Source organism: Coffea arabica, chromosome 7e (assembly GCF_036785885.1).
Source record: "Coffea arabica cultivar ET-39 chromosome 7e, Coffea Arabica ET-39 HiFi, whole genome shotgun sequence".
Classification (NCBI taxonomy): Eukaryota; Viridiplantae; Streptophyta; class Magnoliopsida; order Gentianales; family Rubiaceae; genus Coffea; species Coffea arabica.
Window position 1 is genome coordinate 21,483,970 of NC_092323.1, and position 72,089 is coordinate 21,556,058.

The following is a 72,089-nucleotide window of genomic DNA, read 5'->3' on the forward strand; positions in this document are numbered from 1 at the left end:
GACTAGTTTTTTTGCTAAGTTTGCATATTCAGAGGCAGTAAACTCTATTAGAGAAAGAATGGCTGCTGCAACCTGTGAAATTTGTTATGCCAGAGATCATTCGACCGGTATGTGCCCCGAATATCAGGATAATCTGAGTGTCCCACTCAATAATTATGGAGATTTTTCACCATGGTCTCAAACGTGGTATAACCCTAATCCAAACGGGTATGATCAAGGATGGTGGGATAACTCCAGTTATAATTATACAACAGGGCCACTAGATTTTCAACAGCTAGAGTCTCAAGAACCGTCATCCATGTCAGGTATGTCTCTTGAAGAAATAGTTGAATCACTAGCTACTAACACATATCTAATTCAACAGGAGACATATCAAATTCAACAGGAGGTACATCAACTTCAACAGGAGACATAAAAGATGAGTGAAGAGATGAAAGAAGGAAGGCGTGAATGGGCATCTAAAATAAGCAAATTGATTTCTCCAGTTTATGAAGAATTGCCCTCACCGACTATTATCGACCATGAGCAAGATGAGAGTGCAATTATTCTGACAAATGACATGGTACTGCAAGGGTCTCAAGAAGAAGAATCTAAAGATGCAGATGAAAAGAAAGTTGAAGCACAAGAATTGAGACCCCAACATCAAATGGTTCAAGTGAATGAATCCAGTGAACAATCTCCAAATGCGGTGACATCTCCTCCATTCCTTAATGAATATTTTCCTGACTCTTATTTTTTAATTCCTGTTAGTGAGATTGATTTTATTATACCAGAAAATTTTGAGTTTCATGACAGGAACAATTTAAGAGTCACGATGGCAAAATATCTCAAACCAGCAAGTGCTTGTGATGGAGGAGTGAATGAAGATTTAAGATCATCACTTGTTTGTTTGGTGCCATTTACTAGTCCATGGAAGCCCGTAGCTCGTGTGCCCAAGAATTACTCTATTTACGAGGGCTATCAGGATTACATAGAAGATGAAGCACTGAAACGAGCCACAAGATTTTATCCTCCATGAATACACATGAAAATGTCTAGCCAAAGACATTAAAGAAGGGCGCTACTTGGGAGGCAACCCAAGACTATTTGTTTTAGTTTTCGTGCATTTTTTAAGTTTTAGTTAAGTGTTAGTGTCAATTAATGGTTTGATGTTTGGTGGCAGGGAATTAGCGGTTAGGCGTGCCCACGCCAGGTGGTCATGCCTGAAGAAAAGGAATTTTCGCTCAGGTTCTGCGAACTCCATAGTAGTTAGACGTGCCCACGCCAGATGGTCACGCCTGACGGAGGAAATTTTCGATCAGGTTCTGCGGGCTCTATGGCAGTTAGGCGTGCCCACGCCTAGGCCAGAGGCTCCTTATTCTAAAAAAAAAAAAAAAGAGAAAAATTTTTTTTTTTTTTTTACAAAAGCAATTTCAATTTTTGGAGAATTTCGGTAAGACTAGTTAAAAAAAAAAACATTTTATTTTCTTTTTCTTCTTTTCTTCTTTCTTTTCTTTTCTTTCTTTCTTTCTTCTTTTTCTTTCTTTCTTCTTCCCCGCTGCTTTCCCTTTCCCCCTGTCCTTTTCTACTTCAGCCGCAGCCTCCATGCTCCATGCCATTAGATCGCACGCCATCAGCTCGCGGCCAAGCCGCGTCTCTCCTCCACTCTCACCTTCCAGGAGCGCCGCCCCCTCAGCTTAGCTCGCCGCACCCCACCCACGGCCTGCTCCATCACCGTGCGCCTCCTCCAGCTTCGTCCGCCGCACGCCGCGGCTCCCTTCCCCATCACGCGCAGCTCCTCCTGAGCTCGCGCGCCTCCACCGCCACCAGGAGCTCGCTGCGCCTCTCTTCACTGACCAGCTGCGCCTCACCACCAGCTCTTCAGCCCTTCACCTGCGCGAGAAGCCGCCGCCTCGGCTCGCCACTCCGCCGCTGCCATCGCGACAGCCCACGAGCCCCGCCGATTTCTCCCTCTCTCTGCCGCACGTCACCTCAACCCCAGCTCATCCGCCTCACGTGCACCTCCTCCGTCGCGCCCCAGCTTCAACCCGCGCCGCCCTCCAGCCAGCTCCACCTCTGCACCTCCAAGCTCCACCGCCAGTCCACACAGCGCAAGCCACCTGTCAAATTTCTTTGACAGGTGGAGGTATTGAATTCTTCCCCAAATTAGTTTCACTCTCTGAAAGTTGTGGTTGAATTTCTTGATGAATAGACGAAGGTGATAATTTGGGCATTTTCTAGGGTAAATTTTGAACAGAGTTGGGTTTAATTGCTGACATAGTGGGGATATTTTCTGCTATTATTTGAATTTTTGGCCGGTTGATTAATTTTTCCCTGTGACTCACCAGTGGTACTGGTTGATTAATTTTAAAGTTTAAGTTCTTGCGGTTGTGTTACTGCCATTGAATTTAATTCTTTCCTGTCTGTGCACCAGTGGTACTGGTTGCAGTGTTGCTTTCCAGTTCTTAATCCTCTGTGCTGGACTGCCTATTCGATTCTTGAGTTTTGGTGCCTGAACTGTCTCTCGATTCTTACCATTAGTTGCTGGAATTGCTGGTTTCTTGGGTCATTTGCTAATTTTGGTGGGTTTAACTGGGTATTTAACTGTCCAATTGGAGACAGTTGTTGAGATTTTGGGTGGGTTTGTGTCCAATTGCTGAAATTTGTTGCGTTGTTTAGTCACTCGCACTGCTCCTAGTTGGTTCGAGTAAAACTGGTTGGACGTCCCTAGCCCGTGGAGTTTAACTGTTACATTGTTTGGGGTGATTTTCTGGTATTGATCGAATTGTTGGGCATTATTTGGGGGTTTTGGCTGCTTGAGACCTCTATTGCACCTTTAGTTGAGTAATTTTCTGGATTGGTTTGTTGAATTAGTATTGCCATTGGTTGACTCTAAGTACCTTGTTTGGGGAGTATTCAGTTTTGTGATTTCAATTGCTAAGCTCATTGGAGCACTTGCCGAGATTTTGAGTTGCATGATTTCTGCATTGACTAATATTCGGACCACCATTGCTTATTGTTTGTAATAGCTGCTTTGTTGAGATTTTCGCCTAGTCCTTAGGTGCCTGAAGTTTCCATTTTCTTGATTGGGGTGGCCGTTTATGTTGCTTCATTATCTGAGGGATGCACCAGTGGTACTGGTTGGGGTATTATAACTACATTTGTTGCCACTTGGTTCTAGTTGGTGGGCTACTTGATCGAAAACTGCCAAACATTTTGATTTAGTTGTAGTCCAAAATTTGAACTACTATTGCTGGTTTTGACGGTTTCTTGGCTCATTTGCTAATTTCGGTTGGTTGAGTTGTGTAATTTCTTATCCAATTGGAGCCATTTGGACAGATTTTGGGTGGACAAGTTTTGTCGCTCTCTGTTGATCTTTGGGAGGCATTTCTGACCGTATTCTACGTATTCAAATTGGTTGAATTCACTGCTTTGTCGAGGTTATTTTTGGTATCACTTGAGTTCTACTTTGTTGATTTCTGTCTTGCGTCCCTTGAAGTGCCTTTGGTTGGGTATTTTCTTCATTTGTTTGATTGAATTGGAAGGCTACTGTGCCACTTCCATTGCTTATTGCTGTTGGTGGCGTCTAATTGACTTGCTGGGAGTATTTTACCTATTGATTTCAATTGCTAAATCTTTAGAGCATTTGTTGCGAGTTTGGACTACATTGTTCCTGCATTTGACCCAACTGGGGCCACCAGTGAGTATTGATTGAAATTGCTGTATTGTTGGGACTACATTGAAAAGGTGCCTGGGTTGTGCATTTTGTTGATTGGGTTGTCTACGAGGGAGGCACCACTGGCTATTAAATTGTTATTGTTTTGAATTTGCTAAGTGGCCTCTCCCACCGATGGCCGCTGATGCCCAGTGGATGAGCGAGTAATGCATATCGCCAACCAGGTGGCTCCAATCCCTAAGAACCTGGCCGCGTATTTCCACCTAAACCGCCCCTATTTTGATGACTTCAGGGAAGTACCGTTGCCCCTCTCTTTCCTTCTGCTTTTACATTATCACATTGAGGGCAATGTGTCATTTAGGTGTGGGGGGGAGATCAGTTGGGATGCTAGTATTTTTTTTGTTTGTAGTTTCTAGGGGCTTGTCCTTTATTTTTAGTTAGTTTTTGCCTATCTTTCATTTATTTTATTTTCTTTTTCTTTCTAGTGGTCAGTTCTTATTTGAATACCAAGTTTGATGTTGGATTGTTGTTTCTAATTCTGCTATTGCCAAGTTTATTGATAAAAAGGTATTGAGTTAAGGTGGTTGAGTTCAGGAACATCTTTTTGGTGAATATCAATAATTACTTGACTTTTCTAATTTTTAGTTAACTTTTCTAGGTATAGGGAATGATTATTGGCATTTTTCTTGTGAATTGGTCCAATTATTAATTCTAGTTCTTCATGTTTGGAAATTTGAGGCTGGCTTCTGTTATTCATGTGTTGTTTTTAGATATTGTGTTATTTGGTTATAAATAAGAGTTGACAGTACTCCGCTAGTAGTTACTACTGAGTAACCGGGGATTTTCACCTAAAAGTGTTGATTCTCGCGTCAAAAAGTAGTAATTGGTATGAGTACGTGGTCACGTGGCGATAGAAGCTGAGTAACCGGGCTCCGTCATCTGGCCAATGTTTGAGTTCGCGTCAAAAAGCTCAAATGGCTAGCGACTAAGTCTTTTGTTACAAAAAAAAAAAAAAAAAATTAAAAAAAGGGAAGGTTGTGTTAGTGTGTAATAAAAGTCAGCTTGCCGAATTATGGACTTAATGTTGAGATTTTGGTTAATAGTTGGACCATTTACTGATAAATGTGAGCAACCATTCCTTTTTCTTAGATTAGTTTGCTTTAAATTGGAGGAGTTGGTGGTTGAGAAACTAACCGGAGTGGTTTTTCTTGGATCTTAACTGTGATGCTTGATATATGTTTTTCTGGGTATTTTGGCAATATGATAGTTAGAGCAATAGCCATAGTCAAATTTTGGTGTTCAATTGCTGTTCTTATGCTTGAGGACAAGCATGATTTAGGTGTGGGGGGAATTGATAGGGTGTTAATTGTTGGTTATTTTATTGCTAATTTTCCCCTTTATCCTTGCCAAATATTGTTTTAATTATTAATATTTATTTATATTTGGTATTGGACTCAATTTCAGGGAATAGAGCAGAAAACTACAAAAAAGGAGGTACTTTTTGGAGAATATGGAGACTTCTAAATACTCCACAGACTTGGCCCACATTGCTAAGAAGGACCGGATTTCCATTGACCTTTTTGCTGACTAGGAGTCCTACCAAGAGTAAACATGATACAAGGAATGGCGCAGGACCTTCTTTGGAGCATTTGGACTCTCAATTTTGGTGGGACCAGCGAGATAAGAAGCCTTAGTCATTAGGAACGTACAGAGGCTTAAAATCAAGAAGCAATTCGGATGGGCCCCACCTTGTGGAAGAGTTTCCTTCTTGGACTTTAACTCTCAATTCGTGCGGGGACCACGAAAAAGGCGGAAAGCATTAGACTTTCTTTTGGCTTTAAAAAGGGAGAAACGTGCAGAAGGTGGGGGATGGAATAGTTTTTTAGTTTAGGTTTTTAGCATAGTTTTAGTTTTCTTTTCTTAGCTCTTTCGCATGGTTGTTCTCCATTAATGGAGAACTAACCTCTTATTTCTAGTCAAGGGACAACTGAAGACTTGGTTCAACAATTATTGTGAGATCGAATTTATTTTAATTGTTTCCTCCATTTATTGGTATTCATATGTTTCCTGCTTTTAATTGTTATAGCTTTTGTGTATGATTGGTTAGTGCGCAATAATTAATTATTCACATAGGCTATTTTGCTATATAGGGGTAATTGAATCCGTAATTGTTCGTTATCTCTATCCCAGTAGCAACTGGCATAATTGGATTTGTGTCAGGGGAATATTTGATCTGGCTTAAATAAACCCTCGTGGCGTGTTTGTTAGTTAGGATTGGGCCTTTCTAATTATTAATGCAACCTAGAAATTGAATCCTACGGTCGTACCTAGGGTTGTTTTTGGGTTAGAGAAATAGCTAACGGTCGTACCTTAGCTATCGATAAATTAAGGAAGGGTTGGTTGTTTAGCGCGTGCGAGACAACTAGAACCAATCTATTAGTAAAGGTTGGAATTATTTTTGCATCGATGATCAGTGCATGAACCATTTCTGAAGTGTACCCTTGGCTAGAGTTTCTCTTAATTATTTCTTTTATTTATTTTCTGCATTTAATTTATTTAGTTAGCATTTAATCCAAAAATCCCCCCATACTTTGAACTCTAGAAGAAACGAATTATCCCCAGTCCCTGTGGATTCGACCCTACTCACCGCTATATACAAAATCTGTATTTTTCTCGAGTAGGTATTTATTATTGTACAGGTTCGGCACCTGTCAGTAAGCAACCTATGGTTTCAGGGCTATATCCTAACATGTGGTGGTATCTGGTGTTGAACCTACTCAAACTTTTTCTTAAAAAAAAAAAAACAGTTATACGTACGAAGGTGGGAAAAGGATGTATAGTTTTCTTTGGTTGGGTATGGAAAAAATATATAGCTAGAACGGATTCCGATTTTCTCCATTTAAACGTGAGATCAGTTTGTCTACAATTATATATTATTGAAGATCAGACTCTTGATGGCTTACATATGAAGGCAAAGTTTTAATTGACCGAATTAAATCCCTATTAAACATGTTGGTTTTACTGAGTTTCCTTGTTTAATTTCATCACAAATAAATTTGAGATGCAGCAACATATCATCAGCTTAAGTCAATTTTTGAAGCTAATCATGTATAAATCAAAATGGTGTCTATTTATACTCAAACTTTTAAAAGTTCTGTGATTAATTTCCTTCGATTAATCAATTGAACGATGCAATTGTAGAGAATCTCCACCTAATTGGAGACATTTCCCTGACTACATGCATACAATTAATATGTCGTTTGGAATTTTGTACATCAACCACAATGGCTTGGTTTTGGATAGAATACTGAATATAACGTATGTAGATCCTATTTTGTAAGTTATCAATTCTTGGTTGGCTCGTTCTTGGAAATGGATTAATCCCAACAGTTATTACTTAGGTTCATGCTAATAATTCTGATACAAACTGATAAATACATTACTCGAGAGACTTTCCAGAAGATCCCAATTCGTTTTCGTTTTTTCAGCAATTTTCTACAAACATTTAGAACCATAGATGATGCAATATTCAATGGGCATCTCCTTAAAACTGCACCATTACTAGCTAGTATTGTTATTAATTTGATAGTGCTATTCTTGTCCTTGTCTCTTGGCTGCATTAAATAAGCTTATTGATCAATTATCACCTGTATTGAACAAAAGCCCTTATTCAGTTGAGAGAAAGCTTAATAAATAAATTAAATCGTCAGTCACTGTAGATTATTGCTCATGATTCATGAAAAGAGTTGGTTGTGATAGAAACGGGAGAGAGACAGAAACAATCGTCATTAGAATTATTTCTGAACAGTGTAAAAGTGATTGAACAGATTGTAACTCACTATTAGTTACTTGTAAACTCTTAAAATATAGATGTTATATTTAACCACTGTTTATGTGAACTCATACAAGATGAGTCGGAGTTATGTGTCGTTATCTCGTCTTACAATTTGAATTTTTGCCCTTTCGGCAAAATTTGAGTCAGAAGCATTCCAGAATGAGTGTAATTGACAATTGTCGATGCTCTTAGTCTAACAAAAATACTTTCTTTGTCATAAAACAAATTACAAAAGTCACTTATAGTATATTCCTTAGAAGAATAAACTAAATACCATCTGTTAGTGAACTACAAGAATAGCAATTGAATTGATTACCTTGACTAATTCTTGGACTGCTTTTTACAACAAACTTGCAATTGTTCCTTGCCAAACAATGGTATTATGTAATATGAAGCAGTCAACTACTTTATGCTGCTCTTAAGGGATTTAGACTTTCTGTAGTCGTAGTAGAGATTGTAGAGTACACTTACAGGTGACTGATGAGTTGGTTTGAAATTAGAAGAATAGATTGAATGAATGATACATGTTTTAAATGAGTGATGATTTTTCTTATGTTTTCGGTGGTTATTGTCATCGTGCATTTTCTACGCCACAATTGCGGGTCGTGCCTTCGCGAAAGAAGCCCAACAGAGCTTACTAGCTACTTAGCCACTGAATCAGACAAACCCATATATGTACCCAAAAATTCCCATGGAGCATTTCGTTAGTATGAATCCACTAATGTTTCTAGCTAATTACTTTTCTGTTCATCAGCCAAATTCGATTAGGTGAGATGCTTACTCGAAGTTTAATAAAAAGCGAACAATAGTAGGAACAAAAGTTTTCATAATGACAACAACTCCTTTTCCTTTTTCTTTTTTTCTTTTCTCGGGGTTTTGGTATTTAATTGTTTTTTTTAATAAAAAGTTTGGGTGGATTTGATTCCGGTTACCACCATAGGTCAAGGCATGCCCTGGACCAAAACTCGCTTATAAGGGTTCTTGGAGATCACTCAACTACATAGTTCTCATATCGACGGCAAAATTTGAACATACAGCCTCTTGTGAGATAATGGTCCATTCTTACTAACATGAACCAATTTATATTGACGAGTTTAACTATATGTTACTTGCGTTACTACATTGGAATTATACTATAGTGATTTATCATTTTATTTGAGGGGACAAGAGCATTTTTTATTAGGGGAATATTATAATGGAATAAATAGTGCAATTCTCATCTATTCAGTCTTTTTCTAGGACATGCTTATACTTGTCATTGTAGATGTTAGAATTGAGATATTAAAAAAATGTTGTATTTCCACTTTCTCAATTGATAATTGTTCCCTAATTATCTAATTAATAAGACCACAAACTGAGGTGTGACTGTAATCTAGAAACTAAATCATATACCATATAAGCGAAATATGAAATTATTTTTTAAAGTGGTAAGTGAAGAATTACTGTCGATCATCTTCAAAAAAAAAACTTGTTTGTCTAAGCGTATAATTGCTGTTTAGTCATGCATGTAGTTGTGACTAATATGACTTTTGATTTTTTTTTTTCCAAAAAAACTAATTCCGTCCCTCATGTCTAAAGCTGCAAAATAAATGAATTTATCAAAACTAATCCATTTACAAGTTTAAAAAAAAAGAAAGATAAGCAATGGAAAACTTGTGCAGATGCTTTAGAAATTTTTAAATTCTTTTTCCTCCACAATACAAATTTTCAATTCTTTGGTATTATACCATTTTTATTTTTTAATTTTAAAATCATATGACTTTGTTTTTTTCTAATAAAATGTTTCATATTCAGATTAAAAGTACAACATTATTCTAGAACTATTATGTAACAGTATTAATGTCATTTTGTTAAAATTTGGATGAAAATTCATCATTAATGTTTGACTTAGGGTCTGTTTGATAACATAAAAAGGTGCTGAATCTGAACTTTTTCAGACATTTAGATGTTTTGAATGTTTGATAAATGAAAATCCATTTACTGAATTTGTTAAGTAGCGCTGAACTTGTGTGTATTTTTTTCAGCATAAGAATCCTAACTGAATGCTTAATTCTGATAAGAATCAATAGAATTACTTCAATTACCTTATCTTATCTACCAAATCTACCATTGTTTATTAATTGTATTCAAAATTCTTATCTAATTAAACAATCTGATATTTTCTATCTAACGGTTTTCGATTTACCTTTTCTCCCCTTTTAATGACTTTCACTTCTTCTCCATATTCCTTATAAAATATATTTTATCTTTTATATTAATTTGATTTAAAAATAAATATTGTCATTTTCATACTTAACAATTTTAAGTTAATTAAATCATAGGTTCTATTTCTTTTTTGAATGAAAAAATATAAGGGCAAAATTGTCAATTTAAACTTATTAAGCATTCAGTTATAAATATTTATCAAACAGTATAAATAGGTTTAGTATAAAAATTCAGACATTCATATATATCTTTTTAGTGCTTAAAATTCAGTAAATTAATTTTTTCAGTATTCAAATTTCAGAATTCAGACTTCAGAATTCAAATTTAGTTTTATCAAACGGAACCTTAGTCAATGAAGTGGGCAAAGTGCATATATTTAAAGTTTAGGGGGCAAAGTGTTATAAGGGATCAAATTCAAGGGGGCAAACTGTAATTAATCCTTATTGAAAACTTTCAAAATTAGCTACATTATGTGGTCTAACTAACAAGCTGTAAAGGAACAATAGTCATCCCATTAACCGAATGCAATATTATAAGCGCACATGTTTGCTTTCTTCTCCATGATCGCAAGACTTCTTTATGCATTTATTTTATCTTTTTGACAACTAATGGGAACACCAAGTAGGAATGTTGAAAATTTTGTCATAGATTTTCTTTTTCAAAATCTTTCATGTATACATATATAGGTGTGTGTATCATACAAACAAATACTTTAGATAAATCAATCTAATTCAATAAAATAATTTCAATGCCTTAAGAAAGTTACAACCAGAAAATAATCGCAAACTATTATGCGTGCAACTATTTAGGCCTCGATGGACAACATCAAAATTCTTGTATTTAGGTCGTTTTCAGTTCTTGACTATTCCAAATATCACAAGATTCCCTCCCCCACAACAAAAAAAAAAGACATCTCTTTTGTTGGAAATTAGTTTGTAGTATGAAAATTGATCGTGACTTGTGACATGATTTTTTTTATCATGTCTAGAAGTTTGATTCATGAATTTTCAACAAGGTTCATTGGTATATTGATGTATCTTCTCAAGTTCATTTGTTCATTTATGGAACTACTCAATTCATGTATTTGAAGTCCTAAATTCATGAATGGACATTAAGTGAAGATACATTGATGTATCTTCTCAAGTTCATTAGTTCATGTATTTGGTGTACTATATTCATAAATGGACATTAAGTAAAGTTCATGTACTTTTGCTCTTGGATTGCCTATAAATAGAGGTAGTCTAAACCTCTCTTGTGCAACTTGTACTTAGGCTACCTTAGATTTGCAAAACCAACTTCTTGCTTCTCTTTTTTATGAAAATTAAGATTAAACTTGTTATAGCTAGTTTTCATTTCCATTGTATTTTAAAAGTAATTTGTCATCTCAACCCAGTTAGCAAGATAGTGGGGGCAAATCACACCTCAAGAAGAGTGATCACACGCCTTGGAAACTCTCTTGAATTCCCCAAAAAATTAGTTTAGTCTTGATATTATTCTTGTAATAGTTTTATGGTAGGTTCTATACACTTGTAATCCCCATTTCTCCAACAATCTTAAGGTGTGATTTAAGATTGGTATTGAGTCTACTCAAGAATCTGTTATCAAGGTGATGAATCAAGACTTTGTCAAGTTGGATCGCTTGGATGGAACCAGAACCAATTTTAGTAGGTGGAAGGATAAGATGATCTTCTTCTCGACAGTCATGAAGGTGGCATGCGTGCTGAACCCGGATCTTTCAGAAATTATTCCTCCAATAGATAACGATTCAGAGGATTTGAAAAAACAAAAGGAAAAACATGAAGAAGATGAAGTGGTGTGTAGAGGTTACATTCTCAATACTTTGTCAGATAGTCTCTATGATATATTCGCAACCGTCAAGTCACCAAAGGAGATTTGGACTACCTTTGAGCATCAACATGTCAACCAAAAGCAAGGCTCAGATAAGTTTCTTATCAAAAAATACTTTGACTTCAAATTTATAAACAATTCTCCACTTCTTGATCAAATTCACAATTTGCAAGTGATTGTTTCAAAACTCAAAGATTTAAATGTTGAAATTTTAGAAGCATTTCAAGTGGGGGCTATTATTGTCAAGTTGCCTCCTAGTTGGAATGACTATCAAAAGAAATTGCTCCATACTTCTGAAATTTTGACTTTAGATGGTGTTTTGAAACATCTAAATATTGAAGAAGATGCTAGAAATCTTCAAAAGAAAGATGTGAATGGTGAATCTAAAGTGAAAGTGGAGGATGACTCTAAGGTGAATTTTGTGAACGAAAGAAAGTGTTCCAATTTCAAAAGGAAGAAATATGATAATACTAATTCTAAGGATAATAAGAAGAAGATAGAAATTGATATAATTGTGGCAAGAAAGGCCATTACAAATTTGAATGCAGATATGACAAGAAACAAAAGACTTGTGGTGTTTCAACTGCAAATCTTGTTGACAAAATTTCAGAAATCGTTGCTATGATGTCACTTGGTATGGTGACTGAAGTGAACATGATCACACCTAATTCTTCCAAGAATTGGTGGTATGATTCTGGTGCAGCCATTCATGTGTGCAATGACAAGAGTCAATTCAAGAATTATGAAATTCTTGAAAGATGGCAAATGGTGTAAGAGCTAAAGTGCATAGCAAAAGTTGTGTGAATGTTCAATTTACTTTCAGCATGAAATTAGTCCTCACTAATATACTTCAAGTTTTGGATACTGTAAAAAATCTTGTTTCTGCTGATATTCTAAACAAGAAAAGGTTGAAAGTTGTACTAGAAACCAACAAAGTGATATTATCTAAGAATGGTATCTTTGTTGGAAAAGGCTACTCTTATAATGGCATTTTTAAATTAAGTATCAATAAGATTGATGATATTTTTCTTTATTTTGTTGATTCCTCTTATTCTTTGTGGTATGGTAGATTAGGAACATGTGAAAAAGAAGTGTGAAACATTTGTTCAATCCAAAATAATGAGATTGCTTTTTCCTAGAGTTGAAAGAAACTCACAATTGCTTGATCTTGTGCATTTGAATGTTTGTGAGTTGAATGAAATTTTAACAAGAGGTGGTAATAGGTACTTCATCATTTTCATTGATGATTACTCTAGATATGTACATGTATATTTGATGAAAACAAAAGATGAAGTCTTTTATATGTTTAAAACATACACGTCTCTTGTTGAAAATCAATTAAGTAGAAAATCAAAATATTGAGAAGTGATAGAGGTGGTGAATATTTTCCTATTGAATTCTCAACTTTTTGTGAAAATAATGGTATTGTACACCAAACAAGTGCTCCTTATACTTCACAATAAAATGGTTTGCCTGAAAGGAAAAATAGAACTTTAAAAGATATGGTAAATGCCATGATTTTAAGTTCTGGTCTATCAAAAAATTTGTGGGGTGAAATTTTATTGACTACGTGTCATGTGCATAATCGCATTCCCTCCTTGAAAACTAAAGTGTCTCCATATAAATTGTGGAATGGAAGAAAATCAAATTTGAATTATCTAAAAGTTTGGGAATGTATAGCTTATTATAAAGTCCTGGGAAATAAAAGAATAAAATTGGGACCTAGAGCACTTAAAAGTGTGTTCGTTGGCTATAGCTGAAAATTCTAAAGCATATAGGCTACTTGATCTTGACTCTAATTTGATTGTGGAATCAAGTGATGTTGAATTTTTTGAGAATAAGTTTCTCAATAATTCAAAAGTTGAAAATGATCCACAAAGTGAACCAAGTTCTTCTAATAATGGTGACCCTTCTAATGGTACAAAAAGGAAGGAAATTGACACTCCTTTTGAATCAAGAAGGAATCAAAGACAAAGAAAAGAAAAGAGTCTATCTTTTGATTTTATTCCTTCACAAGCTATTGTCTTTCTTGTTGAAAGCAATTGAGATTCTCTACTAAATAAAACTCCAATTTTATTTAGCATAGAGGATGGTTCTAAAACATTTAGTGAAATTATGAAATCTAGAGATTCAACATTTTGAAAAGAAATGGTAAATGATGAAATGGATTCATTGTTATCTAACGGTACTTGGCTTTTAGTTGATTTATCACATGGTTCTAAACTTATTAGTTGTAAGTGAATATTTTCAAAGAAATATTCCACGGATGGATTCATACTAACCTATAAAGTTAGGTTGGTGGACAAAACTTTTAGACAAAAGGAAGGCATTGATTATTTCGACACATATGCACCAGTTGCTAGAATTGCATCCATTAGAGTACTTTTGACTCTAGTTTCAATCTACAACCTTTGTGTAATGGATTTCAAGATAGCCTTTCTAAATGGTGATTTAGATGAAGAGGTGTATATGGAACAACCAGGAGGTCTTTGTGCTACCCGAAAATGAGAATAGGGTGTGTAAACTTGTAAAATTATTATATGGATTGAAACAAACACCGAAACAATGGTATGACAAGTTTGAATCTATTTTACTTTCACATGAATTTAGGTCAAATAATGCTAACAAGTGCATTTATTCTAAATTCAATGACAAGAATAGAGTGATCATTTGTTTCTATGTAAACGACATGCTAATTGTTGGTACTAACTACCAAGCTGTAGTAGATACTAAGAAATATCTTTCTAGCAATTTCAAAAATGAAAAATCTTGGAGAGGTGAATACTATCTTAGGGATTAAAATTAAGAGACATAGTGGGGGATTTGCACTTTTGAAATCACATTATGTTGATAAAATTCTAAAAAAGTATCAACATTTGAATATGAAAGAGGCTAGTACTCCCTTTGATCCTAATTTCAAATTATATGAGAATGCTGGTAATCCAATTGCTCAGTTAAAATATGCAATTGCAATTGGAAGTTTAATGCAATGAGTTGCACAAGACCAGATATTTCTTATTCAGTGTGTAGATTAGCTAGGTATACCAAGAATCCTAGTAAAGATCATTGAAAAGCAGTGACTAGAATCCTTGGTTATGTTAAAAGAACCAAAGATTTAGGTCTATTCTACAATAATTTTCAAATGTTCTTGAGGGGTAAACAAATGCTAGTTGGGTAACTAGTACTGGTGATCAAAATCATACTAGTGGATGGATCTTTATGCTGGGTGGTGGAGCTGTTTCTTGGGTTTCAAAGAAAACAAACTGTGATTACTCATTCTACCATGCAAGCTGAATTCATAACTTTAGTTTCTGCATGCAGAGAAGCGCAGTAGCTTAGAGATTTATTACTTGATATAAATCTATAACCTTGTCCTATGCCTGCAATTGTATTGTTTTGCGATAGTGAGAACACTATGTCTAGAGTATTGAACAAAGTGTACAATGGTAAATCTAAACATATAAGTCTGAGGCATACCTATATTAGACAAATGTTGAATAATGATGTTGTCACAGATGTATTTGTAAGAATTTATAATAATTTAGTGGATCCGTTGACTAAAGCTCTTGCAAGAGACTTGGTGAATTCGACGTCGGGAATGGGATTAAAACCCTTTGTCTAGAATCACTAGCAATGGTAACCCAACCTTCTTCTAGTACTACCCCTAGTTTGAAAGGTTTAAAAAGTAAAAACGAGTTACTAATAAGTGATTGTGAGTGCTACAAATTTTTGTGTATACCATTCCAAGTGGTAGTACATTATATTACTCTTAATTGAGCAAGTTGAGAAGTATTCTCTTAATAAACATATTTCTTAGTGCTTTATTTGTTAACGTTAGAAATATATAGTTTACTTATATGATCATAGAAGTGGTGCCGCTTCTAGTGAAAGTCTAAGGTAATCTTTCATACATGATCATGAACTAGGATGAGCACATGGCCGGTAATAGTGCTAAAGATGAAATGTGATTGTTGGATGCAAGTTGATTAGACCATGTGGATAATTCTATTCTAATTTCAAATCTTGGTTTAAGCAATCTAGCCACCTTGATTTGATTAGAACTTGTGAATTATTTGCACTAAAGAAAAGTTTAAAACGAAAGTTATTTTTCTTTATGCATGATATCATAAGTGTTGGTTTAGCATTTCATACTACAAACTAAGCGGGGAATGTTGGAAATTAGTTTGTAATATGAAAATTGATCATGACTTGTGACATGAATTTTCTTATCATGTCTAGATGTTTGATTCAGGAATTTTCTACAAGGTTCATTGGTACACTGATGTATCTTCTCAAGTTCATTTGTTCATTTATGGAACTACTCAATTCATGTACTTGAAGTAGTAATTCATGTATGGACATTAAGTGAAGATACATTGACGTATCTTCTCAAGTTCATTAGTTCATGTATTTGGTGTACTATATTCATAAATGAACATTAAGTGAAGTTCATGTACTTTTGCACTTGGATTGCCTATAAATAGAGGTAGTCTAAACCTCTATTATGCAACTTGTGCTTAGACTATTTTAGATTTACAAAACAAACTTTTTGCATCTCTTTCTTGTAAAAACTAAGATTAAACTTGCTATAGGCTAGTTTTCATTTCCATTGTATCCTAGAGGTAATTTGCCATCTCAACCCAGTTAGCAAGATAGTGGGGGCAAATCACACTTCAAGGAGAGTGATCACATGCCTTGGAAACTTTCTTGAGTTCCCCAAAAAATTAGTTTAGTCTTGATATTATTCTTATAATAGTTTTGTAGTAGATTCTATACACTTGTAATCCAACATCTTTCTTATGCAAAAAAGGGGGAAAAAGACTAGGAGTGGTGGGTGAGGAAGAGATTAGGAAGACATTGATATAGCTGGGCCACAAAAAAGTGGGCGAAGCAAAATTGTGGCACCTTCTTTTTTTTTTTTTTGTTGTTGTCAAAATAGGAAGCAAAAGTGTTAGCGGCCCTTTTGTCACATAGCCAAACACTCAGGCAGACACATGAATGGTGGATAGGGGGTTACTTGTCATCCATTCGAAGGATTGATGGTCGAGAATTACTCGACCCAATACCATGGACGACTATGATTGAAGGTGTATCAATCCGCAAACTGTTTGTGATATGGAACTACACTGTGCATCAATGATTGATGCACCTTCAATCATAGCCGTCCATGGTATTGGGACGAGTAAATCTCGACCGTCCATCCTTCGGATGAATGATACGTGACCTCCCATCCACAGTCCACGTGTAGCGTCTTTGGATGGATGGTTGATATTTCCAAAAGAGGGTGACTGCCCTAATATCATCCTGTGCATGGTTATTTAGCAACAAGGGGAAACTTGAATCCCATTTAACATCAGAGGTTAGCTACAACAGCAAATTGAGCAAGAGTATGAGCACACATATTTCCAATTCTATATACAAATGAGAAGGTACAGTGGACAAACATCTCACTCAAAACATTTATTCTGAGTGGACAAACATCTCACTAGAATATTCATCCTCATTCTTTCCTTGGATTTTTTCTACTATAGCTTTACGATCCAATTGGACCACCTTGCCTCCTTTTCCATGATTAGAGCCATTCTTATTGGCTTTGCTTCCTCTATCATTGCATCCCCTTTTCGTTGTTTTTTTAACACCCCTAGACTATGACTATTTTTCCAGTCTAATTCCTTGTTACAATGCCCAATCTTGTTCTGATCATGTTTGCTGAGATTGCTGCATCTGTATTGATCTTAATGATACTTTCACTTGGAGGAGTTAATTGGTGTTTCAGTTCATTTTGAGTTGTTTCAACACTATGCCTTCCATCCTGAGGTGTTTGAGCTTCCTTGAATTCCAGCCATTCACTTTGTGCTTTAACTATAACTGCTTTCTGATATTTCCTTTTGCCATTAAACTCATGTTCATTTCTTGCCTTTCAGATTTGCTATAGAATGTTGGCAATCAATGTGATATGTTCTTGTCCCTGGTATCTAGCCTTTGCATCTAAATGCCCTCCTGTCATCTCCAAAAATTCCCTCGTAATTCCTCCAATCCATCCTATTGGACTGGTGATAGTTTCCATACTGTTTCTGCGTATTTGCAAAAGAAGAATATATGCTCAACTATTTCTTTAGTTTCACCACATCTTGTGCATAGTGCACCCCCCTTTGCCTGTTCTCCTATATATTGGATCCTTTACAGGAAAGTTTATTTTGCAGACACTTCCATAGGAAATGTTTTACTTTGTACTTTAGATGAATGCCCCACGGATTTTTCCGTACCTTATCCCTCTGTTGGGACTAGGGAGTAGCTTGTGCCTTCCCTGTTGTCTGGTCCCTTAGTTACTTTGCTTGCCTCTCTTTTTTTGCAATTGCATAGGCTGATTTAAGTGTGTAGGTCCCAGACTTTGAGAATTTCTAGTAAATTCTGTCCTTTCTATTGTTTAAGCTCAATTGGATTTTATGTATCATCTGGTGGCTCCTTCTCGATTTGCTTTTGCAATTCAGTGCATTGTTCACAAGGGTCGAAACAGGAAAGACCGCAGCAAGTATTTGTCTTAATGGTATTGCTGCTTGTTTGCTTGACTTGTGAGAGTGACTTGATTATTGATTATTTTGTCTACTCCATCATATCCAATAGTTTTATCTGCTCCTACTTAACGTGCATGACTCAAAAGCGTAGATTAGTAATAATTACATGAACTAATTCAAGAGTGACACATGATCAACTCTTAAACAGAACCACTGGAGTTGTCCTGGTGGTTAGAGAGAGCTTTCAGAGTTCTTCCCACTTTAAAAGAATCTTAAACCTTGAGTACCAAAGTAATTTGATTAATATTAATTAAAATTTGGTATAACTATTACAACTAAGCCCATTTATTAGTTGAAAGCTTGTAGCAACAAATCACAGAGACAATAAAATTGAGAAGTATGGAAAATACCGAAAAATAGTGTGGAAACAAGTATGGAAACTACTTAGAAAATAATAAATATGAATAAAATTATTAAAGGAAAGCACAACGAATACTTGGGTAGGCTCAACTCTCAAGCATGGGGGGTCGGTGTTCCATGGTAATGCTACATATCATATGATGAGTAACAATTTTATCAATTATTCCATTCTATTCCTTTGGTGACTTAATATATTTCTGTGTAATATGTTCCTAAAAATATATGACCACCATTATATTATAGGATGATATGGTCCTCATATTATTAGTATCAAATGAAGTCAAAACTTGGGTAGAACCGATTTTCAAAACCCAATGACTCAAATTGTGTCACACTATTTGGTGAGATGATGTGACACAATCTGAGCTCGTGGATCTTTAAACTTTGATTTCCTTTTTCTTTGTTTTTTTTTTTTTACTTTAGACATTTGTTTTGTATCTTTTTTTCGTATCTTAAAGTTGGTTATATCTTTTATCTTAATGTTCGTCACGCTACTGGAATAACTTCAATAAAATTAACCTAAATTCACACGTTGATTATTGCTCTATGTGAAACCGCTATCATTGCTGAAATCAACAAAAATCCATGCATGTTTGGACTTGGTGTGATGGTCCAGTGAATTGGTCTTTGTTATTATCTGAATATCTTTGTTACAATATTATTTACAACTCTCGGGAAAAGGTATAAGTAGGATGCATATATGTTAGAATAGAGTCTCAACATCTGATCTAATTGGTAGTGACATTAATAAAATATCATGGGATTTTTTATTCGAATTTCAAACTCTCCCGTTTTCTCTTTTCTTTTTGTAAGGTTTAGAATTCCCTTGAAAAAAAAAATAGGGTGTAAAATTTCCTAACTAAAAGTTTAAAGAGCATATTGAAAATAAAAATAACTTCTAGGGTCAAAAATGGAATAAACCCTTCACAATAATCAAAGATCATTTTAGAAACTTTTGAATTCCAAGAGTTGAGAATTGTAGAATAAAGAATTACAAATTTTAATTCAAGTGATTTCACAATTAGAAAACTTGTCTTTGACCAAAGAGGCCCTTGGTCTAGTGGCATAAGTTGAAATCTCAAAACCTAAAGGTCCTACGTTTAAATTTTCTTTTCCTTTCTTCAGTTTTAAATTCCACCCTTCCCCTTCCCCTGTTAGAAAAAAAAAAAATTTTTTAAAAGGACTTGTCCTTGACTTCTGCCCAAACATACAAGTTTAGTAGGGGAAATGCTGTCCTTGACTTCTGCCCAAGCATACAAGTTTAGTAGGGGAAATGCTTGTCTAAGACTACTACACAGGCTTAGTACATAAAAGCACTAATTATGTTTTGTCAAACTAAAATAATAGTGTCCATCCATGAAGACCATGTCGGTGAATGCTTAAAACCAAATCTATAGACACCAGAGTTTTCTTTTTCACTAAAACTTTCTTTTTCTCAAATTTTTTATTTTCTTTTTTATTGGCCTTTAATTTTGTTTTCTAATGTTGCATTTAATCATATTTGTAGGCTTTCTTTTATTTTAAAACCAAAAACAAAAAAAGAGAAAGAAATGCAAGAAATATGTAATAGCATTCATGTGATATAGTGGTTTTCTGCATTCATTTCTATCTTGATATTCTTTTTTTTTCTTTTCAAAAAAATTTATTTTAATAGTGCAAGTAGAAGAGTTCAAACCCAAAATTTTTCACTTACACTTCCTCATTCAAACCATCCCTCTTCCCCCCTTCAATTTTGTCATTCATGATTGTTACCTTGTTTCATAATAAATCTATAATTTGACTACATGTGCAAAACGAATGGTCTCATAATACTAGGATCGAAGTAGTTGCTCACATTGCAGACAACGTAACTCAACAAGAGAAGCATCAGCGATGGAGTCACGACTTTTTATTCAGAGGATAACATAATTTTTGGCTTTTTATTCAGAGGATAAAATAATTTTTGGATTCAACTCACAACCTATGGTTTTTGACTTTGTTTTTATAGAAGTACTTGTTACACTAAGTTTAATATGCACGAACAAATTATTTTTCTTAATTTCTTTTAAAATTTATTTCTTGTAGAGGAGGAGTGCGATTTAAGAAGTAGGGAGGGAACAAAGGGATCAAAACCCAGGACCTCTAATTTCTAACTTCTCAACCTTAACCATTAGACCAAAGCTTCCTCTGCATGCATGAACAAATTTATTGAACACTGCAAAAATAAAATAAAAAATTTTATATAGCTTGTGATTTATGACCTACAGTAATTATCATGTTATCTAATGGTATGATTGCAAAATTGTTAATATTACTTATAAAATTAAAAGATATACTTTTTAACCTATCCAATAGTAGATAATCTGCACATAGTTAAATTGTTAAAGAATTGTTTGGTTCACCTTAAGTAAATAAGATTTATTAGAAAGAAATTAAAAAATAGCATTATGTTATATTTCAAGGTTCTATTTTAGAAATAGTGAGGGCAAATATAAAAAATTTTAGTACATTTGGGGGAGAATAGTGGGGCTAGATAGAATACTTTTCAAAAATGAGGAGGCAAGAGTGGGGCAGTATTAAAAAACTAAACTTTTTATAATTTATTTTATAATTTTCAAAAATTGAGGGGGTCCAATTATAGCTGTAGAGTAAAATCAGCTCCATCTTCTTCTATGTGACAAAATGCTTCAAAACGTGAAGGCATATTTTCAAATTGTATATGTATAATGGAAAGAGATGGATTACATCCAACCCTAAAAACAGATGCAATTTTTCTATTTAAATTATAGAGAATGGAAATATGTGTAATAAAAAGCAAAAAAAAAAAAATTATGTTGACAAAAATATAAGCTCTTTCAAAATTTAAAAAAAAAAAGACATTTCTTGAAGAGAGGAGTTTTATATGTGAGGTCACTGGTCAGAATGCATCATAAATTCTAATAAAATCCTTTATGGGAAAAACTAGTGATCCTTAATGTAAACAATCTATTTCGGTCTAAAAAGAAGATCTTAATTTGATTGTCATTAATTTCTTTAGAGGAGAAACTGTTGTAGAGCAAGACCTGTTGGATAAAGAAGTGTAAACATTGCTCAACAAAATTGTCATCTAGTTTCTTTGAATTTTCATTCTGATCAGTTTGAACAGTTAAAATTGATCAAATTGTATGTGCAGTGAAAAGAAATGGACTACATCGAACCCTATAAAAGTGATACAATTTTTCTGTACAAATTGTAGAGAACAAAGAGTTGTGTAATAAAAATTAAAAAAAGGATTAACAAAAATATGATCTCCTTCATTAAAAAAAATATTTTCTTGAAGAGAGAATTTTGATATGTGAGGTCAAAGTCCATTATAAATTTTAATAGAAGGTCGATCTTTAATGCATTGACAGTATATACACTAGCGGGTCAAAATGCATGCAATATTTACAAAATTCGATATTTAAATATGTGTCATTTATCCAATTCCGTTAGCATATACACTATCAGTGTGGAAAAGACTAATTCATAAAGATAACTATTGCATAAGTTTTTAGATTTTTTTTCCCTTTTGGCTTGATATCCAAGGCTATTTCTAGATCCAGTGCCAACGAAAATGGGCTGCATATAACAACAATACGCAAAGTGTACAAGACAACTGTTTGAGGCAAATTTTACTTTTCTTTTGCCACTCCCTTTATCTGTTGACTAGCAGATAAATGGCCAATAAATGCCGTGCTTGCACATGGTGAGAAATTAAAATCATGCCCACGGTGACAAATAAAAAATGTGCAAAAAATCATGTCCAAGCAATGCACAAAAGTCCATTTAAAAGCAATACAATTTACGGGATTTTTTGCTGAGGCACTTTGTTTGTTAATTTATTATTTAGAAAACAAAGTAAATAACGTACTGATACAATTGTACAAGGCATCCGTTACTCGTAAATATGAATGCATTTGATTTTTGTTAAGTTAAAAAAAAAAAAGAATATAGTATGCTGCTTCTTTGTGAGTGTATTTTTAGACATGTGTGCTGTTTCTTTGGTCTCAAAATAAGATAAGATAGTAGTAAATTGCACCATGTAATTCATATGTAAAGCAAATCTCATATTTTTCATTCAAGTGAGTTTTTTGGATGTTTGTCTAAAACTTTATTATAGTTTACTGTAAAAGTTTTAAAAAAAATTTTTGAAGTAGGTAAATTTTTGAATATTTTGAAGTGTATAGTTTAAAAATTTTGAAAAGTTTTTTGAGGTTGCTATAGCCAAAGTTTTTAAAAAACTTGTATCAGACAAACTTGGCAAAAAATTCAAGTGCCAAATAGGGCCTAAGATCTCCAATTTTTGGGATCTCAACTTTAGCTACTAAATTAAGATCTCCTCAGCTGATTGTACCTAGATCTAATTTATGACACACACGAATTCCATCATTCATTTATACATGAAAGGCCTCTTAAAAGTAATACATAAAAGACCTCTTAAAACTAATACAATTTATAGAGATTTTTTGTAGGGATATTTTTTCTAATTTATTATTTGGGAAAAAAAAAGAGCAAAAAACAAAATAGAAACACAATTATATATTTTATTATAAAAAGACAATAAACTCATTAAAAAAGATTGTCGGTAAATTTTTTTTTTTTGATTATTATTATGCATTGAAATCATAGCAATAGCATTCAAATATCAAAGGAGAATAAACCCCCCGCAAAAAAAAAGAGAAAAGGATATGAATTGTTAAAAAAAAAAAAAAAAAACTCCATCCAAGAGGTTAAATCCGTTAAAATAAAAATATAGATTGCACCTGTATCTATTTTTTTTTCTAGCAGAGGATAGGTGGAACTTAAAAGGCAAATAAGGGACAAGGAGATTTATACTTAGAACCCCTAATTTTTAGAATCTCAATTTTAACTACTAAACCAAGGCCTCAGCGACTGATTGCACCTCTGTTTCATTTATTTATACATGAAAGGCCTCTAAATAAAAGTAATAATCAAGATTGCAGCAGCACTACAATCATATATCAAGCTTATTTCTTTTTCCTTAATTTGAAAAAGCGAAGGCCTTAATAAAACTTCAGGAACAAAAATTAATACAAACTTGTTGCAAAGTGGGTAAAAAAATTTGTGAATAATTTTTTCTTTAACTTATTATTAAAAATCGAAAGAAAACAACTAAGTAATACAATTATATATTTTATTATAAAAAGCTCACAAAAAATTACAATTTAGACAAATAATCATGACAAAGATGCAGTAAAATGGGTAGTTAAAAATATAGCATGAATTTTTTTTCTTAATCTATTATTAGAAAAAAAAGTAGTAATCAATACAGTAACACAATTGTATATTTTATCACACAAAAAAAGAATAAACGTGCACAAAAAATTCCGCACTAAAAAAAGGATGTCTTTTTCGATTATTATTGCATAAGCAAAAATAACAAAAAAAAAGAATAAAATCCCACAAAAAATAGAAAAGGATATCAATTGTATATAAAAAAAATGAAAAAGGTATAAAAGAAAAGGAAAAATAACAACTCCATCTAGCAAGGGGAAAAACAGGATCCTATCTGTATAACAATCTAATTTGTAAGATACACGCGAATATCATAATTCATACAAAAAAAAAAAGAGAAAACATTTCAAAAGCAATGTAGCACCACAATTATATCATCATTTATGATTTACATTTACATAAAAAAGGTAAGAACTATTATTACTACCTATGAAAGGTAAATAACAGTAATAAACATAATATACTAATAGTAACAATCTGGTAAGCAACTTAACAGCAACAAAGTTTTTGGAAAAAAAAAAAAGGAAAAAGAAGGAAGCATTCCATCCAAAAAGGAAAAGTACATAATAAAGAATTTTCGCAGGCGCAATTTCTTTGGCAAACTATTTTTCAAGAAAAAGGAGAAAACTACATAATAGCACAATTGCATATTCTATTATAATAACAAAATATTATAAAAAACAATAACCTTGAGAAAAAATATTGTCGGTAAAAAAAAAATCAACATGAGATTTAAAGTTAGGATACTTAATTTCTGCACCCTTATCTTTAGTTACTAAACTAGGACGTCGTCAGCTGATTACATCTATATTTAACTCATAACACACGCGAATTCCATTATTCAATCATACCTAAAAGGTCCTTTATTAAATTCCATGATTCATCAAAGACCTCTCAAAAGTACCACAATTCATAAAGAATTTTCGCAAGAGTAATTTTTTTTGACAACTTATTATTCAGGAAAAAGGAGAAAATAACATAATGGTACAACTGAATATTCTAATAATAATAATAATAATACATTAATAATATGGCAAGCAATTTAATAGCAAGAGAATTTGGGGGAAAAAGGGGAAAAAAGAAACCGGGGAAAAAAGGAGAACAAAACCAATATAAGAAATGTAGCAGCACCACAAAAATATATATTCTAATACAAATAATACAGTACTAATAATAACAGTAATACACATAATACAAAAATAATAACATGGCAAGCAATAAAATAGCAACAGAGTTTGGGGGAACAAAGGGCAAAAAGAAGAGGAGGGAAAAAATCCAGCACCACAACAAATATAATATCACAAGAAGAAAAATAAAAAGAAGAAAACAAAAAGAACCATTCCATCCAAAAAAAGCAACTTCCAATCCACAATGCACGTGACTTGAGCATGCAGGAGGAGGATGACCACCAACTAATTTAAGGGATTTGGACATCATCTTTTTAAGTTGAATTAATCCTACCAGATATGCATTGTAGGAGACGGAAAGGAGCCCAAGTCTCTAATTTAATATACAATATTTCCCAAGGTAAAAAGTAACATAACCAAGTTCCAGCCACCCCCCCCCCCCCCCTTCTTGTCTCTTCTTAATATTTGTTGCAAAAAAAAAAAAAAAAGATGTTTTAATATATTAATTAATTGAGTGTATGGTTCTTTGTCGAGGAAAAAGAGAAGCAATTAAAAAGTCTGTACTACTCTGACCGAAATACAAAGAAGCAAAAGTGTATCTTGCATATAGACTTGTGCTTAGCTGACTATAAGCATCATATCAATCTGTAGCAGAACTAAAAAAAAGAATTGAGATTTTATGGCCAGCTGCATCTAGTCAACAACAAAAATGTGGACGCTCCAGAAATTGCTTTCAAGAAACTTGAATTAGACTCCTTGTGAGGAGATTGACTCTTTTTTTTGTTTTTTTTTTGGTGGAAAGGAGATTGACTCTGTTTCTGAGGAACTGGACTCTGATTCTTCTTCTTCTTCGCTGGACTCTGATTCTTCTTCTGAGGAGATTGGCTCTGTTTCTGAGGAACCGCACTCTGATTCTTCTTCTTCTTCGCTGGAACTCCGCGCATCAACACAACCTTCAATTAAGATCTTTAGAGCCTCATTTCCCATATCTCTCTGTTCTTGTTGAATTTGCTTCACTGAATTTGCAAGAGACTCGCTACATCGTTTCACCTCAATCATTTCAAGAGTCGGACATTCCCCTAAGCAAGAAGGCACCTCTTCCAACTCTGTACACCAGTGGACAACCAATTTCTCAAGCCGGGGAAAATTATCAGAAGATGCAGTCCATCTGCGAAAGTCCAACCATTCTCTCAATATCAAGACGCGGAGGCTAGGGAACTCCCCTTCTTTCATTTCCCATTCTAAGAAGGAGCAACCGACTAATTTAAGCACTTCAAGTTTGGGCAACTTTCCAATTGTTGGGATTTCACTCCATGGCTGCTTATTGTAAACGAAAGTCAACTTCTTCAAATTCAAAGGGAATTTAATTCCATATATGTCAAAGTAAAGCAGAGTAAGTGACTCTAGTTGACTCAAACAGTCAAACCAGAGAAACCCGTTGCCAATTCTGGTAGCTTCTTCTCTTGATTCCGTCATCTTACATCTTAGCCTGCGGATGTTTGGTAACTTTGTCAGTATCTTTTGCAAGCTTTGAGAGGAGGGATCAATGGCAAGGCTTAAAGTGTCTAAATGATCTAAACCTGGGTATACTTCAAGATTTTCAACAGGAAAAATAAAACCAGCATAGGAATCTGCAATCCATAGATGCCTCAATGTCTTAATGTTCCAGATAGTCTTGGGTAACAAACAATCTTCGCCGTTTCCTCGTAGCAGAAAAGTTTGTAACCTTGAGAGGTTAGCTATTGCAGCTGGGATGAAAGTTACTCCGAGAGTACGAAGGGCCAAGTATCTCAAGTGAGCAAGCAAAAATACTCCCATAGGAAAATATCCATGAAACACCAATTCCCCCAAATCCAACACTCTAAGAAGTTCAGGTAACCAAAACCCCAAATCATCCTCCTTAAACGATAACAACCTGCGTGCAATGGGTAATTCTAGCATTGACTCCCGAATCATCAAATTCCTGGCATTTCGATAGCAAATTCGGAGGGGGTTGCTTGTGCCAGTAAGAATAACATGTAGAAAGTTTTCTTCTTTGGCTATTTTCACACAAAACTCATGTACCAAATCATGAAGTCGGCAGGCTTTGGCACCACCCATGGTTCTTTGTTCAGAAACCATGACTAAACTTCTATCAACCAGATCCCTCAAATAGTCATTTGCCGCATCCTCTAAACTCTTTTCTTCAGTCTTTCGCACGAAGCCTTCAGAGATCCAGAGCCATAACAACCTTCGGACAGGAACATTTTCATCTTCTTTATATGCACCAAAGTAAAGAAGACATGGCTTCAAATCATCCGATAAATGACTGTAACTCAGCTCAAGCGTCATCATGCAGTATTCATCATCAAGGACAATACTGGAAGTTAGACTCTTTGCAACTTCTTCCCAGCAGTCTTCTGCAGTATTAGCAAGAATTCCAGCAGCGAGGACAACTGTGAGAGGTAAGCCCCTACATAATTTTGCTATTTGAAATCCAACTTTACCTAGTGTCGGAGGAAAACCTTCTTTTCCAAATACCTTTTTCTGCAGCAATTTACAACTCTCTTCGTCAGTAAGGTGGCGGAGATGGTGAGCCATGCTATCTGGTTTGAATTGCAATCGAATTCTGCTGGTGAAGAGAATCCTACTTCCATTGGCATCATCGGGTAATGCTCTCTCCAGCAAATTCCATGCCTTGATCTCCCACACATCATCCAAAAAAATGAGATACCTATTTCTCTTTAAAAGCTTGAACAGTTTGGGAGCCAAATCACTTTCATCCATCTCAAGATATTCATCAGGACTTCTAGAAGAAATACTGCATAAAAGCTGAACTAACAAACTGTGCATGCTATACACTTGAGAAACAGTACACCAAGCACGAATATAAAAGTGACTCAAAATTAATGGATCATTGTAAACTCTATTGGCCAATGTCGTCTTGCCAAGTCCAGCCATACCCACAATTGAAACAAAATCCAACAGCTTTGAACCCCTGATAAGACTATGAATAATTGCCTTTACCTCATCATCAAGACCCACCAGAACTTCATTCAACATTGGGGTGCGACATTTTGATTCAATGCGGAAAGATTTCTGGGTAGTTCTCTGAGCTCCACAGTCATGCATCGTGCTATCATAGGTTTCAAGGGCCTCAGTCCTCAAAAGCTGGATATCTCTAGCAACTCTTTCCAAATATTCATGTTTATCACCAACCACGATAGAGTCAATGACAAACTCTGCCCTGTGCGCAACCTCCATAACACGACTCCAAAGAGCTTGGAGTTTTCCATTCCGGTTGCGCTGGTCTGCTATCTTGACAAGGAAAGATCTTAAGAATATGAGATCTTCTAGGACTGTGTGGATTTGATCTTTCGGGAATGCAATTGAATCATCAGTCTCACTACAATTTTCTAGTTCCTTCAGATTTTCAAGGAGAAAATCCATAGAGCCCAACTCATTGGTCCTAGGAAAACCAAATGGCGAGAATAGTAATGTTACTGGATCAGTAACTTCTGCCCTAATAAACTTGAGCACTTTAAGCAAATGAAAAAGAGCAAGATCGGTTTCCTTGGCCAAGCCTTCTTTGATTTGATTCACAGAAAGAGAGAAAATTACAACCGCTGCATCACAGGCCACAACTCCAACAAGATTCTTCATTTCATGGCATAGCTCTTTGAACTTCTCCTGATGCCTGAGAAGGATTGTCAGGAATCTTAGCTCCTCAACAAATTTGAGCATTTGATTCATAATCGGGACTGGAGTACTAGTACAAGGTTGTAATAGCTCCGCAGTATTCTGAACGAGATAATCCATAAAGTCAGCTACTGTTTGCTTACTCTTCTCCAGAGCTGAAGTGTCTGACGATATTGATAACTTTGCAGCAGCCAAGACATGGATGTAAGTTTCTAGGACCTTGGGATCACCGGGATTAATCTTCTCACGTATTAGTCGAGATATTTGATGTTCTGTCTGTACTACATTATCTGTGTGAAAAAACCATATAGAAACCAAGTGTAATGCATTGATAGCCATCACTTCAGCGTGAATCAAGAGATCTGTCAGTTGCTGACCCTTGACACCGCGAAGCATAGCAAAGCAAATGAAACTCTTCAAGAACATTAGCTTCTCGCGTCCCAAATGGAATCTCTTCATTTTCGCCAGAGTCTTTGCAACCGAATCAATGAAATCAATAACTAGCTCTGGATCTCGCAGCCAGTAACAGTGCAGCAGATCGTTGATAACTGCTTTGAAAAACAACTTGATTGCTTCCAGGAATTTGGTGAGCTCACTTTCAACATGAGTCAAATTAATCGATCGAGAATGATCCGAGCATCCGCTCGAAGCAAATTCAAGATCTCGCATTTTCCTGATAATCAGATCTTGAATTCTGGAAGACGTAACATCCTTCTCCTCCTCATCTTGTTCCAAACAGGTTTCATGGTTCCTCCTCCTCCACAGTGTCAGATACAGATCAAAGCTTTGTAATAGTCTCACCCCGATCTTCAGCTTCCAGATAAGATAACCGCACCCTGTGGTCGTACCATGCAAGCAGCGAAGATATTCTAGAGCGAACTCGAAGCAACTAGTGCTACTGCTGCAGCTACTGCTGCAGGATATCTCCATTATTGTATCTTCTATTCACTCTGAGATCAAATTTGTATAAACATTAGTTCAAGGTTTACAACTTTCTCATGATATGAAAATGGTCAAATGTCGTCGGCAAGACACTTTAATTTTCCTGGCCTGGCCTGTGGATACATTAGGGGCCCTTTCCTGGGGCCTAAAGGGGTCAGCTTTTGTCTACTTTCGGCCGAAGTGCGTTTCCAAGTAAACGATGCCAAGTCTAGATGCTAAAGCAGTAAATGTTTCATAATACTTGCTGTTCATTTTCGATACCCACAAAAACTGTAAATAGTTATAATTTTACCAGAATGAAAACGGCGCAGTCAAAACTGCTCATATTATATTAATATCACGAACTATTTTTTTCATCAATACCATCATTATCCTTGCCAATGCAAACTCAATTAGAAGTTTGAGGGCATCTAAAATTCCAGGTAACATTTGTTAAAAATCCATACAGAAACTCACCCGACAAATCCTACCAATTTCGAGATATGATAAATTTTAACTGTGGTTCCCTTGTAAAAAGGTAAATTGATTGCTCTTTGACTACTGTATAGCAGGGCGGAAAAAGCCATAACAATTAGAGAACACAAACCGTCAAAACCTCTTTTTTTTTTTTTTTGGGCGTGCACGCTTGCTTTGTGGTCTTAGGCTACAAAATAGGAAAATCTCATTTTGGAACCAATTTCGTTAGGATACTTCAACAAGTAAGAATACAGGTGTGTATACTCTAATTTACTCTGTTTGTTGAGAGCCATGAGGATTCTATATTTAGACGAATATTCGCTAAGTAGAAACATTCTCAAGATTGCAGTACCGAAAAAAAAAAAGGAAAACTGCATAAATAGGTCTCACTATTGATTTTGGGAGTTTTTCGAAGATAAAATATTTTTTAAATTAGTCCAAAATACAATAATGGACTAGGGATTTAGTGTATTTTACCTTTGAGATCGGATTTGTACCTTGACTAAACTTAGTCAAATATTGTGGGCGAGACTCTTTCTTCTTTTCCTTGTTGCAGCTTGCAAGACTCTTGTCGTCATCTATTGGTTGGAGACTTCAGGTCTGACTATAGGGATGGCATTTTGTGGGCAACCCGCCCCTATAATAATAATGATAGTAATTAATTATAAGTATTATATAATATATATATGAGTATGTATATATAATATAATTAATGTAGAGCTGTTAAGTCAATCGAGTAGCTCGAAAGCTCGTTAGATCTCGACTCGTTAAGGCTCGAGCTCGACTCGTTAATTTTGCTTAACGAGTCGAGTTCGATCTCGAAACATGCTCGTTTAGTTAACGAGCCGAGTACTCGAGTAGCTCGTTAGAGCTCATTAATGAAGGGTATATTTGTCATTTTAGAAATGGATGAAAATGAAAAACAAGATTATTAAAGTGGAACGGAGGATGTCATCATACTATTAGAGCAGTATTAGTTATTCCCTCTTCCTATAAGACAAAGGTCATTTTTCTTTTGTGATCGTCCTAAATTATGAACTTGTTAGTTTACCAATTTATTGCCGTGCCCACATTTAATGTACATCTTCATCAATAAATATATTATTAATCATTCAAAGAGTAACAAATACATCACTAAAGCTAGTATTAGCGAAAAAATTACTTAGCAAAAAAGATTGCACAAAGCATACATTAAATTACATTTTCAATCTATATATAAAAAGAAAAGTTAGCCTTCACATATAGGTGTTCAGTGCATCCTGTCTGTATAACCAACTGGTCCATGGGCACGTATGGATGGATGTTACGTATAAACGTTAGCATACTTAAATGATTTCATGACTGTGGTGGATGCAATGGAAAAGAGACATCTTGGTGTTTGCTTTACATGACGAGATTTTTTTTTTTATGAAAAATTAGGAGCATCAGATTTATTAGATAAATGAAGTCGAGAAAAAGTGAAAAATATAGAAACGTAATTTTTTTTTTTTTTGCACATTATCAATGTATGCATGTGCAGTATTAAAATATCTTCTCTAAATAAGAGTGCAAGTAGCTCACAAAGCAATAACAAAGAGGAGGATAATGCAGAAGATTGGCATATTAACCTAGTTGCTTCCAAGAAGTCCAGAAGGAGAAAAGGCTATAACATTATTGAAATGATGCAAACACGACAAGACGCCAAGGTAAATAGGCTCTGTTTGGATTCTTCAATTTTTCAAAAACTAGTTTTTTAAATATTATAAAAATTTTTAAAAAGTACTTTAAAAAGTAGTCTAAATTTTTTTTAATATTCAAAAAATATTCCAAAATATATTTTAAAAATTCTACTACTCTTAAATATTTCGAAATATTTTCTAAAAAATCCCAAAATATACTCTAAAAACTCTGATATAGTAAATTTTTTCAAAATACTCCCAAAAATAGCTAATCCAAATGGGCACATAATGCCTTGGCCATTTACCCAGTCCACTAGTAGATATTAAGCAAAAACCCATTAGAAAAATGTATTATTTGTTTTGCTATTTACCCGAAGGAAATTCTAGCCACGTATCTCCTTTGAGGATAAGAGGATGGAATTAATTTAGTTACAAAGGGACGAGTACAAGGTACGTAGATGTTCAGTTGGACGCTTATCTTTTTTTTTTTTTTTGGTTTTTAAAAATCAAAGAACACATAAACCAGAAAAGAATTTCAAGCCTTGTCCTTTTTTTTTTTGTGGTTGAGGAGGCACTAGTCATTGTAGTATTTGCAGAAACAAAAGTCGGTACATCTGTCCATGTTGAAGACTGACGGTGCATAAAAAATATCGTATGTACATACGTTGACAATGCATAAAAACATTACCCGTAAAGAATGACACACTTTTTTGTGTGAATTTGTTCACACTTTATTTGTAAAGAAATGATTTTTGTAGCTGCAATACAGAAACTTTATCTGCATGTGGGTTGTTTCAAATCCATTTCTAAACATTTTTTCAATAGAGACACATAGCATATTTGCCCTGCATAGGTCTCCAAGGGATCCATTATTAAGGCATAAACGGTCCATAAAATTTACCATGTGAACGCCACATTCAAAACTGCTCACACTAATATCTTAAAGCATTTTTCCAAAATACCATCATCATCCTTGTCAACACCAACTTAATTTGGAGTTTAAGAGCACCTAAAATCAAGACATATAACTCTGATAAACTGTACCCATTGGAACTATAATTATTCATGTAACAGTTCTTAAAAAATTCAAATACGAACTCACTAGACAACTTAGCAATAAAATAAAATTTTAACTGTAATTTTCTTGTCAAAAGGTATCGCTAAAATCATCTTTGCGACAAGAGCTTGCCTAGTAAACTAACAATTATCTATCAAAAAAAAATTATGAAAAAAACACCGCAACTAAATCCAAGATATTATCCCGACATTGAATTTTTCAGCTGTAAATATAAAAACTGACGAAATAAAACACCCTTTAAAAAAATATTGCCCATCATCTTAAATATTTGGGAGAATTTAGGATATGGAAAACCGCAAGGATCAATATTCAAAATGGCGTGCAACTTTTCAAAAGTTCATAAAGTGGGAATAAGATTCAAAAATGGCGTGCAGCTGTTCAACCAATATTAAATGTAATAAGATTCGGCTTAAATTACATATCAAAATGTCCAGGTGGAAAAACTCATTATTGAGTTTCTACCAAAATGAATTCCTTCGCCCTTTTCCCTCAGTCACCAACTTTTAACTTATTCCAATAAACCAGATACGCATTCACAGTTAGCAAACAGACAGACACATGCACGATTACCTGAACAAAATTTCGCAGCAAGTACCGTGTAAAATTCCAAAAAACGTTACTATCAAGAACAACCGCTGAGATTCTAACCAAAAAGAGTGAAAAAAAAAAAATGGGAAGATGCATAGGATAGCAAGCCAAAATATGCAAGGAGAAATAGATCAAAATGAATAACTTTATTTCCCCTTTCTAATAATTGTTCAAAAAGAGGTCAAAGGCTTAATAAGTAATCCTTCATCCTGCAAAGTAATTTAAAATAATTCCAAAGCATGGCTTTTGCAGGATGAAAAACTGATCATCCTCATAGTTTTAGAAGTCATAACCTCATGTAGCAGCCCCTCCCTCAAAATACGAATGCTTTTGAAAATGCACAGCCCTTCCAAGACATTAAGTTCAGAAATGCACAGTCCTTTCAAGACATTAAGTTTACCACATTCAGAAACAGTTCATGCTAACAACTATAAGTATATATCTAAATGAAACTCAAGCATGTTTAGAAGACTTTAATTCCAGAAAATTCTAACACTAAATAAAAAATGCACAAAAAATAAGACTTGCAGAACATCAAAACATACAAGGAGTACGTAGCTATTGTATTAGAGTATTGCTGTGTAGATATTTACATGGCAAGAAAACCTATAAATAACCAAATTCACAAATATGAATTTAAATTTGTATCAGAACACGACAAAAAAATCTACTCAAATTGAAATTACTGAAGTAGTGGATTTCCCAACTAAAAATTAGCATCAGATTCTTACGAAATCAGCAAGGAGATAATAGTAATGTTATGCATACCTACAAGGTTGCAATTCAGGAAGAAGCCACCTATAACTCCATCAAGGTTATCTCGCCAAAATATAGCCTCTTAAATATTAGCTCAAAACCCGAAAAATGAACTAATCGGACATCATTTATCATCAAAATCCAAATGAGATGAAAATAAGATGTCCTGTGTTTTCTATTGCCTATAAACCCCAACGCAAAAGATGCTTTCGTTTGAAATCCTAGTTTCTTGCCAAACCATAAAATAAAATTCCCAAATAAAGTAAGCAAATGGCCTAAACAAAAAAGAAATCAAATGTAAAGAATAGCTTTGATGGAAAACAAATTAAAAGGGGAAGCAGCGAGAGTTGAGAGTTCTCAATAAAGAGAAATGAGAGAGAGGCTTGCAAATTTTGAGAAAAAAGGGATAGAAAATAAGTGTAATCCAATAATCAGATACCGAAAGGGTACACGGCCCAAAAATCTAAAGGCTGAGAGAGATCCATTAGAAAAAATATTGACCATGGTCAATAAATAGCACAAAAGCAATGTTTTAAAAATCGGATTGTTAATTGAACCGGTGAAGTGTAAGGGTCGAGATTCAATCGGTTGGACCGGTTCAACTCCGGTTCAATGAATTTTTTAAAAATAATTTATATAAATATATATATGCACAAAATAAGACATGTAATGGACTAATTTAATACTTTATATGATGAAAAGTTTACAAATTTTTAATAACTTTGATTTTTAAAAATAAATTTTTTAAATTATAAGTTAAAACAAATAAATTTCATCTCAATTTCAATTATATCTAAATCCAACCCAAAAATATCACAATATTTTGAAATTATACAAAATTCACGTCTATGAGAATTTAGACATTGTGAACTTAAATTTTAATTTACGTTTTGGGATTTAGATATTGCAATTTAAAAAAGGAAGTTTGGAATTCGAAGGAAGTCAAGAGAATCGAAAATAGAAATGTAAACTTGATAAGAAACAAAAAATGAGATAAAAGTGAGTGGTTGTGGCATTAAATAATTTGGGTTAAAGAAAAATAATTCTTTTTTAACTTTTTTCAATTTAATGGACAAAAACAAAATTAAAAGATGGAAGAAAATATCAATAAATTAAAAATAAAGAGGTTTGATTAAAAAAGGAGTGACAAAAGAAAAGAGGAGAGAGAGAGAGAGTTGAAGATTAAAAAGAAAGAGCCATGAGAGGATGGAATTTTGTAAGAAAAATAGAAAAAAGAAATATGAGTGTTTGTTTTATATAAATAAGTTATTAAAAAAAATTAATAAGATGTGATAGTGCAATGGTTAATACATTGGTCTTCTATTACAAATGTCTTGAGTTTGAATCTTGATATTTGCATTTTGCAAAACTTTTTTTAAAAAAAAAGGGAGGGGGAGGAAGTTGAAAACTGAAAATTACCGATTCAATCTGATTCGACGATTTTCACGGTTCGACCGAATTTTGATTGATTTTTTGACAAAGTCGCGAACAGGCCAGTCCGATCCGATTTCCAAAACAGTGCATAAAAGTGGCTGATTTTGTAGACAAGCATGTCAACTTTGAAAGGCATGTATGATTTTGATGGACTAGAAGTACGCCTAAAAGTTGGAGAAAGATAGAATTGGAAGGAAATGCATGGTCGTCTACTATGACTGTCAACCACTGAGTTTACCTCAATAGCCACCAGGAGGGATTTAAGGCAAAAAAAATCTAAGAATAATGTTATAATATTCCTTTGATCTAGCCTGATCCTTGACACATAAGTCTCCTTAAGCTTCCATTCTCTGTAAATTAAGATAAAATAAATTATATAATTATTATCATTGTCGAAGAAAAAAAAAATTCTACGACTGTCAGAAGCAATCTCTGACTCTCTTGATTTCTCTTACAACAAGTAGCGGGCTCCATTGTTAAAAGCTTCTTGATGTCATTTGATGGGTCAAATGTCGAGTGACCCTACTGGAGAAAAATCTCTCCATTCTAGCTGTCACGTGTCAAGTAATAAGGGTTGCTATAGTGAAAGAGGACCTTTATTTATCGAGTAGGTAGACTAGGGGGTTATCGGCTGTGCTAAGCACAACCTAGGCCCCCTATAATCTGTTAGCAAATAATAACCAATCAAGTATGTAGCTAAGAATATGAGACTAAACAAAACATCACCAATCATTAGTATTGCAACAGATAAAAGAAGATGACAAAAGGTTGACAAGTAGTTTCATAAATAGCTTAACATCTTCAAATATAAAGTGCAATCATAGGCTGCAATTACAAAAGATCACATATTGAGATCCATTAAGGTGCACAAAAGAACAATTTCTTAATGGATGTCAATATTAATGCAGCTGTAAAGTGTTTTAACATTAGCAAAATGAAGAATTCAAAAGGCTTCAAGGAAGTTCAGAGTTCATCGTCACGCTGCTTCTTCAAGGGACTTCCAAGTGCATTGGTGGACAGCAAGGTAGGTGTATTAGCTTCAGCAGAATCCAAACCAATTCCAGGAGGCACAGTTCCAAAAACCAAGGCCCTCTTTGATGTTGTCACTGCAGGCGGCAGTTCATTTGCAGCAGTAGATGATTCAGCAATGGCATCAAGGATCTTTTTGGTTGATGGACTGAAAAATTCAGTCTTCTTGGTAGGCTGCAGGACAGTAGCTTGCTGGTCTGGAATTATTTCATTGGCTTCTGCAGTTGTGATGACCATTGGAATGTGAGCTGATTCCTCAGCAGTGTATGCCTTGACAATATTATACTTGCCTTCCTTCTGGCCTTGATAATCTGACTCATAGTAGCGAATGAAACACACAATTGCATGCTTTTCAAGTGCAGATGCTAGTTCAGCAGAAAAGTTAAGCTCCTGAATTTTTTTTGTTTTAAAGTATAAATAATTAGCAATGATATTTAAATTCTGAGTAACTTCATGCTGTATAAATAGAACTGGATCCAGGCATAAGTTATGGAAGGAAACAAAACATATTATACCGAAGAGATTATGTTACTATCATAACACTTTTACGTGGAAAGAGCAGCATTGATACCAAAGAAAAGAAGCGTAAGAATCAGATTATTCGATAGTTATTACCATTAGAGCTCAATGAACTAAATAAGACTCTTTTTTTTTTTTTTTGTATTCGGGTAAAGGCCTAAGAAGGCTGAATTTTTTTGAGTTCATTTGGCGCATTAATATAGACCAGGAAAAACAACAAAGGAGAGATGTTCCAGGTGTTGTATGAACAGAAAGTCACTTGGTGAGAAGAAGGCAGAACTATTTGACTGATTATCTGGATGAAAACGAAATCTACCAAAGTGTGGTTTATTTTTAGCAGGGGTGGATGATCAGACAGCTGAGAAGCTATAAAATACTTGGGAGCTGGGACTGCCATTGATCTCCACTAAGTTCAAATTCGAATGCAGTTGTTATAATCAGTTTTGAGTGGCATATATGTTAATTGGGCAAGCGTGTTCATACTCCTTAGTAGTTTTTTTTTTTTTCCTATGGTCTGGAGAGATTTAGGATAATTTTATAGCTAGATAAAAATGGTCAGATATTTAGGGGTGAGATGGATCCGCTCTGTCATGGTAAACAAATGTAGCTTCTGGGACCTTAGAATCTCTACCTAGTGCTTCTGGATATGGAGGAATATCCTTTAGCTCAGACATTTGTACAACTCCTGATTAGTTTCGATATTGGTGACGGGAAGAGCATCTCATTCTGGTTTGATAACTGGTTTCCTTGGTAAAGGCTATCTAGAAAATTAAGGCTATCTAAGCTATCCAGAGTGGTTGATTTGATACAGGAATTGGACTACTGGGAGAAGGTTTTGAGCTCAGGTGTGAGAGTGCAAACAGTGTTCCAACTCTAACTGCATTCTCATGTATAGGCAGGACTTTGTAAGGTGGAATGTGTTAAATTAGCCTCACACAACAGTAAGTATTTGACAGTTTGTGGCTTCAGTAACTAATAGAAAAGGCTACAAGCATGAAAGTTCAAATTAGCAGGCAAACCAACTGGCTGAGCATCACAGACAAAAAACAACCAAAAAAATGGAAAACAAAGATGAAAGTGGCAATTCCATATAGGAAATTATAATTGACAGCAGAAATATAGGCACATGAAGTTCATTGCAGCAGAAATATAGGCAGAAGATTGTTAGCTCACCTCAGTATGAGCTTCCCAGAATTGAAGTGCTGTAAATGGGATAAGCTTTTCAGCATCAAGGCCAAAGATAACGGTATTTATGGAGCCCGTACCATCATCAACAGCAATCCCAACTCGGGTCCTATTACATATTGGAAATAAAATATTATATTCTAATTCATTACAAGAGAGGGAAAGTTAATTCGGTAATTACCTTGCTATAACTTTGCTCTCTTCTTTGCAAGATGAGCATCTCATAACCCATCCTACGTCAACATTGATAGCCTTTTGGCAGTTCTCACATGCTTCAAACCAGAATTTTTGTTGTCCAGGGGACAAGCTGATTTTGCCGGTTATCCAAGCTGTTTTCACCTAATAGATGTTTTTGTAAACAGAAAGAAGAACATATGAGTTTTGCATTATTTTGGATGGGTAAAAGATATAAATCAGGTCATAAACGAAAAAAGAAGATACATCTTTGAGTGTGTTGAGTGCATTGGCTACACTGATGATGTCTTTAGAACTTGGAGGTGGCAGCAGCTTAGATGAATCTTTGTATGCCATTTGTTGTATCAATTCTGCAATTTCTTCTTTATTTGCATTATACCTATCCAAGAAATGAATGCAACGGACAATAATTTATCAAAAGGATCTAGAAAAGTTTAAGTAAAATGATCAAAGAACATGCGTACCAATCTTTGAGTGCATTTGCTTCAGAAGTGGGAGGATTAATCAGAAGGCCACTCCCAGGCTTGGTTGTCAGGGATAAGTCTAAGAGTAAAAGCAATAATTTTCATTAAGTAATAGAGCAATTTAAAAGACAGTGATAGGCTGAGTTATTGTAACTGGATGACTATCATTGAAGTATAAGCTGTTAAAAGTATATTAACTTCACTTACAATTAAAAGTTGTGATTTTCAGCTTCATGCCAATGATAACGTTGGCATTCCCAATACTGTTTGCAAGCTGTGTTCCCTGATTTTGTTCGAACTCATTCCAAAGAGTAAGAAGCATTGGCTTTTTCCTTTACAAAGAAGAGGAAAAACAGGGGAAAATGTGAATGGAACAATTTTATGCATTGAATAGGAATATGAAAAGTAAGGTCTATATAACTAACTCTTCATTCACAACAATGAAGTCTCTTGTTGTACACCCGTTATTCTGTTCCTTTGTCGCAAATGCAGTGACAACAACAGCTTGTAAATCTTAGTACAAACCAAAAGAGAAGAGGTTAGATGTGTTTGAATAGCTAAAGAAAATATGAAAATGAATTTATATTTCAATTAGTAAAGCATAGATATAACTTACTCTGAACATTCTCTGTGTCTGCGAACCTAAAAAGGTCTTCAAATTTGGTGAATTCAAAAGTGCATGGTAGCAGTGGTGGATTTGGTTCGACATACTCTTCAACTAATGTCTTGTTATGAAGCACCCATGAGAACTGATAGTCACTAACTTTATACTTTGCATCCTGTTTTTTGACAGTCCCACCAGTAATATAGTATCGCTTGAATGGTTGAAGCAGATTAGAAAAATAGCGAATGTCATTTCCATAAATGACAGCTGAAACCAGAGTCCCCTGTTCGTAGAAAGAACCAAGATGAGCAATATTAACCAAAAGGCTGAAGTAGAACACTTAAGGTAAGAAACATACAACAGCAAGTATCCAGGGGTTTTTTTTTTTTTTTAAGGAGGAAGAGGGGGAAGAAAACATATAACAGCAATGTTTGAGTTGGAAGAAGCAAACCACTAAGAATAACCAGAGACATTTATGAAGCAAAATGGTAGAAAAATGAGAACAGAATTTGACAAGAGACTGCTATCAATTAATGTTATCAACAGACTGCCATGCTTTGCCTCAATTCTCTATAAAGGGAAAGAAAGTATTTCAGATACAGGGATATGTAACAGGAGAAAACGTGGGACTCTTCGAAAGAATCGAAGCAGAAAAAATCTAAACGCTTTCTGTATAGATACTTTAGCAGCTATTGGTCACGTTAGTAGCAGGATTTTTTTGAGATTCTTTTCCTTCTTGAAAATTTCAAGAAGTTCTCTGTACTTCGTAAGTCCAGAGGAGTAAAATTGGGAACAGGTAAACTTCTGTATTTTGTTTTAGTCATTGAACGCACATTGAGGCACTCAAATGCATCTAAGCTGTAACATTTTCAAATCACTATATATGATCTCCCATAGAGAAAGTTATACTGATTAGGCATATATCATTGGTTAATAACAAGTCTTGGAATATTATAGGGTAGAATCATGTAAGTTAAATCAGAATTTTACTATAGTCAATTGGCCTGAAATGAAATTGCACAGAGGATGATTAATGATCTGGACATGTTGATGATTTAGGAAATGTTAAATTGCCAAGATTAGTTTGAGCTTATATTACCTCAGAATCTGTTAACACGAGACGCTGAAATCTGATAGGCGGCGATCTGTTACTGGTTAACACGTGCGATTTCTCCACAACTTGCACAAGCACTGTCCACCTTCTCATCTTGTCGTTGACTTCATGCACTGATAGACATCTCCTTGCCATTGTTATCTATAATAATGAGAGAGACACATAATCAGTTTGTAAGTTAAAAGAGAAATTCTGGAACATTCAGGAAAGTTGAAACTGAATCCTAAAACAACATATTTACTTGGCAGCTATGCGAGAAGTTTCAAGAACTTCTCTAAATACAATATTTTTTGTCTGGTCTGTTCTAGGCTTGTCAAAAAAGGGAGGTTTAATGAGCACTTTGACTTGAGAAGCAGTTCTTGCTCGTGATAATGCAACATAGAGCTGGCCATGGGAAAACACCGGTTCCTTCAAATAGATACCAACATAATCAAGTGTTTGTCCTTGAGCTTTGTTTATTGTCATGGCAAAGCACAAGCGAATTGAAAATTGAGTCCTTGTATATGGAATAGGATATTGTTCATCAGTTGGAGGTTGTAAGGGAATTCTATGGATGAAGACATCTTTTCCAGCAAAATCTCCTACAGCTATTTGAGCATGAATGACATATTTGCTCAAACTTTTACAAATTAATCTTGTTCCATTGCAAAGACCCTCAGTAGGGTCCAGGTTCCTAAGTAATATCACAGGAACACCAGGTTTCAAGATTAGCTTATAGGGTGGAAGGCCACTGGGAGATAAGGAGTTTAAAAAATCTTCATATTGAACTTGGTTATTTGGATTCAAAGCTCGGTCGAAACTCAGATATTCTACTGCTGTACCTGGAAATTTATCAATTAAGATATCATTCACTTCATCCACAAAATGATTCTTTGTAGTGAGGATTGCTCGATTTAATGGCAAGGCAGGATTTTCTGATCTATAATGGATGTGGGGATAAACCACATCTATCAGGTCATGAAGTGATGCATTCTGTGAACCGTTGCTAACCAAAATAGAAGAAGGCAGGTGTATGAGACTGTCATCTTCAGTTTGGTCAGTGCCATCACCAACCCTTAATAAGTAATCGGTGAATGAGGGATCAAATCGAGCCCTCATGTTTTGTGTGAGCTCTAATTTTTCAAGAGCTGGCCAGATAGGGGAATTAATCAAAGAAGCAGCAATGGTTTCAGGTTGGCTTCCCTTACGAACTACTGGTAAGGTTTGCCTGAAATCACCCCCAAGAACAATTACTTTCCCACCAAAAATCTTATCTGAATTCATAAGATCTCTAAGAAAATCATTTAAAGCTTCAATCGCAGATCTCTTGCACATTGGAGCCTCATCCCAAATAATTAATTTGCATTCCTTAATCATACTTGCCAAACTGCTTTGCTTACTAATTTTGCATGCTCTACCCTGTGAGGTATCAATTGGTATTTTAAACCGAGAATGAGCAGTTCTACCTCCAGGTAGTATTGATGCAGCGATACCTGATGTGGCTGTCGCTAATGCTATATATCCCTTTGATCTAATATCAGCTAACAACGCTCTATAAAGAAAAGATTTTCCAGTTCCACCAGGGCCATCAACAAAAAATGCACCACTCTTATTTTCATAAACTCTTTTAGATATAACTTCAAATGCATGCGTTTGGTTCAGATTAAGCAAAGAAATTGCATTTAAGTCCTCTTCAAGAACTTTTATGTTTTTTTCAGCCAATACATCTCTTGTTTGGTTGTCTACATCTGAGAATGAGAAATTATTAGGAAGTAAGCCAAACGAAGCTATATTTTTTCCCATTGACTGTAGAAAACCATTTATTTGCTCTAAAACTTTTCGTTTGATTTCTGTAGGAGACAAAGAAGTATTTCTCATGAAATCTTCGGACATGACAGCCTCAAATTTTGTCCATAGCTGTTTGGGGTCATTAGGACAGGAATAAACTAATAGCGTAGCAAAAAGGCGTCTCATTTCATAAGGCATATGAAAAAGAGACGCTTCTTGTAGGCAAATTTCCTGACTATTATCATTCTCAAGAAGGCCACGTAAGAGAGCTGCTTCACGAAAGGTGGTAACTTGCACTCCATTGTGAGTCATTAAGTCTTCAAAAGACTTTGGAGCACGAACTTTAGACAAAAGAAGTCTAAGGTAATATCTTTCTCCCTCAGATGGATGAGCTGTATTTATTCGGCCTATAGAATCTCCCCTATCTCTAATTTTCCAGCGTTTTTCTTTAGCTAACCAGACAAAATGGTCTGGAAATTGAGCGTATGTGCAATTTAGTTCTTGTGCAACTGAATCTGTTCTATTCATATAGAAAAATTCAGTCAACATTGTCTTCCTATTTCTTGGATTTTTGACTATGTTATTTAAATTCTCATGCTTCTTGAAGTGAATTGGCTGAAAATTTGGAAGATGCAATTGAAGGTGAATGATAGCTGGTTTAATTTCTCCCATGGAAAAGCGAAATAGTCTCCAAACAGCTTCAGGCGGGGAAACCCACCGAGCTGCCTGGTATTGCTGAATTTCATCAATCTGATTGTTTGGATTATCAGAATTGATATGGAAACTGATTCGATCATGGCCTTTGCAGATATACTTGTAAATATATTTGACAGCCTGAATTGTTGAGCAGATCTCAACATTAATGTGGCAATTGAACTTAGCAAGTAAATATGCATTATGAGGAACAACCCATGTATTATCAAGTTTTTGTTTTCTGACTTTAATCTTAACACCATTGTTTCTTCTTCGATATTGTGGATAGGAATCTAGTGTCTGAATTGTATGCTCAGAATACTCTTTTGGATAAGAATTTTTACAGCAGCCATGCTTAGTCATGCAAACATTTGATGGGTTCAACACACCACAAGGACCGTGCATCATGTGTTTTTTAACCATTCTGTACAGGTGCGGATATTTTGTTTTATCTGGAATTTCTGCACTCACAATTTTATCATATTCATCAGGGATGAACATTTTGTGCTGAGGCTTTAAGATTAAAAGAAAATGAACATGTGGCAGGCCTCTTTTTTGAAATTCTATCACATATGTATAGGCTGCCACTTCTCCAAAAATATTTTTCTTCAAAAGTTCATTCTTTAATTCTTCTAGTTTAGCACGAAAGACCCTTACAACCAAATCTGGTCGATTTTGGGCTTCCTCTGTTGGCAATAAATGTTCTTTTATTTCCGGCCAATTGGGATTGCAAGTCATGGTCAAGAATATATCCGGCTTGCCAAATTTTTGGACCAAAGTCATTGCATCTATGTATTTTCTTCTCATATTTCTTGGTCCTCCAATAAAGCTAGCTGGTAAAAATACTCTTTGACCGACATTTGCTGCCCGGACTTCACCAGTACCTATTGAGTCTACTATACCTTGTAAGAATTCTTTTCTAAATTCTTCTTGCTGGGTTCTCAAATAATCTAATCTTTGTGATTCAAGTTTAACATACATATCAACAACATATTGCTGAAATAGCCTACCAAAGTGCAGTAAGAAAGATTCATCATCATTTCTCATTTGCAATTTATAGGCATAGTATTCACGGATGGAAACGAAATCAGGATCGCCGTCTATTCCTGCCATTACTGGTTGAAGGAATTTAGAAAAAAGGTTAATGAGGCTGGTATGCTAAAATTAATAGAATACAGGTGGAAAAGATTTATTCTACTTACAGTCTTGTTCCATTTGTATTAACTCTTCAGCAGTAGAAGCATTCATTGGAGAAATAGAAATTTGAGCATCCCTTTTCCTAGTCTTTTTTTTGTGCACCTTTTTCCCGTGTTTTTTAATCCCTTGATGCCAACCAGCTTCACCAAAAGGAAGCAAAAGAGGGTACTGGAGAGGGTCATAACAGCCATAGTAATATTGGATATTGTGTGAATGGCCACCATGGGTGTACACTCGAATATCTCGACGGCTTGTTTCTCCATTTTCTTCTCCTTCTACCCATAAAGCAGCAACTTGGGACACTGTAGGCTTATTGAATACTCTTTGGTCTAAACCAGGGTGTGTTCGTAAAACAATGCGATAAGTATCAAGGTTATGAACTTCTCTCAAGCCGCGAAAGAATCTAGCATAGGGATTTTGCTGCATGAGATTCATGGTTTTTTGGAGAATACTCTCAGTTAATCTTGGGTAGGCATCTAATCGATTTGCTAATTCATTTTCACTGTCATGAAAATAGAATTGCAAATTTTTTGAGGTCTCTAAATCATTGATGAAATGATAGACCTGACCTTGCACTTTAAAAGTATAAATGCCCTTATTTCTCTTAGCCAAATCTTTATCACATTTTACTCCAAAGGAAGTGAAAGCAAATGTGTTATTAATTGTTCTAATACAGGTTCTAAACAGTTGAGCTTCCTCAGATGTTGACATCAGAAGTTCTTTTAGAACAGTTGGGATTGAATTGCTAGCTAAAATAACATCCCCATTAGAACAACAAAAATTTGCTGTTTCATGAGCAAATTTTTTTGCACTACAATGGGGACAGTTGCGTTGGCGAGGAAGCAGATCAGCAGCAGTAGGAATGTGGTTTAAGACCTCCCGACCTATTTTTGGCGTTCTTGCTATAATCGACAAGGAAAAGATATCTAGTTATTCATTTTGTGTAATGCAGGGAAGTAGAAATTAGCAAACTGAAGCTAGTAAGACATTGAAAAGTTCACAAAACCTGCACGCTTTCTCTTAGGCTTTACTTGGTTTGATTGGAGTATGGCTCTATCTATTCCTTCAGTGTTTGCTACTGAAACTGGATAGAATATGGTATAAGTTAAACAAAAGCGCTAAGGGGTGTAGTGGGTTAAAAGTCTATGTTTATGGGAAAGGTTTATCTAAGGTTAAAGTTTTTTCATGGTAGACTAAAGGGTTGGAAAACACTGTTTGTAAAAGGATGATGATTCCAGTAGCTAAGTGAATTGTTCTAAATGTGAAAAGGTCATGAAAATTGTATAAAATTAATTTTATAGTTTAGAGAATGATAAGTTAGAGTAATTGATTTAATTTTAAGATTGAAGGCATAGGAAGCTGGAATTTATAAAAAAGGCTTTAAAAGACAAAACGAGTTTAAAATAAAATCACATAATATTTTTAATGTTACAGACCTATTTTGGTTGACAGTGAATAGAAGGCATATACTTTTTACAAAAGCTTAAAATGGCTAACTTGGAAAATATGCAGAAATTAGTGAAAATAATGATATGAAAAGAATACTGGTATGAAACTGTATGAGCTTAACTGTTCGATGACCTGTTAAAATACGGGCATGAAAAAAGTACTGGTATGAAACTGTTCGGTGAGCTTAACTGTATGAAAGTTCAGTTAAAATAGGGATTCAGGCAAGCACCTGTGGATTCATATTGAATTGATTTTGATTGCACAGTATCCACTGCAGGGATGGCAACAATTGAAGGAAGAGGAAGTTGAGGTTTGGGAGGCGAACTTTTAGATGTCTTTTTTTCTTGGCATCTTTTATGTTTTAGTATCACAGATCTTTGCCTTCTATTATTTGCTGCAACGGGATTTTTTGTTGCCAAGAGTTCAGATGGCGCATTGACCATTGAATGCACCATATTTGAACTTGTAAACAGCAAAGTAGCTGGGTTCACAGGATGAGGCATACCAGACTCAATAGGGTGAGTCACAAGCCTAGAGCAGCTAGCATTTTCAGCTTCTATTTGCTCTGTTTCATGCATACAATGCATCTGCAATATATCAGGTTCTAATGTAGGATGATCCTCTTTGTTATAGGCTATACTGGAAGGCTCAAGTGGTGCAAATATAAATGGCATATTCATGGATGCTTCTGTGTCATTTGAATTGGTTGGCAGGATAGAATGGACATTCGGGCGGCTAAGAAGAAACGGCTGATTTGATTCCAACGATATGGAGTGAAGCAAGCCATCTTTCTGGGTTTTTTTGCTTCTATATCCCATATTTTTTTCGCTTCCATTATTTCTTATAGCAAGAAATTGATTGTGTAGAAATGGAAGTGATCTACTCATAGATAGTTGGCTGTCATTGGGACCTATAGGAAGCAAGTGAGGAACATTAATTACATTTGAGGGTCCCGAGGCACGAAGCCGCGACAGCCTATCTAATCGTTTTTGCCTCCATCTTTGAATAGCTTGTTTTCTATAACTAACTTTATCCATATTTTTGAGTCACCTCAAATGGAGGAATACCAGTAGCATTCTCAGAAGGCTCGTTTGTGACAAAATATATAAGAAAAGAAGGATGCTAGTCCATCAAGGTAGACAGGATAAAATAGCTAATGGAACTTCTCTAATGTAATGGCTGACTATCAGATATCTCGATGACAATTTAGTCAATCATATAATTGTTCTATATTATATGATTGTTTATATACTCTTGTGCAAACAATATTAGACAATCAAATAAACAGAAAGCAACCACAGAATAAATGTAAAACCAACTGGACATACGACTAAGCAGAGGTGAAAGGCACTGAGTATATAGAGGCATCAAAGTCTAATAGCAAAAGCATAAAAAAACATGAGCTAAGGAGACAATACAGCTAAGAACAGGTTTTTTTGTGTAAAAGTCAGGCTGAAGCATTAGGCATACCTGGTAACAGCAACGATAAATCAGATAGGGAAATGCAAAAAGCTTTGCGCCTAGGATGAGGTGTAGACTATCCAAGCAACAAAACACAGGGAAAAAGAAATATCAGGGAAAGAGCATAGACAAAAGGGGGGGAAAGAAAAACAGTAAATGATAATGCTTGCATTAGTTTGCTATATGAGCTGTTGACCTATAAAGTTGTAATCAATTTAGATACATTAAGATGTTCCAAGTATGGGTTATAAGTTCATGATGCCTGGGAATTGGGATTAGCATCCATTACTGTAATCTATTTAAATTGCTGATAAAATGATAATTGTCCATGGCCTATATTAAGTGGTAATTCTGGAGAGGAGAAAAAAGATAAGTTACTAAAGAAATATGGAAAATAAGAACAGAAAACAAATACAGAGCTGCTTCAAAGTTAAATAAGGTATCAATTAATGAAGTTCAGTTATAAAGATAAGAAAATGTACTCTACTCTCCAAGGCACAGAATCAAGTTTGAAAAGGACATTAAAGTATGTTCATTATACCAAAGGACATCAAAATCAGAAATGAGTATTGCAGCTTTATGACCTTAAGAAATCCATTTAGTCCACAAAAACAAGACCGACTCTCATAAATGGCACTTTCACCTTTGTCAAATACATGAATGATTAAAAGCAGCCAACTCCTCAATCCAAGAACTACATCCTACTGGAATTTGTTGCCTTCCTGATTCAGCTCGAATGGTAGTCAAATTAATGCTATTAGGGGACCCAATGATACACCTAGATAAGATTAGCATATAAATTTACACATACTTCTGCAATTTCAAGCCAAAAAATAGTCTGTATATACTTGGGATAAAACAGGCATAATAACCTAAGGTGTTCAACTGATAGCCATATAAATGAGTGAAAGAGCTTTGAGTAAAAAGACTACAATGAATAACAGACGAAGAATGGGCTACATACAATATCCTTAAAAAATAACCATTGAGCTTTTCATTGAACCAGACAAGTGTAGCTTAAACGAAACAGCAAGCAAGGAACACACTAAGTAAGCAATTAGAAACAGGAAGTACAAAGTCTTAAGCTGCTTAACCAATAGGCATTTAGATCAGTAATAAAAAAAGGCTGGTCAGCTTAATGTTATCTTAAAAATAGATAAGCACTCCCATTCCTGATTTAGAACAACAACAGGTCACATATATCAGACATGTATATTGTAAGAAAAACTAACTTAGAGTCTGTATAGCTTCATTGTGATTAAAGACCAAAGCATCAGTACCAGGAGGTTCGAAATGACTTTGGTGGATAAAATCTGTTATTGATGTCCATCACTACAATCTTTTTTCTAGTGTGTATATAGCAATTTGACTATTTGATAGAACACCCATTATATGCAAACCAATAGGACAGCTCAGTTATTTAGAATAACATCAGCAAATGGGTGAACAGCTTTTAATTCTGAGCAAAAAATTGTTATTTAGTCTATCCTAGGCATGAGATACCAACCAAAAAAAAAATCTAAGCTTGAGATAATCAAGCTGTCATAGACATATTGAATGCCTATTGTCTAATATGACTTGACATTTTCGAGAGCTTTTGCTTACTTTAGCTACCTGAAGATCATACATTAGAGTCAAGCTGAAATCTTAGCTAAAATTTTAGTAACAGGCATTCAATATGTCTATGACAGCTTCATTTGGTAAAATTTTAATGCCACTAATTTCTGCATATTTTCCAAGTTAACCATTTTAAGCTTTTGTAAAAGTATATGCCTTCTATTCACTGTCAACCAAAATAGGTCTGTAACATTAAAAAGATTATGCGATTTTATTTTAAACTCGTTTTGTCTTTTAAAGCCTTTCTTATAAATTCCAGCTTCCTATGGCTTCAATCTTAAAATTAAATAAATTACTCTAACTTATCATCCTTTAAACTATATGCCATTCACAGTTTAAGGCCAGAATATGATAAAGATAGCATAGAATCAACTATTCCACACACCCTATAATGCATCCTTTACAACCCAATATTCATTGTTTAAACTGGTACTCAGCAATAATTTTGTTAGGCCATGTCTATAAGAAAGTTTTTTAATCAAATATTTCAAATTAACAAAATCACCTGCTCAAATAAGCAATCGTTTGTTTCATAAAGGATAACACAAAACAAACAGCACCAATAAACTTAAAATAAATGAAGCAGAAACTGAAGAAAAACTACAAAAAAGAAAAGGGAAAGGTGAAATTTCACTTATGAAAATATAGGCACTCAAAAAAAGAAAAGCTGTGGATAGATTGAAGGAAGACAGCAAACTGACCTTCAAGTTAAAAGGTTGGTCGAAGGAACCGCAGCAAAAGGAACCTATCAATTGAAACATATATCTGTATATTAGAATTTATTAATCTGAGAACCATTCATAAGAGGAAAATTTGGGGGGAAAAAGGGGGAGTTTTTTTCTCACCAGAGAGGCTCCAAAGAACAAGGTGTAAAGGCTCGGAGGATTTTGATTGCAGCTCACAAAGCAGAGGAGGCAGCACGATGCACTGTTAAATACGTGCATCCCATTTCGTCAGCCGCTGGAAAAGGCACAGGCTAAGTGGATAGGAACGCTACTTCGCAGCATAACTGGAATAAGGGAAAAATCACATCCAAGCAGATAATTGTAATCGTAATCATACGGATGATGAAGGTTGAATAGAAAGCATAATTTAGGCGGAAAATTGAACACCAAAGCTGATCAAAATAGAATGGCATACCTAACAAAAAGTTCCCCATTTCACTCCTCGGAAGTACAACTATCACGTGGGGCTCCAAGAATTCGGCAACATGAGACGGAATTGATACAGAAATAGGTTAATTGGATATCAGAGAAAGAGGGAAAAACAGCTAGTGTAAGCAAAGCAGTTGACCTGCACCCAATTCTTCTGCTCTGAAGTACAAAGACCATGTGAACGGTCAGCAAATGAAGCGGCTGCAGGAGTAGCAGCTGACCTGCTGGCTTAAAGAAGGAAGCAACAAAACCCATCGCTCAAATCATGGAAAATCCAAACTTTTTGCGGCTGGAATTGGGGATTGCTCAGGACAGATGCGCCGAATTTGTGCTAAGAATAGCCGTGCGGCAGAGGAAAGGGAGGAAATGGGTTCAACGGCAATTTGGGAAAGAGATGCTGGGTTTGGTAGCATAGCTGGTTGGGACTGGAGTTGCTCAGAATAGGTAGGCTGAATTTTGCACAGAATAGGCTCCGATGCAATTTGAGGGGTCTTCAATGCAATTTGAGGGGAATGCAATTTGACGGGAAAACGGGGCAATAGCAAAAGAAGGAAAACAAATAGAAGACTAAACAACTTGCCACTTGTCAGATACATAACAAACCACGTGGCAAGAGGAAAGCAAAGCATTAAATCTGGCTCTTTTCTTATATACTAGGTAGATATAGATATTTTATTATAAAAAAGGTTAAACTTGAAAAAGGAAAAAGTATTGTCAAAGAATTCGAATATAAGATCTCTAATTTTAGGGTCTCGGCCTTCCTGGGTAGCTCAGCCGGTGACCACATGCGGTAGTATCCCGTAGGTCACCGGTTCGAGTCCCAGTAACGAAAATGGGGTAACCCAACAACCCGAATAAGGGTTGGGGCCTGAAGTGGGACCAGGTCCTTTTTTTTGACAAAAAAAAAAAAAAATTTTAGGGTCTCAATTTTAGTTACTAAATTAAAATCTTCTCAGCTGATTGCACTTAGATCTAATATGACACACGAGAATTCCATCATTTATTTATACATGAAAGGCCTCTTAAAAGTAATACGTAAAAGACCTTTTAAAACTAATACAATTTATAGAGTTTTTTTGTAGGGATATTTTTTCTAATTTATTATTTGGGAAAAAAAGAGCAAAAAACAACATAGGAACACAATTGCATATTTTATTACAAAAAGACAATAAACTCATTAAAAAAATATTGTTGGTAAAAAAAATATTTTGTGATTATTATTATGCATTGAAATCATAGCAATAGCATTCAAATAGCAAAGGAAAATAAACCCCCGCAAAAAAAAAAAAAAGAAAAGGATATGAATTGTTAAAAAAAAAATATAATTCCATCCAAGAGGTTAAAACAAAAAAAATAGATTGCACCTGTATCTATTTTTGCTTCTGGCGGAGGATAGGGTGGAACTTAAAAAGCAAATAAGGGACAAGGAGATTTATACTTAGAACCTCTAATTTCTAGAATCTCAATTTTAACTACTAAACCAAGGTCTCAAAGACTGATTGCACCTCTGTGTCATTTATTTATACATGAAAGGCCTCTTATTTCTTTTCCTTAATTTGAAAAAGTGAAGGCCTTAACAAAACTCCGGGCACAAATTAATACAAACTTGTTGCAAAGTGGGTAAAAGAATTTGTGAATAATTTTTTCTCTAACTTATTATTAAAAATAGAAAGAAGACAATTGAGTAATACAATTATATATTTTATTATAAAAAATCTCACAAAAAATTACAATTTAGAAAAATGATCATGACAAAGGTGCAGTAAAATGGGTAGTTAAAATCTAGGATGATTTTTTTTTTCTTAATCTATTATTAGAAAAAAGCAGTAAACAATACATTAACACAATGGTATGTTTTATCACACAAAAAAAGAATAAACGCGCACAAAAAATTCCGCACTAAAAAAAGGATGTCTTTTTCGATTATTATTACATAAGCAATAGAATTCAAATAACAAAAAAAAGAAAGAATAAAACCCCACAAAAAATAGAAAAGGATATCAATTGTATATAAAAAAACGAAAAAGGTATAAAAGAAAAGGAAAAATAACAACCCCATCTAGCAAGGGGAAAAACAGGATCGTATTTGTGCAATAAGCATTCCAGTAGCAGTGCAACTATTACTACTACCTATGAAAGGTAAATAACAGTAATAATCATAAGATAATAATAGTAATATAATAATAAACGTAACAATACGGTAAGCAATTTAACAGCAACAAAGTTTTTGGGAAAAAACAAAGGAACAAGAACGGGAAAAAAGAGCAAAACCGGTAAGAAATATAAGAAGAACAAAAAAAGAGCAAAACAGAAGGAAGCATTCCATCCAAAAAGAAAAAGTACCACGCAATAATAAAGAATTTGGTAGGCGCAATTTCTTTGGCAAACTATTTTTCTCATTTTAGGAGAAAACTACATATTCTATTATAATAACAAAGTTAGGATACTTAATTTCTGCACCCTTATCTTTAGTTACTAAACTAGGACGTCGTCAGCTGATTACATTGGTTATTAAATCATACATAGAAGGCCCTTTATTAAATTCCATGATTCATCAAAGACCTCTCAAAAGCACCACAATTCATAAAGAATTTTCGGAAGAGTAATTTTTTTGACAACTTATTATTCAGGAAAAAGGAGAAAATAACATAATGGTACAACTGAATATTCTAATAATAATAATAAAACTAATAATAACCGTAATACACATACTACAAAAAATAATAACATGGCAAGCAATTAAATAGCAGCAGAGTTTGGGGGAAAAAAGGGGAAAAAGAAGAGGGGGGAAAAAAGGAAATCCAGCACCACGACAAATATAATATAACATAACAAGAAGAATAAAATGAAGAAAAGAAGAAAACAAAAAGAACCACTCTATCCAAAAAAGCAACTTCCAATCCACAATGCACGTGACCTGAGCATGCAGGAGGAGGACGACCACCAACTAATTTAAGGGATTTGCACATCATCTTTTTAAGTTGAATTAATCCTACCAAATGTGCATTGTGGAGATGGAGAGGAGCCCAAGTCTCTAATTTAAGCATTCCTTCCCACTTACTATGTAACTTCTTTAATATACAATTTTTTTTTCTTGTCTCTTCTTAATATTTGTTGCAAAAAAAGGGGGGGGGGGGATGCTTTAACATATTAATTAAAGAAGGAAAAGTGTATCTTGCATATAGACTTGTGCTTAGCTAACTATAAGCATCATATCAATCTGTAGCAGAATTTAAAAAAAAAAAAAAAAGAATTGACATTTTATGGCTAGCTGCATCAATTCAACAACAAAAAAGGGGGATTCTCCAGAAATTGCTTTCAAGAAACTTGAATTAGACTTCTTGTGAGGGATATGACTCTCCTTCTTCTTCTTGGCTGGAACTCCGCGCATCAACACAATCTTCAATTATGATCTTTAGAGCCTCATTTCCCATATCTATCTGTTCTTGTTGAATTTGCTTCACTGAACTTGCAAGAGACTCGCGACATCGTTTCACCTCAATCATTTCAAGAGTAGGACATTCCCCTAAACAAGAAGGCACCTCTTTCAACTTCTCACAATCGTGCACAACCAATTTCTCAAGACGGGGAAAATTATCAGAAGATGCAGTCCACCTGCGAAAGTCCCACAACCTTGACAATTTCAAGACTCGGAGCTTAGGGAACTCCCCTTGTTTCATTTCCCATTCTTCCCCAACAAAGGAGTAAAAGAGTAATTTAAGCACTTCAAGATTGGGCAACTTTCCAATTGTTGAGATTTCACTCCATGGCTGCCCATTTTGTTCTAGAGTCAACTTCTTCAAATTCAACGGGAATTTAAATCTGTATCTGCCAAAGTAACACAGAGTAAGTGATTCTAGTCGACTCAAGCAGTCAAACACGAGAATTCCATCTCCAGTACATTTTTCTCTTGATGCCGTCTTCTTACATCTTAGCCTGCAGATGTTTGGTAACTTTGTCAGTATCTTTTGCAAGCTTTGAGAGGAGGGATCAATGGCAAGGCTTAAACTGTCTAAATGATCTAAACCTGGGGATACTTCAAGATTTTCAACAGGAAAAATAAAACCCAAAGTGGAATCTGGAGTCCATAGATGCCTCAATGTCTTAATGTTCCAGATAGTATTGGGTAACAAACAATCAGCTTTGTTTCCTCGTAGCAGAAAAGTTTGTAACCTTGAGAGGTTAGCTATTGCAGCTGGGATGAAATTTACTTTTCTAGTACGAAGAGCCAAGTATCTCAAGTGAGCAAGCGAAAATACTTCCATTGGAAAATGTGCAACAAACTCCAATTCCCCCAAATCCAACACTCTTAGAAGTTCAGGTAACCAAAACCCCAAATCATCCCCCTTAAACAATAACAAACTACGTACATTGGAAAATTCTAGCATTAACTCCCCATTCATTGGATTACAAACTCGGTGGAGGTTGCTTGGGCTAGTAAGAACAAAAGGACCATTCTGACTATGCAAAACATGTAGAAAGTTTTCTTCTTTGGCTTTTTTCACACAAAACTCATGTACCAAATCGTGAAGTCGGCAGGCTTTGGCACCACCCATAGTTCTTTGTTCGGAAACCATGACTAAACTTCTATCAACCAGATCCTTCAAATAGTCATCTGCCACATCCTCTAAGCTCTTTCCTTCAATCTTTCGCACGAAGCCTTCAGAGATCCAGAGCCATAACAACCTTCGGACAGGAACATTTTCATCTTCTTTATATGCACCAAAGTAAAGAAGGCATGGCTTCAAATCATCCGATAAATGACTGTAACTCAGCTCAAGCGTCTTCATGCAGTATTCGTCATCAAGGACAATACTGGAAGTTAGACTCTTCGCAACTTCTTCCCAATAGTCTTCTGCAGTATTATCAAGAATTCCAGCAACAAGAACAACTGTGAGAGGTAAGCCCCTACATAATTTTGCTATTTGAGATCCAGCTTCACCTAATGTCGGAGGAAAACCATCTTTGCCAAATAGCTTTTTCTGCAGCAACGTCCAACTCTCTTCATCAGTAAGGTGGCGGAGATGGTGAGCCTTGGTATCAGGTTTGAATTGCAATTGAATTCTGCTGGTGAAGAGAATCCGACTTCCGTTAGCATCATCGGGCAATGCTCTCTCCAGCAAATTCCATGCCTTAATCTCCCACACATCATCCAAAAAAATGAGATACGTATTTCTCTTTAAAAGTTTGTACAGCTTGTGAACCAAATCACTTTCATCCATCTCAAGATATTCCCCAGGACTTCTAGAAGAAATACTACATAAAAGCTGAACTAACAAACTGTGCATGCTATACACTTGAGAAACAGTACACCGAGCAAGGATATGAAAGTGGCTCAAAATTAATGGATCATTGCAAACTCTATTGGCCAATGTTGTCTTACCAAGTCCAGCCATACCCACAATTGAAACAAAATCCAACAGCTTTGAACCCCTGGTAAGACCATGAATAATTGCCTTTACCTCATCATCAAGACCCACCAGAACTTCATTCAACATTGGGGTGCGACATTTTGACTCAATGCGGAAAGATTTCTGGGTAGTTCTCTGAGCTCCACAGTCATGCATCGTGCTATCATAGGTTTCAAGGGCCTCAGTCCTCAAAAGCTGGATATCTCTAGCAACTCTTTCCAAAAATTCATGTTTATCACCAACCACGATAGAGTCAATGACAAACTCTGCCCTGTGCGCAACCTCCATAACACGACTCCAAAGAGCTTGGAGTTTTCCATTCCGGTTGCGCTGGTCTGCTATCTTGACAAGGAAAGATCTTAAGAATATGAGATCTTCTAGGACTGTGTGGATTTGATCTTTCGGGAATGCAATTGAATCATCAGTCTCACTACAATTTTCTAGTTCCTTCAGATTTTCAAGGAGAAAATCCATAGAGCCCAACTCATTGGTCCTAGGAAAACCAAATGGCGAGAATAATGTCACTGGATCAGTAACTTCTGCCCTAACAAACTTGAGCACTTTAAGCAAATGAAAAAGAGCAAGATCGGTTTCCTTGGCCAAGCCTTCTTCGATTTGATTCACAGAAAGAGAGAAAATTACAACCGCTGCATCACAGGCCACAACTCCAATAAGATTCTTCATTTCATGGGATAGCTCTTTGAACTCCTCCTGATGCCTGAGAAGGATTGTCAGGAATCTTAGCCCCTCAAGGAGTTTTAGTATTTGATTCATAATCGGAACAAGAATATTGGTACAAGATCTCAGCAGCTCCTTAATATTGTGAACGAGACAATCCATAAAGTCAGCTACTAGATGCTTAATCTTCTCCAGATCTGAAATGTCTGATGATCTTGATAACTTTGCAGCCGTCAAGACATGGATGTAAGTTTCTCGGATCCGGGGATCACCGGGATTAATCTTCTCATCTATTAGTCGAGAAATTTGAAGTATCATTTCCTTGCGTTCCTCATAATTACCTATGCCTTTGTTAAACCACCATATAGAAGCTAGGCGTAATGTGTTGATAGACACCACTTCGGCGTGAATCAAGAGATCTATCAATTGCTGACCCTTGACACAGCAAAGCATGGCAAAGCGAATGAAACTCTTCAAGAACATTAGCTTCTCGTTGAGACGTTTGGAATCGAATACGTCAATTTTCACCACATTCTCGGAAACAGAATCGATGAAATCAATAACTAGCTCTGGATCTCGCAGCCAGTAACAGTCCAGCAGATAGTTGATGCACGATTCGTTGATATCTGTTTCGAGAAACAACTTGACTGCTTCCAGGAATATGGTGAGCTCACTTTCAACACGAGTCGAATGAAGCGATCGAGAATGATCCGAGCATCCGCTGCAAGCAAATTCAAGATCTTGCATTCTCCTGGTAATCAGATCTTGAATTCTTGAAGACGTAACATCCTTCTCCTTCTCATCTTGTTCCAAACAGGTTTCATGGTTCCTCCTCCTCCTACACTTTGTCAGATACAGATCAAAGCCTTGTAATAGTCTTACCCCCGTCTGCAGCCTCCAGATAAGATAACCGCACCGTTGGGTTATACCATGCAAGCAGCGAATATATTCTAGAGCGAGCTCAAAGCAACTACGGCTACTGCTGCAGGATATCTCCATTATTGTATCTTCTATTCACTCTGAGATCAAATTTGTATCTTGAACAAACATTAGTTCAATGTTTACAACTTTCTCATGATATGAAAATAGTCAAATGTTGTCGGCAAGACTCCTAATTTTCCTGGCCTGGCCTGTGGATACAATGGGGGCCCTTTCCTGGGGCCTAAAGGGTTAGCTTTTGTCTACTCTCGGCCGAAGTGCGTTTCCAAGCAAACGATGCCAAGTCTAGATGCTAAAGCAGTAAATGTTTCATAATACTTGCTGTCCATTTTCGATACCTACAAAAACTGTAAATAATTTTTACCAGAATGCAAACACAACAGTCAAAACTGCTCATATTATATTAATATCTTGAACCATTTTTTCATCAATACCATCATTATCCTTGCCAATGCCAACTCAATTAGAAGTTTGAGGGCACCTAAAACTCTAGACATATTAAGGTAACATCTAAATCTAATCTAAACTACTTAAAGCCGCGAAGCCTGATGAACAGTTAATTGTGCCGGTTTCACTGTAATTGCGCATCCGATTGCGTCCTTTTTGGTATTTTCGAAACTCCTTTTGGAGCCTCCATGCACCGCTTTTCCTTCTTGTTCCACTTGGAGCCATTTCTTTTTTCTTGCTTTTTTTCCATTCTGCCCTCTTCGCTTGGTTCGTTTGTAATTTGGCAATCAATTTTGTCCTTTTGTTTCTTCCATCTTTTGCTTCGTCCGTTTCCCTTGCTATCTTCAACTGTTCCCCATGCCTATATTGACCTTGCTTTTTTCCCATTGTGCCCTCTTCTCTTGGTTGATTTGTAATTTGGCAATGCATTCCGTCCTTTTGTTTCTTCCATCTTCTGCTTTGGTCGTTGCTGTATCCCGGAGCTCTATATTAACCAATTTCGTTAGGATACTTCAACAAGTAAGAATACAGGTGTTTATACTCTAATTACTCTGTTTGTTGTCAACCATGAGGGTTCTCAAGATTGCAGTAACAAAAAAAAAGGGAAAACTGCATAAATAGGTCTCACTATTGATTTTAGGAGTTTTTCGAAAAAGATGCAAAAATTCATTTTGACTAACTATAATTTTTTTGATTTTTTTTGATACAACATATAATGTACACTATCAAAAAAATGATTGAAAAATATATCAAGAAAATAATTAAAAAATGAAGATAAAATATTTTTTAAATTAGTCCAAAATACAATGGGGCCTTCGGAGGTTTTCAAATAATAAGAAAGTTTTATAACCATGACCAAAACCACTAGGGGTTTAGTGTATTTTACCCTTGAGATCGGAATTGTACCTTGACTAAACTTAGTCAAATATTGTGGGCAAGACTCTTTCTTCTTTTCCTTGTTGCAGCTTGCAAGACTCTTATCGTCATCTATCGGCTGGAGACTTCAGGTCCGTCTAACTCTAGGGATGGCAATTTGTGGGCAACCCGTCCCTATAATAATGATATTATTAATTATAAGTATTATATAATATATATATTATTATATATAATATAATTAATATTATTTATTATTTTAATAGTTATATATATTAACAAAAAACATTAATTAATTATGTTAAATTTATTAATATATTAATATATTTAATATATATATAATATTAAAAATCATTGAAAAATGTATCAAGAAATATTTTATATTCATGATTGTATCTTCCATTCACTTTTTTGTCAAACTCGACAGAGTGACTTTTGCAATACGTAAAGTAACTCTACAGGAAATCATCAAAAGCCGGTAACTCTCGAAAGTTCCTGAGGACCCTAAATACCAATGTTTTCAGAATCGGACCGGACCGGTCGGTTCGACCGGTTGGACCGCGAACCGGCCATGTCACCGGTCCGGTCTAATGTTAAAGCCGGAAGTTCATGGAGAACCGTTGAAACCCGGACGAACCGGACGAACCGTGCGAACTGTTAAGAACCGTGAACCGGCGGTTTTTTAAATTCTTCAACAAAATATCAAGAATGGTGTAGCTAAGATTCGAACCTGGGTCTCCAAGTTTAAATATGACAATCTTACCGCTAGACTGTACTTAAGTTTGTTGAAAATTCTACTTGACTAAAAAATATATTAAAACATCAAGTTCTTCTCTTATTTTTTTTTTCAATTTTTTCTTCTTAACCATTTTTAACCCAAATATCCACAACAAGATTTTCTCAAGTTTTCACCATTATTATCAGGTTATTATCTTTAGCAGATTGTAAACAAGTTGAAAATTTCAACTTTTCTTGTTTTCCAACATTTTAGTAAGTTTAATTTTTTTCTTTTCAAGGTTTTTTTCTATATTATTATCTTTAGTTGATTTTTTGCATTTTCTTCTTTTTCCCCTCAATTTTCATATGTTTCCCTCATTTTTGTTTTATTTTTATTCGATTAATTAAGGATGAAATTTTTGCAAAAGTAGTGCACATCCGTGTAGGAATTGGGTAGGAATTACAAATAATAACATTGGGTTGGTCAAAAATATGGTAGTTGGCACATAATCGAAGCTATTGATAATTGAATTCAAAATAATTAATGGTATAGGATCATTGAATTTAATATAACATGTTAATTAGTAATATTTAGTAGCAATTAATTTTTTATGTGTTTAACTGTATATTTGTTTTTCAAAAATTTTTAGTTTTTTTTAGTTTGAGCAATTAGATTTATATTTTTATAATAAAATTTTAACTTTTTCAGCTTAAGTTGATGAAATTGTGAAGGTGGTGTGGTTGCTTATCATGCCACTGATAAAAGTTTGCTATTCAAAAGTTTGTCTTAACTTGAACTCTTTTATGGATTTTTTTAATGGTTGTAAAAGAATTTCAATATTTAATTTATTTATTTTTTGTGTTTTTATTTGTGATAATTGGTGCACATTTGGATTGTATCTATTTATGTTTATAATGAATTTATGAAAACTTGTGGTGAATTATGATATTTTAATTATATTTATCATTCCATGTTTTGTGTATAACTTTTAGAAAATTTATTATTATCATAACTTAAATTAAGTTATGTTGGTAAAGTTCAAGTGTAGAATGAAACCTGCTTAGTACTTAACACAAAAAAAAAAAAAAAAAAAAAAAAAAAAAAAAAAAAACTGTGAACCTTTGAACCGGCCGATTGGACCGGTCAGACCGGTCGAACCGCGAACCGGCCACCTCTCCGGTTCACTGACCGGTCCGAGTTTAAAAACATTGCTAAATACTACCCAAATGGTTGTAAAAGAATTTCAATATTTAATTTATTTATTTTTTGTGTTTTTATTTGTGATAATTGGTGCACATTTGGATTGTATCTATTTATGTTTATAATGAATTTATGAAAACTTGTGGTGAATTATGATATTTTAATTATATTTATCATTCCATGTTTTGTGTATAACTTTTAGAAAATTTATTATTATCATAACTTAAATTAAGTTATGTTGGTAAAGTTCAAGTGTAGAATGAAACCTGCTTAGTACTTAACAAAAAAAAAAAAAAAAAAAAAAAAAAAAACTGTGAACCTTTGAACCGGCCGATTGGACCGGTCAGACCGGTCGAACCGCGAACCGGCCACCTCTCCGGTTCACTGACCGGTCCGAGTTTAAAAACATTGCTAAATACTACCCAAATCCACCCCCCCCCCCCCCCCCCCCCCCAAACTCGACTACACAGCTAACAGGATTTGTACCTTCCATTCACTCTGAGACCGGATTTGTACCTTGACTAAAATTAGTCAAATATTGCGGGCGAGGCTCTTTCTTCTTTACTTGTTAGTTGTTGCAACCTGCAGGACTCTTTTGTCTTCTTGTGGTTGGTGGAGACTTCAGGTCCCCACCCCGGGGCCTAAACGAGGGAACTTTTACCAACTGTCGGCCAAATTGCATTTCCAAGCAATGGACCGCATATAAACGATACCCGATTCGAGGCGATTCTAGACCCTAAATGCAGTAAATGGTTTATAATACGTGGTTGTTCATTTTCAAAGAATGTAAAATAGTTATAATACTAAAGCAATTATTAATATTAGGAGTATGATCAATCATTATACTTTTATATAAATTACAATAATAATATTGATGGAACTTGTACCATTTAAGGTAGGAATCGAAGTAATTATTGAATAAGGTAGGTTAGACTCACTGATAATAAAGTATATTAAATAAGGATATTTTAAAGAAATTAAAAATTAATTATATTTTTTAATTAGAAAGTTAATTATAATTTAGGATGGATGAAAATGAAAAATAAGATTATTAAAATGGGACGGAGGATGTTATCATCCTATTAGAGCAGTATTAGTTATTCCCTCTTCCTATAAGATAAGGTCATTTTTCTTTTGTGATCGTCCTAAATTATGAACTTGTTAGTTTACCAATTTATTGCCATGCCCACATTTAATGTGCATCTTTATCAATAAATATATTATTAATCATTCTAAGAGTAACAAATACATCACTAAGGCTAGTATTAGCGAAATGACATATGAGGAAATTACTTAGCGAAAAAGATTGCACAAACTATACATTAACTTACGTTTTTAATCAATGTATATAAAACTAAAAGTTAGCCTAAAAATTAGGAGCATGAGATTTATTAGATAAATGAAGTAGAGAAAGAGTGAAAAATATAGAAAAGTAAATTTTTTTTTTTTTGCACATTATCAATGTATGCATGTGCAGTATTAAAATATCTTCCCTAAATAAGAGTGCAAGTAGCTCACAAAGCAACAACAAAGAAGAAGACAATGCAGAAGACAACAAAGAAGAGTGCAAGTTGCTTCCAAGAACTCCAGACGGAGAAAAGACTAATAACAATTTATTGAAATGATGCAAACACGACAAGACACCAAGGTAAATACTATAATGCCTTGGCCATTTACCCAATCCACTAGTAGATATTAAGCAAAAACCCACTAGAAAAATGTATTATTTGTTTTGCTATTTACCCAAAGGAAATTCTAACCACGTATCTCCTTTGAGGACAATAGGATGGAATTAATTTAGTTGCAAAGGGACGAGAACAAGGTACATAGATGTTCGGTTGGACGTTTATCTTCTTTCTTTTTTTTTTTTTGGGTTTTAAAATCAAACAACACATAAACCAGAAAAGAATTTCAAGATATTATCCCAACATTGAATTTTCCAGCTGTAAACATACAAAACTGAAGAAATAAAACACCCTTTAAAAAAAATATTGCCCATATTCAAAAATGGCGTGCAACTTTTCAAAAATTCATAAAGTGGGAATAAGATTCAAAAATGGTGTGCAACTATTCAACCAATATTAAATGTAATAAGATTCGGCTTAAATTACATACCAAAATGTCCAGGTGGAAAAACTCATTGAATTCCTTCTCCCTTTCCCTCAGTCACCAACTTTTAACTTATTCCAATAAACCAGATACACATTCACAGTTAACTGCCATTTTTAAAGAAGCAAAAAGGCACACAAACAGACAGACTCACACTCTTACCTGCCATTTTTTCAGAAAACAAAAGAACAAGCACACATGCACGATTACCTGAACAAAATTTCGCAGCAAGTACCATGTAAAGTTCCAAAAACGTTACTATCAAGAACAACCATTGAGATTCTAACCAAAAGTAGTGGAAAAAAAAACCTGGCCCATATTGTTTCGATTTCAATTTCGATTTTGATTCCGAATTCAATTCGGAATTTATTCCGAATCCATCGAATTTGGAATCCTTTTTTCCTTTTTTTCTTTTTTGTTAGACATATTGTTTTATATTATAAATTTTATATTACATATATTATAAAAATATTATTATGATTATAATATATATTTATAAAATGAAATTGAAATAAAAAATATAATTATATATATAAATAAATATATATATATTATAAAACGAAATTGAAATCGGAAATTTCGATTTCGAATTCCGATTTCAAAAACTCCATTATCGAATTCGAACCAAATTCGCTTAATTCGAAATCAAAAATTTCGATTTCAGTGCCGAATTGCGAATTACCGATTTTGAAAATTCTGAATTCAATTTGAATTCGATCAACAAATCGGAATTTTTTCATTTTGCACACTCCTAGGATTTTTAGAAGTCATAACCTCATGTGGCAACCCCTCCTTCAAAACACGAATACTTTTGAAAATGCACAGCCTTTCCAAGGCATTAAGTTTATAAATGCGCAGTCCTCTCAAGACATTAAGTTTACCACATTCAGAAACAGTTCATGCTAACAACTATAAGGGGGTGCTTGGTTGGAGGGTATAGGAATCAAGAATTGGATTGAGTCCCAAAATTGTTGCTTGGCTAATGGGTATAGGTTTTGAAATCTTGGAATGATTCGTGAAAAATCAGCCACTCTCAATACCCAAGTAGATCGGAGGGTTTTGATGAATCCCACCTTTGATTCCAAAATCTTAAAAAAAAATTATTTTTGGAATTTTTTAAAAATATATACTGGCTCTGTTTCTATATATTAATATTTATTTATTTATATATATAATATTTTTTATTTCAATTTTGTTTTATAATATGTATATTAATATATATTTAATATACATATATAAATATATATATAAATATACATATTATAAAAAAGTTGAAATATATATTTATATAATATATATTTATACTTATATATAAATAAATATATATATTTATTTCAATTGATATAATATATCTAATATACATATACATATTAATATAATTTATATATATAATAAAATATAAATATTAATTGAAATATACATATTAATATATGTTAATATACATATTATAAAAAAAATTGAAATAAATATATTTATATATTTATATAAATATATATAAATAAATATATTTATATAAATATAAATATAAATATATTTTAAACAAAATTATTTATATATAAATATATATTATTTATTTCAATTGATATAATATATATAATATACATAATTGACATATTAATATTACTATAATTTATATATATAATATACATAATTAAAATATACATATTAATATATATTAATATACATGTTATAAAACAAAATTGAAATAAATATATTTATAAATTGAAATAAATATATAAATAAATATATTTATATATTTATGTAAATATAAATATAAATATATTTATAAATATATTTTAAACAAAAATATTTATATATAAATATATATTATTTATTTCAATTGATATAATATACATATTAATATTACTATAATTTATATATATAATATACATAATTGAAATATACAAATTGAAATATACATATTAATATATATATTAATATACATATTATAAAACAAAATTGAAATAAATATATTTATAAATTTATATAAATATATATAAATAAATATATTTATATATTTATATAAATATAAATATAAAATATATTTATAAATATTTATATAAATATAAATATAAAATATATTTATAAATATTTATAAATATATTTTAAACAGCAAATTAATATTTATATATGACTATATATATGGTGGATGGGTATGTGGGAAAAGCATTTGAACGAGGAAGAAGAAAGATATGAAAAGCAAAAAGAAATTAAAGGTAAAAAATTGATTATTAAATTTGATACCCATTCCTTACCAATATTTACCAAGCACGCCCATTTGTAATCATACCTTTGTCCAAAACCCATACTAAGTTTTTTTGTATGATTCCAATTACAATTCCAATTCCTAAGCTTGAACCAAGCGCCCCCTAAGTATATATCTGAATGAAACCCAAGCATATTTAGAAGACTTTAATTCAAGAAAATTCTAACACTAAATAAAAAATGCACAAAAAATAAGACTTGCCGAACATCAAAACATACTAGGAGCACCTGGCTATTTTATTAGAGTATTGCTATGTAGATATTTACATGGCAAGAAAACCTGTAAATAACCAAATTCACAGATATGAATTTAAATTAATATCAGAACACAACAAAAAAATCCACTCAAATTGAAATTACTGAAGTAGTGGACTTCCCAACTAAAAATTAGCGTCGGATTCTTACGAAATCACCAAGGAGATAATAGCAATGCTATGGTTACATACAAGGTTGCAATTTAGGAAGAAGCCACCTATAACGCCATCAAGGTTGCCTCGCCAAAATATAGCCTCTTAAATATTAGCTCAAAACCCGAAATATGAAGTAATAGGACATCCTTGATCAGCAAAATCCAAATGAAAGTGAAAATAAGATGTCCTGTGATTTCTATTGCCTATAAACCCCAATGCAAAAGATGCTTTCGTATGAAATCCTAGTTTCTTGCCAAACCATAAAACAAAATTCCCAAAATAAAGTAAGCAAATTGCCAAAACAAAAAAAGAAATCAAATGTAAAGAATAGCTTTGATGGAAAACAAATAAAAAAAGGGAAGCAGGGAGAGTTGAGAGTCCTCAATAAAGAGAAATGAGAGAAAGGCTTGCAAATTTTGAGGAAAAAGGGACAGAAAATATATTGCTGAAAATATGATAATTAAGTGTAATCCAATGACAAGACAACGAGAAGGTACACGGCCCAAAAATCTAAGGGTTGAGAGAGATCCATTAGAAAAAATGGTAAATTCTGTAGTGTATTCACATATTCCAAAGACAGGTGTGGAAAGTAAATTATATGGCAAAGAAGCTGGCACGTAGCAACCTGACATGTACGAAGATGAAGGGAATGTTTCTAAAAAAGTAAGTGGTGACCTATAACCGCGGTTTAGAAATGTGAATGTAGCGTACTGCAGAAGTTGGAAATGTATTGGGGTATGACGGAATTAACATAAATATAATGGGCCTACGAATAAAACACCGAAAAGGAAGCATAAGCAGTACTATCTATTTACGGGCATTACATCAACAAAATACTATCTATTTATGGACATTTTACTCTGAATCATTACATTTATGTAAAATACATAAATATGTGTAACTAAAATTGAAGAACTGTTACACTAATATTTTTACGAAAGGAAAATTGGTTGTCCTGTATTTAACATAAACTGATTTTTATGAAAGTAAAAAATATATTGCCCGTAACATACCTATTATTTATGATTTTTTTTTTTGTATTACATCAACAAAACACTAGCTATTTACGGGTATTTTATTCTGAATCATTACATTTATGTAAAATACATAAATATCTGTAACTAAAATTGAAAAAGTGTTACACTAATATTTTTACGAAAGGGAAACTAGTAAATTTTGTATTTAATAAATTTTAAATATTTGAAAGTAAAAAAGTTTTGCCCATAACATACCAACTCTTTATGAGTTTTTTGCATTACATCAACAAAATACTAACTATTTATGGGTATTTTATTCTGAATCATTACATTTATGTAAAATACATAAATATTTGTAAATAAAATTAAAAAAGTATTATACTTATATTTTTATGAAAGGAAAACTAGTAGATTTTACATTTAACAAATTTTAAATATGTGAAAGTAAAAAAGATTGCGCCCATAACATACCAACTCTTTATGGATTTTTTTGCATTACATCAACAAAATACTAGCTATTATGGGCATTTTACTCTGAATCACTACATTTATGTAAAAAAAATAAATGTTTGTAATTAAAATTGAAAAAGTGATACACTTATATTTTTACAAAAGAGAAATTGGTAAAATTTGTATTTAACATAAATTAAATATGTTAAAGCAATATTAAAGGTGATTTTATTAGTTACTTAATTTGTTGGTAAGAAACAAGGTTTCTTTTGCAAAATTTGTCCATTAGATTTTTTTTTCAAATAATTAGGATATAAAGGTAAATTTTCACAATTTTTTGTTAGCAATAGGCCCCAATTTCCTCCTAGACAGTGACGAAGCCAAGATTTTTTTACTTTGAGGGAGGGCCAAAATGATTGACAAATAAAATTATTTTAATATATTATGTTCAAAATAATTTTCATCTATTTAAATATATGGTATCCTAAAATATCAAATATTAACTTTAATTATAAAGGTATGTCTATTTGATAAATATGTAGTTTAGTCATAACTAAAATTAAAACAAGAAATAACATTTGATTAAATATCTTATAGGAAAAAAATGCACTTTTTTATCCTCAAAATTTGGGTGGTTGACCAATTTCATCCTCAAAGTTTCACCCCAAACATATTGCATCCTCAAAATTTCGTAATTTTGGCCAATTAAGGACAATTAACGAGAAATGAAGAATTGATCGTTAGAACAATGATTTTACTCAACAAAAAATTGATAAAACCGAATGGAGCCATTTTTAACGGAACAATTGCAACGCATAAAAAGCTCAATTCTTCTCCTTCTTCTCTTTGCTTTTCTGTAACCCCAAAATTTTTTTGCCAATCTCTGGAGTTTTAATGACCGTTATACAACTTTCAAAACAAATAAATTCATTCTAAATTTTTATTTGGGATTATTTCATAAATCAAATCGTGGTCACTTTCCGTAAAGTATCACTTTCCCATAAAAGACTAGCTCTTTATGGCTTTTCTCCATTAGAAGAACAGAGTACCTATTTTTTCATAATTAAATTTATTTATCGAATAAAATAAAAATAAATTCATTTTCTAATAAAAGACTAGCTCTTTATGGCTTTCCTCCATTATAAGAACAAAGTACCCATTTTCTCATAAATAAATTTATTTATCAGATAAAATAAAAATAAATCTATTTTTCAATAAAAAACCAACTCTTTATAACTTTCCTCCATTATAAGAATAGAGTACCCATTTTTCCATAAATAAATTTATTTATCGGATAAAATAAAAATAAACCCATTTTTTAATAAAAGACCAGCTCTTTATGACTTTTTTTCATTTTAAGAACAAAGTATCCATTTTTTCATAAACAAATTTATTTATCAGATAAAATAAAAATAAACCCGTTTTTTCAAAAAAAAAAAACATCAGCTCTTTATGACTTTCCTCTATTATAAGAACAGAGTACTCATTTTGAAGGCAAAAAAGGAATTTGTTTATCGGATAAAATAAAAATAAACTCATTAATGTCAATAATGAGATATAGCAAAATGGTGGCCCACCTCTCTCAATGTGATTTTCAATGGGATAAGATTTGCACGGTACATGTAGCAAATTGTCATGGCCCCTGTTCCTTCACATGTGTGTAGAGGCGGTAATTGTCATGGATTGCTTACAACTTATTCCCTCCAAACCTTTTCTTATAATGGAGTTTCTGATTTTATCCAAGTAATAAATTACTTCAGTGAAAAAAAGGAAAAATAGAAAATTTATGGAGGAAAGTTACAAAGAGTTGGTGTTTTATTGGAAACCATCGACCCCTTACGAAAGACGATCAAATGCAGCTAAATGATTTTCTTGCAAGAAAGTTGCCGAAAGCAGCTTTGTGACTGTAGTTGCTATTTTTTTTTCAACCATTTTTTTAGCAAGAGGTATCACTAATGTCAATATTGAGATATAGCAAAATTTGTATACGAAATAACAAACCAATTTGTCATTACAAATACAAAACGAGCAATAATATATTACAACCAATACTATCAACAGTACAAAGCACAAAGATACTCAAATCAAATCCTAATTGGGCTTTAATATGTACAACCAAAATTGCTAGGGATAACAAATGCTAAGATAGACCCTGTGCCGATATACAATGAGTATCATGTTTGCATTAATTGACGAAGTCCATAATCGAAGTAGCTTGTAAGAGCTTCATAGCCATGTCATGTTTGCTCTCCTCCACCATTTTTTATTTCTTCAATTACATGCGTATCCATTACTGAATAAACCAAAACACAGAGTCAAATACTACTAGAGAGACGCGACTACATATATAAACCTCCTTGGAGGAAAAGAAATACTCTGTACAGATTATAAATCAAATGAAAATGACATTTTACATTTCTGTTGGTCAGAAACTTTTAGTGAATATCAAATTTTGGTTCAAGACTATTAAAAGGACCGGTTACCTGAGCTGGGTGATGGTGTTTCATGTCTAATAGATTCTCGAGGTCTACTAACAGTGTCTTGTTCATTCCTCGAAGATGATGATTGACCACCTGATGGCGATGCTGCATCCCTCAGGTTGAAGAAAGTGGGACTCTCATGATTGTTCAAATCAAATGCAGCTTTGTTTTCACTTGGGTCATCAAACACAGAGATTCTGGGTTCAAAATATGGAGAATCCAATGTTATCTCTCCTTGTTTACTCAGGAAGTTAAGACGAGGATCACATTGAATAAGCTTTTCGAAATGCTTTCCCAACAAGCCTTGTGGACACTGCAGAAAATGACGCCTGCCAGAAATCCCAGAAAAAATGCCAATCAACGGTGAGTCAGACCATTGCTGTTAGTCTCCAGAGATTGAGCAAAACAACGAAAAGAAAAAACTGTCACTTAAAAAAAAAAAATTTAGAGCATCTCTCATCTCTTAATACCTTTAGTATCAAAAAGCTACCAAATATATTTCAAATGTCCAATTCGGGATTACCCCTCTCCCCTGTTTCTTCTCCCCCACCCAATAAAAAAAATCATCTCTTTGGTGATAAAGGGAGAAATGCTAAAAGCACAGAAGGCTAGAATAGAGTAAGTCCAACAATTGAAATTCAGTCGTGAGTCGCTGATACTCATAAAAGTCAACATTTCGCTCTAAAAGCTCGTAAGATAGGAACTTGGAAGTCAACATCAGAGAAGAGAGGTGTATGCAGACTATTATTCAGATACATCTGCGGTCAAGGCAGTATAGCTGTGGTGATAACAAATCGCTATCTACATAATGCTGAGATGTTACTGAGAAAGTCAAAGAACCACCTAAGAAATAACAAATTGATGAAGTAACTCAAATGGTACAAATCAAAATGTGGGGGTGGAGAACAAAAAATCCTTGCTACATAAATAAACAAATAGGACACATACAGTACGGAACAAGTAGCTTGTTGCCTAAAAAGTGCCATTTAAAAATGGCAACACAATAAACTCGTGAATGAATGAGAGATTACCATACCTTTGTATGCTGGCCTGACCCCCAGTAAAATCAGATGTTGCCTGCCACAGGGTATGCTTCCTGGGCTGTGGATTTGTCTCCCTAAAGAAAAGAGGTTGTCTTGCAAGCTACACCATTAAAAAAAAACTGTTTTCACTATAAAAAGTTCATAATAACGACATACAAAGTAATTAACAAAGACACAGTAAGTGTTGCTAATACCACTACATCCAAAGTCCCCGATCCGTCATCAGGAATTCGCCTTCAAAGCCATTATATCAGACCATTGAATTTCAATCTTATTCTTGAGCCCGCCATCAAGAACCTCCCATACAAGCTTATGCTTTGCAAAATAACACTTTGCTACCAAATCCCCTTCATATCTTGACTTATACTAGAAATTAGAACAAAGACATGCAATCAAAATTAACGAAATCATAAGCAATCCAATAAAACAAGTTTCTAAAATCCATGATCAAATGAAAATGTATAAATATACCTCCCAGGTCCCAATTCGCAGAATAGTTGCTGGAAAATTTGAAGCCTTGAGCTTCTCAGAGGAACCAGAAGCAGCGGCCCCTTTAAGCTCTTTTTTACTGGAACTTGCACCCTTAGGTGAATTAGCTTGAGAAAGCCTCATTTGGATCAATTCCAAAAGGGAAGGACTTTTCCTCAGCCTCAATCCCAATGGATTCGGCTCGTCTAATGGGTTATACTGAGCCGGCGGTGCCACCGGAAAGCCACCCACTTCCCCACTTCCCTGCTGCTACAGTCAAACCCCCCTGAAAGTACATCAGAAATTGAACTTTCAATCATACAGACAAAACCACATAGAATAAAACCAGGAAAAAAACCCAAAATTCACACAAACTCCTAAAAAGTGATAGATGTTCAAGATCCAATTTTGACGGGTCGTTTCATTTTGCCTTCCAGTAAGACCCATTTCTCTACTCCAACTGAGATGCCCATTCACTCTAATCCACTGAAGTAGAAGCCTACAATTTCAAAAAGTTTATCTTGCGATTGTTAAATTGACCAAAAATGCAAGAAAAAGGCAATTGACAAAACAGAGATGAAAATAACATATTAAAAAACCTACACCATCGCTTTTCCTTGAAGTCTGCCATTGCATCGAAAGGGTCTTTAAAGTGTGTCCATGATTGTATAAATTCAGATCTGGATGCTAGAGAGGAAGAGGGGAACCATATGTCTACGGGAAACTGAAAATTGATAGAGAGGGAAAGAGAGATAGAAGGAGAAAGGTGCATGGAAGGTTGCGATTGAACTTTCGAGGGCTCTGATCTGAGAACAATATTTGGGAAAGTAGCCTTGCAAGTATGGAAGGCTTGGAATTCATGTGGCGCTAGGCTTGACAAGTGCTGTGCCGGGAATGGTTAAAAAATTTTCAATGCGCAGCTCTGCTAAAAATTGGAAGGGAGCAAAATTTTGAAATTTTCACAAAAAAGCACCCATGATTTCTCACCAATAACATAGAAACTTTGGGCCACTAGAATCAGTATTTGGAGGGAAGCTTTCCCGCGCTCCTTTTGGCGAGAATTTTAAGCGAGAAAAGTCCTTGCCCTCGCAGAGTATATGATGGCTCCAATTTTTGGTGAGGTATTGTCCTTTTCCTTGTTATAAACCTCTTAAGAGCGTCAAGCTTTCTACTTCTTGCTAAAGTTGTTGTCGCTAATACCCTTTTTTGTTGCAGTGAACGGAGGAAAATCATAAAGAACTGGTATTTTATTGAAAAATATATTTATTTTTTCATCCGATAAATAAATTTATTTATGAAAAAATGGATACTCTGTTCTTATAATAGAGGAAAACTATAAAGAGCTTGTGTTTTATTGAAAAACGGGTTCATTTTTATTTTATTCGATAAATAATATTTTTTTTAGAAAAATGGGTACTATATTCTTATAATGGAGGAAAGTCATAAAGAACTAGTTTTTTATTGAAAAAAGTGTTTATTTTCATTTTATTTGATAAACAAATTTGTTTATGGCAAAATGAATACTCTTTTCTTATAAGGGAAGAAAGCCATAAAGAGCTGATATTTTAATGAGAAACGGGCTTATTTTTATTTTTTCGATAAATAAATTTGTTTATGGCAAAATGGGTGCACAGTTCTTATAATAAAGGAAAGGCATAAAGATTTAGAATTTTATTGAAAAACGGGTTTATTTTTATTTTATCCGATAAATAATTTTTTTTT

The 72,089-nt window shown here is 34.1% G+C and overlaps 5 protein-coding genes, 1 long non-coding RNA gene and 1 pseudogene across 7 annotated transcripts; 1 reads left to right on the forward strand and 6 right to left on the reverse strand.

The window, feature by feature from the left end:
- The first annotated feature begins 11,304 nt into the window (after positions 1–11,304).
- Positions 11,305–12,317, forward strand: LOC113700708 (uncharacterized). The gene is made up of 2 exons (XM_072060075.1): positions 11,305–11,978; positions 12,092–12,317. Exons 1-2 carry the CDS (start codon positions 11,305–11,307, stop codon positions 12,315–12,317), a joined length of 900 nt encoding a protein of 299 aa, XP_071916176.1.
- Positions 12,318–25,608: 13,291 nt separating this feature from the next.
- On the reverse strand, positions 25,609–29,469 carry LOC113700709 (putative late blight resistance protein homolog R1B-16). The gene has a single exon (XM_027221167.1). The coding sequence runs from the start codon at positions 29,467–29,469 to the stop codon at positions 25,609–25,611; it is 3,861 nt and encodes a 1,286-aa protein (XP_027076968.1).
- Positions 29,470–36,162: 6,693 nt separating this feature from the next.
- Positions 36,163–50,416, reverse strand: LOC113700376 (replication protein A 70 kDa DNA-binding subunit B-like). 2 transcript variants are annotated; one of them, XM_072059698.1, is made up of 14 exons: positions 49,886–50,416; positions 49,591–49,754; positions 49,447–49,490; positions 47,772–47,906; positions 47,138–47,204; positions 40,547–40,702; positions 39,460–39,730; positions 39,269–39,356; positions 39,051–39,175; positions 38,844–38,922; positions 38,626–38,758; positions 38,366–38,523; positions 38,173–38,293; positions 36,163–36,870 (listed from the first exon to the last, which is right to left on the reverse strand). In XM_072059698.1, exons 6-14 carry the CDS (start codon positions 40,694–40,696, stop codon positions 36,415–36,417), a joined length of 1,581 nt encoding a protein of 526 aa, XP_071915799.1. In that variant the 5' UTR covers positions 40,697–40,702; positions 47,138–47,204; positions 47,772–47,906; positions 49,447–49,490; positions 49,591–49,754; positions 49,886–50,416; the 3' UTR covers positions 36,163–36,414. The 2 variants fall into 2 exon arrangements, with proteins under 2 accessions (XP_071915799.1, XP_027076609.2); XM_027220808.2 differs by lacking the exon at positions 47,772–47,906.
- Positions 40,799–44,134, reverse strand: LOC113700711 (uncharacterized). Its single transcript, XM_072060076.1, has one exon. The coding sequence runs from the start codon at positions 44,132–44,134 to the stop codon at positions 40,799–40,801; it is 3,336 nt and encodes a 1,111-aa protein (XP_071916177.1).
- Positions 50,417–53,231: 2,815 nt separating the features above from the next.
- Positions 53,232–56,987, reverse strand: LOC113700712 (putative late blight resistance protein homolog R1A-3). The gene has a single exon (XM_027221170.1). The coding sequence runs from the start codon at positions 56,985–56,987 to the stop codon at positions 53,232–53,234; it is 3,756 nt and encodes a 1,251-aa protein (XP_027076971.1).
- Positions 56,988–68,340: 11,353 nt separating this feature from the next.
- Positions 68,341–70,637, reverse strand: LOC113700713 (uncharacterized; annotated as a pseudogene).
- A 40-nt stretch (positions 70,638–70,677) lies between these two features.
- On the reverse strand, positions 70,678–71,476 carry LOC140011425 (uncharacterized). The gene is made up of 2 exons (XR_011818583.1): positions 70,971–71,476; positions 70,678–70,866 (listed from the first exon to the last, which is right to left on the reverse strand). It is a non-coding gene; the product is annotated as an uncharacterized lncRNA (long non-coding RNA).
- Between the last annotated feature and the right edge of the window lie 613 nt (positions 71,477–72,089).

Coding starts and splice junctions, on each gene's coding strand:
- LOC113700708 (XM_072060075.1), top strand. CDS start 11,305: ATGAATCAAGACTTTGTCAAGTTGGATCGCTTGGATGGAACCAGAACC. Junction 11,979..12,091: donor AATTTTGTGAACGAAAGAAA/GTGTTCCAATTT, acceptor ATTTGAATGCAG/ATATGACAAGAAACAAAAGA.
- LOC113700709 (XM_027221167.1), bottom strand. CDS start 29,469: ATGGAGATATCCTGCAGCAGTAGCTGCAGCAGTAGCACTAGTTGCTTC.
- LOC113700376 (XM_027220808.2), bottom strand. CDS start 40,696: ATGGCAAGGAGATGTCTATCAGTGCATGAAGTCAACGACAAGATGAGA. Junction 39,731..40,546: donor TCGTGTTAACAGATTCTGAG/GTAATATAAGCT, acceptor TTCTACGAACAG/GGGACTCTGGTTTCAGCTGT. Junction 38,759..38,843: donor GCAAATGCACTCAAAGATTG/GTACGCATGTTC, acceptor TTTCTTGGATAG/GTATAATGCAAATAAAGAAG.
- LOC113700711 (XM_072060076.1), bottom strand. CDS start 44,134: ATGGCAGGAATAGACGGCGATCCTGATTTCGTTTCCATCCGTGAATAC.
- LOC113700712 (XM_027221170.1), bottom strand. CDS start 56,987: ATGGAGATATCCTGCAGCAGTAGCCGTAGTTGCTTTGAGCTCGCTCTA.